The sequence below is a fragment of the Jatropha curcas genome, chromosome 9, assembly GCF_041381405.1.
Source record: "Jatropha curcas cultivar XTBG-Jc1 chromosome 9, XTBG_Jcur_1.0, whole genome shotgun sequence".
Taxonomy (NCBI): Eukaryota; Viridiplantae; Streptophyta; class Magnoliopsida; order Malpighiales; family Euphorbiaceae; genus Jatropha; species Jatropha curcas.
The window spans coordinates 10756308-10828396 of record NC_143159.1 but is presented as its reverse complement, the minus strand read 5'-3'; the positions used below and the strand labels follow the sequence as shown (position 1 = coordinate 10828396).

Sequence of the window (72089 nt, the reverse complement as noted above, 5' to 3'; positions counted from 1 at the left end):
GGATCAGAATCCCCTTTTGACGGAAGAAAAGTACTCGTGAAACATATTTAGGAAAAAGTGTCTGTCCTTTTTTCTTTTGAAAAGTGCAGGAAAATATTAAAGAAAATAATTCTCGATTTATTTTTCATTCGGATCCATATGGATTGATTCGCATTGGCGTGGAATTATTACGAGAGAATGTAAATTCTCGAAAACCAAACAAAGCATAACAGATGGCATCATCAACACATCAGTAGCCACGTGAGCTTATAACACTGAAAGCAGCCACGCTTTTCAATACTTCTTATTACTATTAATCAGTTCTTCCAATTTATTAATTATCCACGTTTAATTTAATTCATTAAATATATAATCACCACTACCACTACCATTGCCATTAATATTTCTTCTTAATCATAGCTCCTAACTTCTCTCCAACTGTTTTCTTTCCTATTGGTCTCTCCCTCCATTTTTCTGCAACTTCCTGTGATCTCTCCCTCTGTCTCAACTCTCACCTTCTTCAGCTCCATTTTCTTTTATCCTTCTCTTTCCCCCTTTTCAATTTTGTTTCCCTGAAAAATAACATTTTGAAGTCATGAAATATTCACAGACCATGGCGTCTCGCTCAAAGCACCAACCAGAGGTTTGTTTCACTGTCTTTCTTTCTCTCGATTTTGGTTAATTTTATTTAGATTAGGTTTTGCTTAATTATATTTTACTAAGAGATTAGTTGGGCAGAGCAAAAGTTGGGCTGAAACCTGTTGTTGTTTGGGTTGTTCGTCCCTACAGCTGTTTTGGCCCAGAGTAGTTATTCGTAAATGGCTCAATATCACTGCCAAAGATTCTGATTACAGCGCCGATACTGACTCCGATTGTGACGATGACGACGACATTGGTTCTCTTTGTGATACCCAAGGTAACTCTACTTCATTATAAATCTTGAAAGCGAGAAAAAAAAATAAGTTATATATTTGTTCATTTATGAAGAAGGTTTTGTAATTTGTAGAATTTTCTCATTTGGGGGGAGAATCGCGGTTTAAAAGTAACAGAGGAGAGGATATTCAGGGTGATTCTACCAATGGTAATGTTTATTCTATGATGTTAGTGTTCGTGGGAGTCAATTTGGTGTGTTGTTGCATCAAGATGCGATCCAATCCTATCTTAGGATTTGTGAAGAAGATAGGTCAATGATTTATAATTATGTTTCCTTTCTTATATAAGAGCTGGCACATTTTGTTGAAAATGGGAGATGAGGCCAGCTATAAGTTGACCAAGTTAATGAAGTTAGGTGCCAATACATTATCACTACTTTATTTACCTAGTTATTGATTTGTTCAAACCTGGAAAAGTAATCCTTTAATGGTTTGTTTTGGTTGGCAATTGACAACTAGTTGCTTTTATTTTAATTTTAAATATGAATATATTTTAGAAATTGAATTATTATTGTGATTTGCTTCAGCCATTAGTGGACACTCCTCATGAATGCTGAATCATTCTATCACACTGTCAGTTGACGAAATAATTTTTCTTTTTTGCTGATGACTCCACTTAATCTATCAGATTGGTTTTTCAAATTCTACTTAAAAAAATAAAAAATATTAAAGGATTCATCTATTCTTGGCTGCTTTTGATCAGAAGTTTCGTCATATTGTGTTGCACCTTTTAATTGAGCTATTTCTTCTTTGTTTTTTCACACTTCAGATGCTCTTCCAAGGTTAAGGAGACGAAAATCAGAAACTTTTAGGACACAGTATATAAATAACAAGGAACTAAGGTCTAGTGCTCATCCTTATTATCCTGAGAATCAACATATCCGTAAAGTATAATTTTATTGGTTCTGCTAATTGCAGTTCTATCAGTTTTTGTTGGCTTGAAATCTCTTTCCTGTTTGTCTCCGTCTTCCCAGTGCAGATATTTTCAAATCTCAATTACAAATGTCTAAAACTTGTTGAACTTCTCTCCTGTAGGATATGTGTTGGTACATGGAATGTCGGAGGAAAACTTCCACCTGATGACTTAGATATTGATGATTGGATTGATACTGATAACCCTGCTGACATTTATGTGTTTGGGTAAGTGTTCTTCCGAATCTTTTTTTTTCTTCCATTGTGGAGATACATTTATAACTGATATTCTGTCAGTGTCATATAATAAGAGATTAATTTTATTCCAAACTTCAGTTTTTTATCTTCTTGACTGGACTCCAGCAGTTATTCTTGCTTTTTATTTCTTTAACAAAGTGCATAATCTGTTTCCCAGTTTTGTTATTCTAAACTGTTTTGGAGCTTTCTCTTTATTGGTTTGAATCTTTTGTGCATCTCAAGAAAGTCACTTGAGAAATGTTATATAAATGCTTCACTTTTGTAGTCTTCAGGAGATTGTACCATTGAATGCTGGGAATATATTTGGAGCTGAAGATAACCGCCCGGTTCCACGGTGGGAAAACATTATTCGTGATACACTGAATAGAATTCGACCAACAAAGACCAAAATTAAATGCTATAGTGATCCCCCATCTCCATCAAAATTTAAACCGTCTGATGATGTGCCAGATATTGAAGAGGAGATATTACTTGAAAGTGATAGTGATATTGGAGAGGAAATTCATCCTTTTGATGAAGAATCCAATGTCTTGCATGAAGACAAAGATAGTCTAGTCAATGATAGTGGTAAATTAGGTGTCTCAGAACAACAGGATTTGGAGAGGCAATTTTCTTCCCCAAAGAGATTAGATCGATTAAATTGCTTGCGGACAGAAGATTCTGCTGGAGATGTAGAAGTACTGGCAGTCCAAAACAACCGCAAGTTAACCAAAATGCTAAGTGGCACTGAAAGGATTGGTTTGAGCTGGCCAGAGCCCCAGTTAGACCTTCTGTCTCAGCATGTGTTACAGAGACCAACTTCATTCAAATCAGTTAAATCTTTCAAAACAAGCAAGTCTTTTGCAGCACATAATTCTTTCAAGTCAGTCACAAATGAAATGCAATCAGAATTAGTTTTGCTTGCGGACCTTGACCTTGAAGCCCTTATGAAAAGGAAACGACGATCATCATATGTAAGGATAGTAAGCAAGCAGATGGTTGGAATTTTCCTTACAATTTGGGTTCGTCGGAGCTTGCGTAAGCATATTCAGAACTTAAAGGTGTCTACTGTTGGTGTCGGTGTCATGGGCTACATTGGTAACAAGGTCTGCCTCATTACGTTTTTATGCTAGTTTTTGAATTTTTTTATTCTTTATCTTCTTCCTCTTGATATTATTATCATTTTTATTTTGAGCGTTCCATTGGACCAACTATCCAAACTTTGACAATGTTGCAAAGCATATATTGCCACATTGATATTATTAAGTCCGTAAGGCCAAACTGGAAACCTTTCTTTCTTTATCTGATGGTTATGTTGTTGCATTATTTTGGCTTGGGATAAGTGCTTGCATTCTTTTATTAGATTTTCTTCCTTTTTGTGTATTTACATCTCTAATAAATTTTATCTCTCTTTTTTTTTTTGGGATAATTTGTGTGAGTGTGTTGCATCGCATTGGAGCGTGAACTTGTGCCTTTACAACCTATTACTTCAATTTGGAAGCTTCTAATGGGTCCCAGTATGACCCAAATCCTGAAATGACAAGGATACTTAAGATTTTATATCTAATTCACATTCAGGATGCTCCTTAGCTTGGGCTTGTGATAATATTACATGTTGTGCTGGCTAGCTAGATCACCCCAAAAATTTGCTAATCATATGCGCAATTAATCTGAAGTGTGCTGGCCTGGAGTTGCACTTGGCTTTGCTCGTAGTCATCACATATCCTAGCTTGACTCACCTATATAGCTGATTACCAGATTTTGCATATGCAACCCTACAATTACTATTCCTACACAGTTGCAGCATCATCCTATTAGCATTTTCATGTATACTAAGAACTGTAGTGTAGAAGTAATGCCAATGAATGAAAAGGGCAGAATTCTATTTCAATATATTATCATCATCTTTCAATTGCTGGTAATAAAAAAATGTATGGTGCTGGAAATTGGTGCCTTTGTAGCATAATTTATTTTGGGTGACAACCTTGGTTTGTTTTCGGAGAATGCCTTAGTATGAACTTCATAATATTTACAAAAGCCAGCTGATGTGTATATCTGAGCTATTTTGAATAATCTTATTAGAACTTGCATTCATGTTTTTAGAGACAATCTTTTGGAAATACAAATATAGGTCTTGTTCATGAAAAGAGAAATGCTTCATCATTCTTGCTTCCAGTGCCTAATATTGGACATCATGCAGGCAAAAACTAGTGCCCAAAGTTGGAAGTTTTGATTAGTAATGGTATTTTGGTCATTTCATTTTGGAATGCATAAGGACTTGATCTTTTGGTATACTTCTCCAAACACTAAGATGGTTCTTCAATCTTCCAGGGATCAATATCAGTCAGTATGTCTATATATCAGACCCTTTTCTGTTTTATATGCACTCACCTGACATCAGGTGAGAAAGATGGAGATGAACTCAAAAGGAATGCTGATGTGCATGAAATACTCAGAAGAACTCAATTTCGCACGATTTCTGGAATCGGGCTTCCAAAAAGCATCCTTGATCATGAGTGAGTATGCAACATCTATATAATACATGGAGAACAGGTTTCTTTAGGGCTATTTAAAATCCAGCACACCATTATAATTCTTCAATTTTGCATTTGTGAATTTTCTTGAATTTTTTTGTTTATAAGTTATTTTAATACTTAAATAACTGAATATGAAAAGAGATAAACTGGCTTGTTATATGTATTATTTGGAGAAATTAATTAAATGGAGATGAATTAGTTCCTCAGACATAGAGTGGGAAGCACAGAGCTGGGGGCCATTTTGTTGGTGATTCCTGTTATAATAGCTGTAGAGCTTTCAGTTCATATTTATGGGTGTTGTCAAATACCCAAAATAAATTCATAATCATGTTTTGTCCGGAGTGAGGATGTGCGAGATTGATCATGTGAGAGCAATACTGCTTTTCATACATCATATTATCTTATTTTGACATCAAATATGGAGATACATGGCTGTTGAATGCTGTTTGATACCTGGAACACCTCATAATGCATGAGCGCATAAAGTACATGCATATCTGCGTATTGTAGAATCTGTGAGTATATATACTCAAGGCATGCAGGGATAGTTATGCCTACAGGCAGAATTCACTTCGATGGCCTTTCTGTGAGATGAGGTGTTTGACATTGCATTGAACTTAATAATTTTTGTGGTGTTCTTCTTTCCATGATTCTGCTAACAATTCACATAAGAAGCAGAGAATAAAATATGCAAAGAGCATTGCATGTCAATTGACCTAGAAATCAAACTATATTTTTGCACATTTTCTTTGCAAAAAAGAATAATTAAAAATGATTGCTTGGTAAAATCTTTTCTGATTACTTATAATTCCTGTGATTTGTCTAGTTTTTGAAAATGATTTTTCTGAAAAAGGACACGCTTAAAGACAGATTTTGTAGATTTGTTGAATTTTTAGAAACATGTAAGGATGTGCTTCTGGTTGATAAGTGATCTTAGAAACTCATTTTTTGGGTTGACTTATCAATACATGTCAAAATTATTGAAAGAAATTGGATTGGCTGTAAACTCTAACAAATGCTGAGTGCATGCTTAAGAATGGATTCAACAGTTATGTCAGGATTTTCTTTTCTCCCATGGAGTTGGAATATATTATGCTACTTTATGGAGACAACCTGAACTCAGGAATCCTTTCTTTTTTTGGGGGGGAGGGGGAGGCATTTGATTGTAGATGTTGCATCGCACTTTGTGATGCTGCACGTAAGTTTTTGTGGAAGCAGCAGGTGGTGGTAGGTGGTGGGGAATCCAGGTAAATTGTCCAAATTTTGTTGCTTATGAGAAGAAGACAACATGAATAAGAAAGAATGGGGAAGGTACTGCTGACATGGTGGCAAAGACCTTCCTTTCAGTTTATGCGTGAAGCTTCCCTTAGTAACATGTATTTGTTTGTACTTCTTCCATTAGCCTGAGATTTTGAATTAGATTTTTGGAAAAGGAAGCATATTGGATTATATTGAGGAACTCTTATGTCTCAAATTTCAGGGATATCCAAATGTCGTCAGAGGATATGATAAACAATCTCATAAAATTTAAAGAAATGTTAATTTATGCTTGTGTTGCAAATATTTATGTTTTTTATGAACTTCATAGTCTAATGCTAACTTATGTATTGCCTTACTAATATTTTTCTGCAGAAGAATTATTTGGCTGGGTGATTTGAACTACCGCATCAACTTGCCATATGAAAAAGCACGTGAACTAATCTCCCAAAAGGAGTGGTCCAAGTTAGTAGAGAGGGACCAGGTATGCTTGAAATTTTCATGATATACTTAATGGTGTACCCGGTTGCTGTTTGAGAAGAAAAGTTTGAAACCAAACAGTAAATTACGGTTTCTAAATTTTTAAAATTTAATTAAAGTATTTTAGATATAAAACTGTACAAAATTAATTTTAAACAATGTGGTTTAGTTCATTTCTAAAACAATTTGGAACAAATAAATAGTTCTATTCAATATAACTTTAATGTACTTATCAAAATAACATTTGTTTTTGGCTGATTTGCTATTTTTTCTTTTAAACTCACAATTTTTTTATTCAAAATAACGAAATGTTTGATTCTAAGTTGTATTTCAAATGAAGAATATCAGTTGGATCCATGATCGTCATTCATAGTGTAGATCGAAAAAAGGAAATAATTCAATAGTATTCTTAGTAAATACCTAATTAATTTTATTTAAAATAATATTGTTATGCTTATCGAATTATTATTTGTTTTTTGCTCATGTGAATTATTTTTCTTTAAACTAAGAGTTCATTATTTTTTTGATTATTGAAAATAACAAAATATTTGATTCTAAGTTCTCATTCAAATGAAGAATATCAGTTATATTAATGATCGACATTCATAGTGTTAATCTAAAAAAGAAAATTAAATATTTTTCTTAGTAAATATCAATTGTCATATCATATAATACTAATTCATAAAATACTAAAATTTAGACGCACGTATATATTATTAATAGTACATAAACAAGTACACTTTACAGTTTGTTTTGGTTTACTTTTAACAAGAAAATTGAAGCCAAATATTGAACTGGTTTTATAAAACTATAAACCAAATTGTTTTCTTCCAAGAGCCTAATTGAACTAAATTACTTAATTCAATTTGGTCTAATCCGGTTTAGCAGTTTAGCTTGAATAATGAACAACCCTTGATATACTTTAGATGGATGGGGCATTATCCATCACTATTACTTGGCTCTTTTATATGTTTGCATGCATGTGTATATGCAGAGTTGGGTGGTTTGAATTTTGTTTTCACTTTGAACTTATTATTTTGAGACAGTTTGTTTAGATCATCATGAAAGTAGAGGACTGCAAATTTGGTGTGTCTCAATTCCATTGCAGTTTTCTTTTCTCATCAACGTTGGGTTCAAAGTAATTTAAGGTTGGCAAGATGTGAACTAGCCGTTAATTTCACCAATTTATTGTCATGGCAGCTTGTGCGAGAACTAAGAAAAGGTCGTGCTTTTGATGGATGGGCTGAGGGTAAATTAAATTTTGCACCAACTTACAAATATGAGATGAATTCAGACAAATATTATGGAGAGGATCCTAAGGCTGGGAGGCGTGTTCCAGCATGGTATAGATGTTTTCCCTAATTTTTGCTAATATTTATTTGGTACCCTACGATGATTAATAGCACACACATCTTATTGTTTTGTAATTAGTTTCTTCTGTAACTTTCCATAATTTGTGCTAATATTCTAGGTGTGATCGCATCCTTTCCTATGGAAAGGGAATGAAGCTATTGAATTACAGGAGAACAGAGCTCAAACTCTCTGATCATCGACCTGTGACAGCCACATATATGGCAGAGGTTGAGGTATTCTGTCCTAGGAAACTACAGAGGGCACTCACGTACACAGACGCAGAGATTGAAAATGAAAACGAGAATCTTGTAGAAGAAAACATTGATGTTGGTATGAGCTACTTGAGATTAGAGCAGGTGAGTTATATCCTATATCTTTGAATATGGACAGATTTCATATTCTATTTGTCTCAAGGATGCATTAAATCTATTCATATTTTTGAAGTATTTTCTAACTTTCAAAAGATAACATAATTTGAAAATAAATAATAATATTATCTACCTTTTATAAAAAGATTATATATTATATTAATTAAAGCTCATAGTTTAATTCTTTTCAAATTGTCAACTGCTTATGAAATTATTCTCCTTTTAATTTCATGTAGGCAGTTAAAATGTCAATATGGTGTGGTAAATAGGAAGTTAAAACTGAATCAGGATATGGCTTATAAGTCGGACTTTAGGTTGAACTAGATTTGATTTGGCCTTAATTTGTTTTTGAATTATTTGGACTGAATAAACTAAACCAATGGAATGCTCATTAGCAGGGCTTTAAACAATGGAATGGGAAACAGTTCCAGAATCAGAAACCTTGTAACGGAATTGATTCAATTGGACCATACCTGATTTAATCACCCATTGCTATTATGATTAGTATTTCAAAATTGGAAAAATAACTCAAATGAAATATTTTAACGAATAATTCAACTAACTGTCAGCATAATGCTGTATGTCTATTATAATGCTGTATGTCTATTAGTTCATAGTGAAAAAATTGTAGTCAAAGAAACGGTTTATTATAAACTTTGTATAAAAATATGTGATTTCTAACCATATTGGTAAGATAACATCCAAAAATGCCTGATGAGAACATATTGGCCGATATTTAAAACCCTGTTCACCCACCTCAATGCTGTAGCTGTAAAGTAGTTTGAGCCGCCTTTTCCCCTCGAAATATATATTTGTATCTATTTGTGTGTTGGATTCTTATATCCTACAACTCTCATGAAATGAGATGTATTTAAGGTATATTTGGTAAGTTGAAATGGAATGTAATATAATGTAATCAAGTGTATTTACAGTTTAAATATTACATTAGAAATACATTTGATTACATTATACACATTTCATTAGAGCTTAATAAAATATAAGGCCTGTTTGATTTAACTCTCGTAGTAGCTGGTAGTGGTTGCTAATGGTTATAGCTGGTGGCTGATAGTGTTAGTTGATGAATACTGGTGTTTAATAAAATTTTAATAGTGGTTCATGTTGAAATGTAAAATGACCATTAAAGGTTTAATTATTTTCATAAATTATCATATATCATATATGTATTCAGATTTTGTTATTTTTTAAGGCAAATATATTATTTTACATTTTAATTTGTTTTATAAATGAAAGATATTAATTAATTTTTTATGAGATTAATATTTATTATCTTTAATTAATTACAAATAAAATGATCATACAAAAATGTTAATATGAAAAAAAGAAAATAGTATTCATTGTTTATACAAGGTTAATAGAGCCCAAATAGATACAAATACGAATAAATTAGTAGCTGACAGGAAAAAAAACTCTAAAATGCAGCTGATAGAATCAACAGCTGATTAGCTATCAGCTGGTAATTATATAATTCTTACCAAACACCTCTATCCTAATTGTTGGATGCAAATTAACTATCAATTATATGCTCTTGTATCTTATTTTATTTTGATTTCATCTTTGTGTTCGTGTGAAGTCCTGCACATAAAGTCTCTGAAGAATCCTACCTTATGCATGTTTGGCTTTGAGTGGCTATAAGCAGCATCCTTGCAGTGGCACACTCAATAGGTTACCTTTCTATGTTTATTGGGTGTAGAGTGCATTTATATCTTTTTTCTGCAAAATAAGAAAACATAATTTTATGATGACATGAGAAAGAGATCATTTGAGGATTGCAAAAAAAAAAAAAAAAAAAAAAAGTGGTTTTGCATCATTTCACATAACTATATCAGTTTGAGGTTGAGTAATTGGTGGATGTATCTAATAGTTGCCTGGAAATGAATTATCCATGTTCAGCTCGACCTCGTTTAAGGATTCTAATCTAGAAAAAGAATTGACAGCTTGTACTTCTGTTGTATCAATTATCATTTCAACAATCAACTTCTCCCATGATGATGCATAAGCATTTTCCTTGTTTGCTTGACGTGACTTTTTTCAACTCTTATACAGGAATTTTGTGCATGGGAGCGGTGAGGGAAACTACTTGATGTAAGGGTGAAGTAGCTGAGAATCAGAATCCTGCTGTTATTGCTACATAGAAACTTAGATTCATTCTTTTGGTTTTGCATTTTTTCATGATATTGTATATTACAGTTATTGCTAGCGTGTCAATGGTAGAGGTTTTAGCTTAGGGTTTATAGGAATGTGCATATAGAATGTATCGCAGTTTGGTTTTGTGTGTGCATTAATGTATGTAATATGTGAATTTAGATATCAATCCAATCTCACAGGTTGTACATTATATATATATATATTTGAGGTTTATTTATTTTTATTTTTTTTTATTTTTTAAAAGAAAACTCATGTTGTGCTCTTGTTTAAACTTAGTTCATATATGGTGTTTACTCTAATGTGAGGCTAACCCCTTGTTTTGCGGAATTCATTTAGAAATCTACATTTTTGTGTTTGAAATGAAAAAAAAAAAAAAAAAAAAAAATTCAATTCTAGGAATTCAATTCTATGGAATTGAACAAAACTACACTAATGTTTCATTTGATATAAATGAATTTAAAATATGGAATTCATTTGTAAATGAATTTTCATGTTTGGTATGATTAATTTAAAACATGTAATTCAATTGAATTCCAAGTAATCATGTATGGAATAAATTTATGATTAAAAATTCATTTGCTTTTGTTTTCTAAAATATCCTTGAAATAATAATTTCACAAAAATAAATAACAAATATAAATTATATTTATGTTATGTTACATAATTTTTTTTATATTTTATTAAAATAAATATATAAAATAAAAATAATATTAATAAAATTATTAAATTTAATTTTGGTGATAAATGCATATTTAACTTGAATATCTCTCCTCAATAGTAAAAAAGATATTAAAATAAAATATGAAAAATATTAAAATAGAAAAACACAATAATCAGAAAATATTTTTCTAAAAGAATAAAAATTTTAAATTGTTTAATAAATAAGTAAAAAAATTGAAAATTGATTTGTAGAAGGAGAAGGGCAATTGTGTCATACAAAGTTGGATGACTTAGTTTTGTGGAATTCATTTGAAAATTTCATCTATTTTTGTGAAATTTGGTATAGTTATGTCCAATTCTATGAAATTGAATTCCTAAAATTGAAATCTACAGTTTTTTTTTTCATTCTAAACACAAAAATATGGATTTCTAAATGAATTTCATAAAATTTTGTGGATTCATTTGTTTCAAAAAAGGGGTAAATTTCACAAAAATAGGTGAAATTTTCGAATGAACTTTATAAAACTAAGCAATCAAATTTTATATAAGTAATCTGCCCTTCTCCTTCTAGAAAATCAATTTTTTAATTTTTAAATTTATTTAACTTATTTATTTTATCAAACTTGATCAAAACCATTTGAAAATTTTATTTTTTTAAAAAATATTTTCTTTGTTATGAAATAATTGTATATCATATATGCGCTTGAAGTTTGTATTCTTAATTATTGTGAACTCTATCTTCCTGATTTATATAAGACTCTATTAAGATTCCACTTATGTAATTATATATATATGGCTTTTCATTAATAATAGACACACTCTCGTATTATCTCCCTATTATCTCTATTCTCTTTTTATTTCTCTCCTTATTTTTTATTATTTTATAACACGTTATCAGCACGATTTTGTTCTACCACTTCGATTTTTATTGTATCGCTCTTTTGATTAAATCACAAGATAACTTATGGTTTGTGACAATCAAAGTTAAGATTCATGTATATAAGTTTGTTGAACTTCATGAGTTAATTTTATATATTCTTGAAAATATAATTATTATGATTAATTTATATAATATATTGATCTGTTATTGAACGAAATAAATAATTTTAATTTTAGATGTATGTATATGGCTATTTATATTAAGGAAAGCAGTCACGAATTTTTGTTTTACTTTTGTTTTTGGCTTTATAAAATAACATAAATTATTTAGATATACATGATTTGATCTATTATTTTACAGTCATTGATTAGTTAGTTCAGGGAAAAAAAATACAATTATATTTCAGATATACTTCATAGGATTGAAAACAATGATTAACTATTGATTTTTATAAGCTGAATAGAAAACCACGTTACATGGTCATGCCTTGTCTAAACTTATTATTTGATAACAATACATGAGTTTTAATACTTGTGTAATTTCTATATGACTTGTACTTTTCAATTTTTATGGTGCAGTTTTGTGACCTTAATATAATTAATATATATGTTTATAACTAAGTTAAAGAAGATAAAATTGATTTTTGATAGCTGACATGAATATGTTAATTGATGTGATACTTTCTTACTGCTCATCAAATTTTATTATATGCTTTCTTTTGTTAGAACAATAGTTTCTATTAGCTAATTGATATATTATAATAAAAGAATTATTCATGAAAATTTTATGTTGATGTTGCTAATGATATATTTGATATGTGCATTGACTCTATATACGTCCCTTTATTGCTAATTAAACTTTGGTAATATTAGTTAAAAAGAATTGTGCTTGAAACCATGAAAACAATAAAGAAATTAGGTAAGCAACAAAATCAAGATTGTTAATCTTTGATTGTCTTTCCATACATGTATTTCATGGTAAGTATTAGTATTTTAATTATATTGATAATTTTATTCGTTCATGTATTGATCTATACGTTTAATATTATTTGATTCATATATTTTTATGTGAAAATAAAACTTGACAATTTATTTGTCAATTATAAAAATAATATTGTTCTTGTTATATTTGGAGTTTACGTTTTAGTGGCTCTTGTATAGAGATCTTGAATTATTGACGTTTTTGTATTACGCGTAAGAATTATTTATCATGGATCTAAGATGATGAAATATATTTGAACCCAATGGATCTTGAAGATATAAAAGAAAATTAAAAATCAAATCAAAATAGTATAAGAGCAATAATTTTTCTATATTGAATATTTGATAATTAAATTTTCGTTTGTTTTTTGGAATGCTTTGAAAGAAAAGTACAATTACCGAAGGATCATCATGAATAAATGCATTTATCGTTACAAAGCTTGCAAACTGTAAGTTATTTTAATTTTGCAATATCAAGGTTATTGTCTTTGTTACGCCTGACTCTAATCACTAGAGGAATTGTCCGCTTTGAATCAAACCAAATACCCCATACAAGATTGGCAAGATTCACACGGTTATATCCAGCAAGTGAAATGGGAAACTTCTCAGAAGGTCACCTATTTTAAGATTTTTATTAAGCGAGCACGTTTAACCCTGTAGTTCTTCCAACTCTCTAGCCATTCCACCAAAAGGCGCCTCTAATGCTTAATTTTCCCATTTTCGATATATGATTCGATTCATTCCTGTCCCGCATTCCACTACCCTAGCTAGCTTGCTATCCTAGAAGCTAGAGTCAGGAGCTTCGCTCTACCCGCCCTCTTAGGACCGCTTTGCCGAGTAGGGATGTCACAGGCCCACCAGCTTCCGTGTGGTTTGTCCTCGAACCATACATCTACTAGAGGGGGTCCGGCTCTGATACCACTAAATGTAACACCCACCACCCAATCCCGCGAGACCTAACGGCGGATGCTACATTTGGTGTCGAAGACACCGTCCTAACTTAACATATAGATCATAAAATTAGATTATGAATTAGAAGTAATTCAGTATTCATAAGTTTAGCGAGTAATAAAATTTTTTTATAATATCATTTCATTTCATTTCATTTTCAACTTTTTTTTTTCCTATATAGATTGGGAAAAATTCTACAGAAATATTGTAAGAATTTCCCTTTAAAAACTGAACTCGCCAAGCATGTGAATACAAAACTCTCCCAATTAAACTCCAAACTCTCAACATCTCCAAATAATCATCATAACACAACAACACTTCTATATCTTTATAACTATATAAATCCTCAATAGCATTTTACTATTCATCAATTAATTGCATTCATTATATATATTAAGTCTTAATAAACTAATCATACCAACTATCTTAAAATATTTTATATTAAATTATTTAATAAATGTTATGCTTATATCAATAGTCATAATAAATTCCATTAACCAAAATCACTTAAACTTCATCAAATACATATACTAAAATCAATACTCTAATTAAATACATTCTAATGTCCTTGAATCCGAATCATTTAGTTCTCTTATTAGATAATACTAGCAACTCATTCTCAACTTACTCCTTCCACAGGCACATATACACACATTCATGCATTTTATGTACCTATTTCACATTCAACAAGTATTAAATAAAAAATAGCATGCTTTCATAATTTAACTTCAACTTAACATTTATAATCTGAATCATGCATAACTTAACATATCTTCTTGCGCACACAACCTTACAAGTTCACGCTTCATCTTACATACTTAAATTATATATAAATGTCATTTTCATGATTAATTCGTAAACCAATATACTTCACAGTTCATGAATCTATACAAGTGAATTCATTTCATTTATAAAACAATCTTTTCATTTATCAAAACTTTATAAAACCACACTTGAAAACTTAATTTTAAATTTTTTTTATATCCAAAGTTTTCAAAAGAAGGAAAAATCCTCATAGCAAAATCATTTATTCATAAGCAACATAAAAAAAAGTATGCTTCTTATGGATTCAAATAAACAAACCTTTTCACAAGTCAATCACGCTATCAATATCATGGATACAAATCAATTTCGAAATTAAAATTCATATTTTCAAAAGTCAAATCTCAAATATACTTATAACACTTAGAAATCATATCAACTCAAGAAAAAGAACACAAATCCTTAACGTCTCAATAATATCTCATCTCCAATAAATACCACATCAAATCCCTATCCCTTATTCTCTAAGAATTTCCTCCAAGAATAATTCATTCAAATGGTCCATAAGGATATAACCATTAATCATCAGTAGTAACCTCAATATATACTTCGCTTACCACAATACCATTCTCTAATGGCTGGTTGTTTCCAAATCACAATCCAAGATATCCATTGATATTGTATATCCCACTTCAGAGTCGTATCCCTTATAAAACCTATATGGCATGTAACTTCACTTAATTACATATGATACTTAGTTATAAAATAAACCTAGAACCGCCTAAACCTATGCTCTGATACCACTATCACGCCTGACTCTAATCACTAGAGGAATTGTCCGCTTTGGATCAAGCCAAATCCCCCATATAAGATTGGCAAGACCTGCACGGTTTTATCCCGCAGGTGAAATGGGAAACTTCCCAAGAGGTCACCCATCCTAGAATTTCTGTTAAGCAAGCACGCTTAATTCTGGAGTTCTTCCGACTCTCCAGCCATTCCACCAAAAGGCGCCTCTAATGATTAGTTTCTCCATTTTCAATATATGATTCGATTCATTCCTGTGTCCCACATTCCGCTACCCTAGCTAGCCTGCCATCCTAGAAGCTAGCAAGGAGCTTCGCTTTACCGTCCCTCTTAGGATCGCTTTGCCGGGTCGAGATGTCACAGTCTTATTATTATAATTATTGCTGTATTAGCATATATTATCCATGTGGTACAAATTTTGAGAATTAATTGATTTATTTCTTAAATATAATTAAGATATTCTCGTTATTATATTTGGAGCTTATATTAGCCCTTGATCTAGAATTGTCAATGATATTTATGCTTCAAATATGCTCATGAAGTAGTAATATCGAGAAAACAAATTTTAAGATATGTTTTGTGATTTATTTAATATCCTTTTTATCACTGAGTAAAATAAAGAGATCTTAATAAAGATCGTGGTGCCGCCTAACTAGAGTTTGCTTCATTTCCTAAAGTGAATGAAATAACATATATATAGGTGTAGCGATGTCTACCCAACTAAATCTGATGTATTCCCTGAAGTGAATGCAATAATATATTATAAGATTGGCAAGCCAAATCCCCCATATAAGATTGGCAAGACCTGCACGGTTTTATCCCGCAGGTGAAATGGGAAACTTCCCAAGAGGTCACCCATCCTAGAATTTCTGTTAAGCAAGCACGCTTAATTCTGGAGTTCTTCCGACTCTCCAGCCATTCCACCAAAAGGCGCCTCTAATGATTAGTTTCTCCATTTTCAATATATGATTCGATTCATTCCTGTGTCCCACATTCCGCTACCCTAGCTAGCCTGCCATCCTAGAAGCTAGCAAGGAGCTTCGCTTTACCGTCCCTCTTAGGATCGCTTTGCCGGGTCGAGATGTCACAGTCTTATTATTATAATTATTGCTGTATTAGCATATATTATCCATGTGGTACAAATTTTGAGAATTAATTGATTTATTTCTTAAATATAATTAAGATATTCTCGTTATTATATTTGGAGCTTATATTAGCCCTTGATCTAGAATTGTCAATGATATTTATGCTTCAAATATGCTCATGAAGTAGTAATATCGAGAAAACAAATTTTAAGATATGTTTTGTGATTTATTTAATATCCTTTTTATCACTGAGTAAAATAAAGAGATCTTAATAAAGATCGTGGTGCCGCCTAACTAGAGTTTGCTTCATTTCCTAAAGTGAATGAAATAACATATATATAGGTGTAGCGATGTCTACCCAACTAAATCTGATGTATTCCCTGAAGTGAATGCAATAATATATTATAAGATTGGCAAGCCAAATCCCCCATATAAGATTGGCAAGACCTGCACGGTTTTATCCCGCAGGTGAAATGGGAAACTTCCCAAGAGGTCACCCATCCTAGAATTTCTGTTAAGCAAGCACGCTTAATTCTGGAGTTCTTCCGACTCTCCAGCCATTCCACCAAAAGGCGCCTCTAATGATTAGTTTCTCCATTTTCAATATATGATTCGATTCATTCCTGTGTCCCACATTCCGCTACCCTAGCTAGCCTGCCATCCTAGAAGCTAGCAAGGAGCTTCGCTTTACCGTCCCTCTTAGGATCGCTTTGCCGGGTCGAGATGTCACAGTCTTATTATTATAATTATTGCTGTATTAGCATATATTATCCATGTGGTACAAATTTTGAGAATTAATTGATTTATTTCTTAAATATAATTAAGATATTCTCGTTATTATATTTGGAGCTTATATTAGCCCTTGATCTAGAATTGTCAATGATATTTATGCTTCAAATATGCTCATGAAGTAGTAATATCGAGAAAACAAATTTTAAGATATGTTTTGTGATTTATTTAATATCCTTTTTATCACTGAGTAAAATAAAGAGATCTTAATAAAGATCGTGGTGCCGCCTAACTAGAGTTTGCTTCATTTCCTAAAGTGAATGAAATAACATATATATAGGTGTAGCGATGTCTACCCAACTAAATCTGATGTATTCCCTGAAGTGAATGCAATAATATATTATAAGATTGGCAAGCCAAATCCCCCATATAAGATTGGCAAGACCTGCACGGTTTTATCCCGCAGGTGAAATGGGAAACTTCCCAAGAGGTCACCCATCCTAGAATTTCTGTTAAGCAAGCACGCTTAATTCTGGAGTTCTTCCGACTCTCCAGCCATTCCACCAAAAGGCGCCTCTAATGATTAGTTTCTCCATTTTCAATATATGATTCGATTCATTCCTGTGTCCCACATTCCGCTACCCTAGCTAGCCTGCCATCCTAGAAGCTAGCAAGGAGCTTCGCTTTACCGTCCCTCTTAGGATCGCTTTGCCGGGTCGAGATGTCACAGTCTTATTATTATAATTATTGCTGTATTAGCATATATTATCCATGTGGTACAAATTTTGAGAATTAATTGATTTATTTCTTAAATATAATTAAGATATTCTCGTTATTATATTTGGAGCTTATATTAGCCCTTGATCTAGAATTGTCAATGATATTTATGCTTCAAATATGCTCATGAAGTAGTAATATCGAGAAAACAAATTTTAAGATATGTTTTGTGATTTATTTAATATCCTTTTTATCACTGAGTAAAATAAAGAGATCTTAATAAAGATCGTGGTGCCGCCTAACTAGAGTTTGCTTCATTTCCTAAAGTGAATGAAATAACATATATATAGGTGTAGCGATGTCTACCCAACTAAATCTGATGTATTCCCTGAAGTGAATGCAATAATATATTATAAGATTGGCAAGCCAAATCCCCCATATAAGATTGGCAAGACCTGCACGGTTTTATCCCGCAGGTGAAATGGGAAACTTCCCAAGAGGTCACCCATCCTAGAATTTCTGTTAAGCAAGCACGCTTAATTCTGGAGTTCTTCCGACTCTCCAGCCATTCCACCAAAAGGCGCCTCTAATGATTAGTTTCTCCATTTTCAATATATGATTCGATTCATTCCTGTGTCCCACATTCCGCTACCCTAGCTAGCCTGCCATCCTAGAAGCTAGCAAGGAGCTTCGCTTTACCGTCCCTCTTAGGATCGCTTTGCCGGGTCGAGATGTCACAGTCTTATTATTATAATTATTGCTGTATTAGCATATATTATCCATGTGGTACAAATTTTGAGAATTAATTGATTTATTTCTTAAATATAATTAAGATATTCTCGTTATTATATTTGGAGCTTATATTAGCCCTTGATCTAGAATTGTCAATGATATTTATGCTTCAAATATGCTCATGAAGTAGTAATATCGAGAAAACAAATTTTAAGATATGTTTTGTGATTTATTTAATATCCTTTTTATCACTGAGTAAAATAAAGAGATCTTAATAAAGATCGTGGTGCCGCCTAACTAGAGTTTGCTTCATTTCCTAAAGTGAATGAAATAACATATATATAGGTGTAGCGATGTCTACCCAACTAAATCTGATGTATTCCCTGAAGTGAATGCAATAATATATTATAAGATTGGCAAGCCAAATCCCCCATATAAGATTGGCAAGACCTGCACGGTTTTATCCCGCAGGTGAAATGGGAAACTTCCCAAGAGGTCACCCATCCTAGAATTTCTGTTAAGCAAGCACGCTTAATTCTGGAGTTCTTCCGACTCTCCAGCCATTCCACCAAAAGGCGCCTCTAATGATTAGTTTCTCCATTTTCAATATATGATTCGATTCATTCCTGTGTCCCACATTCCGCTACCCTAGCTAGCCTGCCATCCTAGAAGCTAGCAAGGAGCTTCGCTTTACCGTCCCTCTTAGGATCGCTTTGCCGGGTCGAGATGTCACAGTCTTATTATTATAATTATTGCTGTATTAGCATATATTATCCATGTGGTACAAATTTTGAGAATTAATTGATTTATTTCTTAAATATAATTAAGATATTCTCGTTATTATATTTGGAGCTTATATTAGCCCTTGATCTAGAATTGTCAATGATATTTATGCTTCAAATATGCTCATGAAGTAGTAATATCGAGAAAACAAATTTTAAGATATGTTTTGTGATTTATTTAATATCCTTTTTATCACTGAGTAAAATAAAGAGATCTTAATAAAGATCGTGGTGCCGCCTAACTAGAGTTTGCTTCATTTCCTAAAGTGAATGAAATAACATATATATAGGTGTAGCGATGTCTACCCAACTAAATCTGATGTATTCCCTGAAGTGAATGCAATAATATATTATATTGAGCGTGAATAATGATAAAGATATACTTATCATTGAGAATATTAATGAGATCATAGTTGAAATCATGATCTTAGCAATCATGGTAGTCACATGAGTCATTAAGAATAAATCTTACCACCATACGTGTTATAAATAAATGTGAGATATATGAATATTGGTTATGTACTGTCGTATACCAAAATATTGAAAAGCAAATTTGGCTTTGGTATTAAAGGAATATTTAAAGGCTCCGAAAGAGCAAGTATTACTATCTAGAAGGAATCAATTTTATGCATAATGTATTATTCCAAAGATATTCATTAAAATGGATATGGTTGTAAACTAGAAGTTTACAAATTCAAGTACTTTATAATTTGACATGCTCGGTTGGACCATCCCGATCAATAATGATGTGAAAAAGGAAAATTTAATCATTATATGCATATTTATTGAAGAACTAGAAGGTTCTTCAAATCTAATGAATTTTTCATGCTTAGTTTATTCTTAAAGTAAATTAATTATTAAGCATCACCAAGAGCTCAAATTGAACTGTTTTTATTTTCTGGAATATATAAAGGGAAATTATTAATCAATTTATTTGGATAGATTATGGATGTATCGAAAAAATAGTTACATGATTATTATTAACTTGCAACCTGAAGTTTGAATATTATTATCAATATGCAACCAGAAGTTTACATGATTATTTGCGCAAATAATTTGATTAAAAATACAATTTCCAGATTATGTTATTAAGCTTGAGAATGATTGTAAATACACATAAGGCCTTTAATGACTATGGCATACGTTAATTGAAATAATTATAAGGCAACTCATTATTGCTTTTATTCATGTTCAAAATGATTTAATATAATTATTATTTATTAAATGATTGCAATTATTGCAAGACAATTATTATGAGAATGAATCTCCTTTTAGAGGGACATGCTATTAAATTTAATAGTACTTACTCGCATCAAGAAATAAGTTATTATAAGTTCTGCCCTTTATAATTGGTTTTTGGATCAGGAACCAAACATTACCCATTGAAGAATTTTTAAATGTATGGTATATGTTTTAATTGCTCCACCACAATACACTAAGATAGTGTCCTCAAAAATGAGGTTGAAAATATATGTCGGATATGATCTATTATTAAATATTTAAAACTTTCAAATAAGAAATATATATGCCAAACTTGCTAATTGTTATGGATTCGACATTAGAGAGAGAAAATAAGTAGCTAGAAGAATAATTGATTGGAAAAGAATTATCATTATTATATCTAGATCCTCATACAAGGCAGTGTGAATTTAAAAGTTTAAAAGATAATTCATTTGTAAAATATTGCAAATTAGTTGTCAGATATATTTCTAACCCAAAAGGGAGATAACTAAATCTCACATAGTAGTTGCAAATGCTCCTATTAGAATTAAAGTCCTTGAAGGAAAAATTGCCCATGCTAATGAATCTAAGGCATGTTTGAAGCGTGGTAGACTAATCGGTTCCAAGGATAAAAATCCTAGAAAAGGAAAGGAGCAAATATTCAAGATGGTCAAACTCTAAAAGAGTAAATTATGGAAGAAGTTTGTAGACAGGACTAATAAGTTTCTTAAAGAAACTCAGATACTTGAAATCAATAAAGATTATGAGATCTCTATAAATTATACTAGGTCAGAACAAATGTCGATGGTAAATATAGCACTTGAATTGTGAAAAATGATGAGGATCTTGAGCATATAGTCTATTTATAATATAGACATAGAATTGATTGGCCAAAATAGAATGACGCATGTGGCATTTAAATTTACTTGAAAAGTAAACTTCAAGCCAGTAGAATACAAATATATATTTGTGTGAAATTAAAATGGGTAATGAGATATGAAACAAGCTTGTTGCACAAATTTTCTGCAAAGAATTGGCATTGATTATGAGAATAAATACCCTCATGTGGTGGATGCAATAATAATTTGATATTTAATTAGTTTGACAGTTTATAAAAATTTGAAATGCGTCTAATGAATTAATGGCTACCTATTTATATGTTAACTTGATGTAGATATCTATATGAAAATCCCTGAAGGAATCTAGTTGCTTAAAGCATAAAGTTAAATTCTCAAGAAATTATTCAACTAATATTACAAAGCTTTATATGGATTAGTGGATAATGATATCCATGAAATATTGAAAAAAATGCTTGAAGCAAGCAAATTAAGACCCCGAAAAATATATTCAAGATTTCTATATGGAATAAAGAAATCTCAATACATTATAATCGCTTTAATGATATTTATGGCTAAGAAACTATATTATTTTATGATTATATTGCATTTATTATATTCTTTTGTTGAAAGTCACATACTTTTATACTTTTGATATTTACTTTATATACTATCACGAGTAAAGTGATCTCTTGATTAATGAATATTTGTTGAAAGAATATTATAATGACATTATTATATGTTCATGAATTTTTTTTATAAAGAGATTTTGAATATGAATTAATCAATATTTGGCTCATGAACATTATTGAAAGTCCTGAAGAGTTTTCAAAGATTAAAGTTTCCTTAAAGGAAGAGTTTGAGATGAAAGACATTGGGAATATAAAATTTTGTCTCAACCTGAAGATCAAGTATTTCATAAATGAAATTTTATCTATGAATTCACATATATGACTAAGTTATTAAAATGATTTTATGTGAATCTCAATAGTTTGAGGTTATTTGATAAGAAAATGACCATTTTTCAATTTTGAGAAAATTATGAAAAACTTATTGGTCCTAAAGCACCATATATTAGTGTAATAAAGGCGCTAAAGTATCTTGCTATTCATATAACTAGATATAAGTATTTTTATAAATTTTATTTGTAAGATATAGTTCTTCTTGAATGTGAAGAAATTGAATCAAGTTAAATATGTATTTTGATCTCTATGGCATGATATATATATATATATATGAAACACCCCAAATTTTTATTTTCGAAACCTTTGAATTTTTATTAAATCAAAAATCAGAAATTTTGATCGTGTGGGCTGCAAGAATAATAAAATCTCAATTCGAACCCAAGTTTGCGAGTTGGGCCTAAACCCAAATATATCATCAGAATTTTCGATTTGAGAACAGTTAAAATTTTCGAGAAATAATATGAAACTCCAGCAATTTAGTCTATTATGAATATATAAATTAATTATCCTAAAATCAAATATCATCACTATTAATATTTTTATTATTATTGAGTAAATGGAGAAAAAGTTACGGAACCTAACTAAAACAATCAAAATAAATGGAACCGGACCCGGAAATCAAATTGATTTTCCAAAAACCACACGAATAACCTGAAAACCAAGTGAAAAACCTGTAAACCGAACAAAATCGAGCCAAATCGTTGAATCAGACCAAACTGGTTCGAATCGAACCGGAATGATCTAGAAACCGACTTAGTTTCTTCTTTTCTCCCTCTCTTCTTCTTCTTCTGTGCGCGCGACAGTCTCCTCCTCCTCTCTTTCCTTCTCATTTCCGACCACCGCTCAGCGAGAGCGAAGTGGCGATCGCCTTCCCTGGAGTCTCTGGTCCATTTTCCGGCCTCCTTCCCCACTAGCAGAGCCTCCAGTGGCGCGAACGAGACTGTCCCCATTGATAGTTCTCGTTCTTCGATCTCCGGCGATACCAGGCGATTCTGGCAACGTGAAGCTTCAAGGTGAGCTTCGATTGATTCCTTCGTCTTGTGTGAACAATTTCCATCCAAGAAACGACGGTTTTGGTGGAAGGAACTGGGACCACCATGAACGACGGTGAGGGGCGGCTGTCAAGCTTGTTTCGACCAACTAGAGGGTTGATCTCACTAAACTAACGCCGGAAATGGAATCCTTGGTGAATTTCGAGTCGAATGGTATGATCATGGCGAATTTCTGGGCATTATTAATCTTCCGGCCACCGTAGACGGCGGCGGCGATGGCGTTCCGGTGACCGGCCGTCGAGCCTCCGGCGAGGCATCAAGGGACAGAATTTTCCTCTCTTCACGAGGATTGTGGAATCGTCGCCCAAATTTCAATTGGTACGTTCTATGACCAATTTCCTATTTTCGGTATAAATTCTAAACTTAGTAATCATTAGTTAATTAAATTGAATTTGAATTAATTAATTCATATATTATATATGAGCTAGGTTGAGAAGGACCTATTTATTTTGACGAACAACAACTATTTTGAATAATTGAGGACATTTAGATAAACTAATCATAGGAATTGATATATATATATATATATATAAGGGTGAGTTGGATTACTTAGTAGATGTATTCATTAAATTTTAGTTTAATTGAAGCATTTGTTCTTAATGGCTGAATTTAACTTAATTGATACAAGTTTTGTTTATAAATTGTACATTTATTTGATAATTAGTTAGAGAACAAGTAATAATATCGTTGGAACATGCTTGGAGGTTATTACAATTTGTAAATTAATTGGTGCATGTTGACATGGTTGTTTTGCAAGGAGGATGGGAATTAAGCTGATTGATTGCCCGGCGGATGGGCTGTGTGTATTGATTGAGAAATATATAATAATATTGTGATATCTAAACAGGTGGATAGTCCAATTTTTAGGGGAAATGTTGCCGAAATTTTGATAGAACCTAGATTAGTTTTAATTAATAACATAATTAATTAATTGATTTAGATTAATTCTATAACTTAATACATAATAAATATAGTGCTCTAATTATTTTATTATTATCATTATTATTCATTTAATTATTCAATTATTTATTTATTTTCATTATTATTGTTTATTATTATTATTTATTTTATCGTTGTCGTTTATTGTTAATATTATTTATTTATTTATTTATTTGCATTTAAGTATGGATGTCTAATTGTGCATTGCATTACGATGTTTAACTGATCAATATGTCTGCATTTAATTGCAATACTTGATTAATTGTGTTGTGATAATGCTATGCTTTGTTTGTGTGGAATTGAGATGAAGTGGGTCACCATGGGTTTGTGAGGACGGTCGATAAAGCATGGATCCTGATTATGATGAATTATGAAATTGGACCGTCGGCCCGGAAAATGGGAGATCGACGCCCCCGTGTGCACCTAATACCATGGATTATATAGAAACCAATGGATGGCCTCTCGTCGTTGCGCACCTGATAGTCTAGATTTGATCGCAGCCCGCAGGGTGGCCTCCTGTTGTGAGCGCTTGATGTTCTAGATTGGATGAAGACCACCCGGTTGCCTCCTGTTGGTATGGAAAAGAAAAGAGAGAATGTGAAAATAATGAGAGGACTGGTCGTGTGAGGATTAGACCGGTCGGCCAGGTATGGGGGATTGGCTCCCCGGGTGCACACGTTTGAGAGGATGGGCCAGTGAGAGTCCGGCTCGTCGGGGGTTTCGGTGACACCACTGACTAATTTCCACGTGATGTGATTATATGAAGATGCTAATAATTGTGAGTGCTGGTGATATGCCATTTGTGTGACTGACTGTGTGAGCATATAACTAGTCGAATGACTAGATTGATATATTTACATAGTTGTGTGAATGCGTGTGTTGTGCAATAATTATTACTCCTTAAGAAAACTCACATGTCTTTGATTAATTTTTTAGGAAGTAAGTTTCTCTTTAATTCGATTCAAGCTATGTTTCTTCGATGCAGGGCACTAAAGAAATTTTCCCTACTTCCATAATTATTTTACTATGCAACTGTATGTATAAAAAGCTAGGTATATCAAAGAGTTAGTGACTCCGCAGTTGTAGGATTTGTATACTTTTAGTCGTTTATTATTATGGATGAAATAATTCTGTGAGCCCATGGTATAAATGTGATGTATTGTAAATTGGGCTCGATCTGTTAGATGTTTAAGATGTTAAATTTGGGGCTGAATTATAATATGGATATGAGGTTTATTTTCGCATGGCAATATGGGCTTAATACTTAGAATTTACATGGATATAATTGAATTTGTTTTTAGTTAGACTTACTAGGGGCCTCGGGGGCCTTAAGCTTACCTGGGCCCTAGTGCCGGTCCGGCCCATGGATACGGGTCGTGACAATATATGTGTTATATTATAACTAATATGAGGGGGAGTAAATACACACTGTACTCTTTTTTCCTTAAATTAAGATTTTTTCCACCGGGTTTTTCTGGTAAAGGTTTTTAATGAGGCAACATTTCAATGCGTATTTAAGAAAAGAATAATTTATTGTTTTTCCTTCAGTAAGATTTTTTTCCCACAAGGTTTTTTCTTAGTAAAGTTTTAATGAGACATATTCTTTAAAAAATGGACATCCAAGGGGGAGTGTTATGAAATAAGTGGATGTCTTATGTGGGCTAGAAGTCTATATTCTTAATAGCAAACTCTATCTTCCTGATTTGTATAAGACTCTATTAGGGTTCCACTTATGTAATTATATATACGTGACTTCTCATCAATAATAGACACTCTCGTAGTCTCTCTCTATTTTTCTATTATTTTATAACATTATTATTGTGTTGTTTTATTTTAATATTTTTCATCTTTTATTTTAATATTTTTAGCTTTTTTTTTTTATTATTGAGGAGAGAGATTCAAGTTAAACATACATTTATCACTAAATTAAATGCAATAATTTTATTAATATTGTTTTTGTTATATATATATATATATATATATATATATATATATATATATATATATATATATATATATATATATTTGTGTAAATCACTGTTATCCAGACCATATAACTAGGGACCGCCTAATCCAGCTTAGGGCTTAGTCACAGTTAAGGCTCTTCGCTCCTCTTTGCAAGTGTGTTTGGTGGGGATCAACTCAAGGGCTCTTCCTAGTTTTATATATTTATTTTAATAAAATATAAAAAATATATAGCATAACAAAAATATAATTGGTATTTATTATTTATTTTTGGGAAATTATTATTTCAAGGATATTTTAGGAAATAAAAGCAAGTGATTTTTCAATTATAAATTTATTCCATACATGATTATGTAGAATTCAATTGAAATTCATGCCTTAAATGAATCTTACTAAACATGAAAATTCATTCACTGTTATGAAATTAGTGGATCTCTCATTAAGCTAAAAGTCTATATTCATTATTAGTCTACAAATCTATTTAATGTAGAAGTCTATTCTCCTAATTATATAACACTCATCTCATGTGCCTATATATATATATATGTGTGTGTGTGTGTGTGCGCGTGGCTTCTCATCAATAAAGATTACTCTTATATATTTTGCTCTCTATTCCTTCTCTTTACTTTCTTTACTGTTTCTAGTTTTATATTATTTTATAACACGTTATCAGTACAATTGTTCTATCACTTCTTTAATCAAAGAAGAAAACTTATGGTTTGCGACGACCAAAGTTAGGTTTGCAAATTTGAATTTATTCATATCTAAAAGATAAATTTTTTTTACGTTTTAAGAATTATTTTATTGATTAATTATGATCAAATTAAAAAAAATTGTTATATATATACACACCTATGATTGTTTAATTTCATAATAATAGTAGACCCTAGATTTCGTTTTTCCTTGAGTTTGATTCCGTCAGGTTCTTGAAATTAATTATAAATAATTTTTTTATTTTTTTCTCATTATCTATTTGATATCATGATCAATTACTTAAATTATAATATTGCTTATATCAAGCAATGCATAACTGCATATAGACAAGAAAAAAAAAAAGAGAACTATGATTTTTACTTAATGAAAAGCACATACATGCATCTTATGTCATATTTTCTTTTACTTGTGTAATTTTTTTTTATAATTTTATAATTAGTTTGTCTTGTTACGATTATTCTCATCATATTAACTCTTTTATACCTTGAATTTTATGGTCCTTTTATAATATGGGCAAGAATTATTTATCATGGATCTAAGATGATGAAATATATTTGAAGGCAACGGCTCTTGGAGATATAAGAGAAAATTAAGAATCAAATCAAGATAGTACAAAGGTAATAATTTCCCTCAATTGAATATTTGATAATTAAATATCCACTTGTTTTTTTGGAATGGTTTGAAAGAAAGATAAAACTACCAAAGGTGCATCATGAATCGATGCATTTATCATTACATAACTTGCAGAACCGTAAGTTATTTTAATTTTGCAATATTAAGGTTATTGTTTTATTATTATAATTATTGCTATATATTGACATAAATCATCTATCTTATACAAATTTTGAGTATTTATTTTAAATATAATTACATATTGTCGTTATTATATTTGAAGCTATATTAGCCTTTGATCTAGAATTGTCAATAATATTTAAACATCAAATATGCTCTTGAAGTAGCAATATTGAGAGAGAAGATTTTAAGATATATTTTAGATTTATTTCATTTCCTTTTATCATTGAGCAAAATAAAGAGATCTTAATAAAGATTATGAGACCGCTCAACTGGATTTTGCTCTATTTCCTGAAGTGAATGAAATAACATATATATGGGTGTACGATGTCTATCTAACTAGATATGATTCGTTCCTTGAAGTGAATACAATAATATATGATATTGGGAATGGACGTGAATATGACAAAGATATACTTGTTATTGAGAATATAATAAGATCACAGTTGAAGTAACAGTCTTAGCAATTATGGTGGCCACATAATTAAAAATAAATTTTATCACTAGAACTGGTACAAATAATGTGGCATACGTTTGATTATGTACTTCTGTACACCAAAATGTTAAATGAAAAATTTGGTTTGGGTAGTAAAAAATATTTTAAAAACTCCGGAAGAACAAGTATTACTACCTATAAGAATGAATTGCATACATGATGCATTATTCCAAAGATATTCATTAGAATGGATATCATATAATGATTGAATAAATATGATTGTAAACCAAAAGTTTACAAATCCAAGTACTTTATTATTTAGCATGATCGGTTAAACCATCCTTATCAATAATGATGTGAAAAGGAAAATTTAAATCCATACATGGATATTTATTGAAGAACTAGAAGTTTCTTCAAGTCTAATGATTTTTTAATACTTAGTTTATTCTCAAAGCAAATTAATTATTAAGCAATTACCAAGTAAATTTCAAATTGAACTGCTTACATTTTCTGAAATATATAAAGAGAAATTATTGATCAATTCATCCATCATGTGGATTATTTAGATATTTTATGGATGAATCCAAAAGATAGTTACATGATTATTTATAATTATTATTAACTTGCATCCTGAAGTTTGCAAAGATTATTGTTAACATGCAACCTAAAGTTTGCATGATTATTTGCATAGATAATTTGATTAAGAAAACAATTTCAAATTTTGCTATTAAACTAATTTATCTTGAGAATAACAGTGAATTTACACGTTATGCCTTTAATGATTATGATATGTGTTAATTGAATTCTTCATTTTTGCTTTTATTCATGCTCAAAATGATTTAGTCTAATCATTTATTAAATGTTGCAATTAATTGCAAGGATTATTATGAGAACAAAGCTCCCTATTTTTGTACAGGGACATGTTATTATATGTAATAACATTTACTCGCATCAGGCCAATAAGTTATTATATGTTCTCCCTTTATAAATAGTTGTGTTGCCACGTCAACCCTAGATGGGGCCACCCCACCTTCAAATATCTATAAATATACATTGGGGGGTCAGCCAAAGGGCAGACTTTTGAAAATTGAGGGAAGACGCTTGCGTTTTTTAAACTCAACCAAAAGATCTAAAGGCAACTAGTATTAACCTTGGATCTAAGTTGAGATTTTATTGCGCAATCAATAAAAAATCCCGGAAATCAATTAAAAGTTCCAAAATACACACACCTTAATCTTGAATCTCAGACTATTGGATCGAGGACCTAGTTTTTGGGTTTCTTCATCCATTGTTTAACAAATCTTCAAAGAAATCCTCAAAGGTAGTTTCTGAGAACCTTATTCTCATTCATACACCTTTTTCTTTCATATTTTGGTACTTTGAATAACCTTTTTTTGTCTGGTTGTGAGGGAAATCGAGGATCAACCCACAAGAAATTTCTGTGCCTCTAAGCGCACAGCCTGAAACAGTTGCGCAAGCCTCTGCATGTGGCGTGCACCACATGAGCCCAAATTTTCCCTGTTTTGACTCAAAACACATCTGAACCTTCCTGATCAAGGAAGGGCCTTGTGCCATTACGTGGGGTGCATGCCACACCCATGTGGCGCACGCTATAGCCCCCTATGGCGCTAGGCCCTTCATTTTAGAGGTATAGAATGATTAAAGGTCAATAAACGCTCTTTTTTCGGAGATCTACTGACCAAGCTTCAACCTTAAAAGGTCTGGCATGCGATTGGTGAATTTGTTCATCATCATTGATGAACATTAAGACCATGAGCTTAAATCTTGATTAACCATCTAGATTCATGTCTTTAAATTATTGCACTTTACTTTTCTAGCATTTTATCATTCTACCTTTATATTTTATGCCTTTAAATTTAGTGTTCTATATTTATTATTGTGCTAACCCCTTATTCTTCAAGTTTTATTTTGTACATGCATCATGCTTCCATTTTTATGAATGTGTGTGTAATCGTAGTTGGGAATGTATGTCTTATTATTTTGTGATTAATGGTTACTTTGTGCTTGTATCTTTTATCATTCTTATTGTGTTTTAATGCTTTGTTATTGCAAGATGTAAAGAGATCTTAATGGACCTCATTAAAATGCTTATATGTAATATTTAGTTTGGGAATGGAAAATTTGGAGGATAATGGGTAGATTGTACATTTAGGGATGGATTGTAATTCTTTTCTCCTCCCATTTCTTTATGGATGCTTTATATTTCATGCTTATTATGCTTGCAAATAATTTATGTGAATGACATAGTTTTCTTTAAAATTGCATAAAAAGTATTTACATCTCAATTTTAGTTAATTGCATTATTAGTAATTATGAATCTTTGGACAACGAGGAGGCCGGTATAATCGGGCGATAGGGGTGCCAAACACTTTCCTCTATCGTACCTAACTCCCAAACCTCGTCTATGGTTTAAAACCGAGTTAGGTGATTCCAAAGAATCGACTAATTCGAGTATTTTCCCTAATAAGGGTGACGACTCCAAACAATGAAACTCTTATCGAAGTAAGAGGACCATTTTCCGAGGGTTAATGAATGGGTTAATTAAAAAAACCAATTTTTTATAAAATAAATCGAGCCATTTGATTCAATTCTTTCCAAATCAAACTTTTGGAAAAAATCACGCGTTTCTCAGCCTGGCGACTCCGCTGGGGATTGAACTCAAAATCTCTAGTTTTTGATTTTGGGTTTGAATAAGAGAGTTAAGTCCGAAAGTTGTTCAATTATTCACAATTTTTAATAATGTTATTAACTTTACATTGAGTTTACTTTTTGTAATTATAAAATGTCATTCATGCATTTATCGCTTTTTAATCTCCTTTTTACCCTAAACCCCAAAGGTGATATTGAGAGTTGTGATCCTTTCACTCTACTCGAATGTTTGGATCCGCCACTAATATACAACGAGGAATAAGTTAAGTATCATTTGGAATATCAAAAGAATTTGCACAATCCATTATCACCTTTTGTTTAGACCCGAAGCAAAAGGGAGGAAATAACCAATTCTCGCTTATGGATCTCAAGACTTAATAAACCCGACCAAAGCTTATATAAATGACTCTAGTTCCTTCCCATAGGATTACCATAATAAACAAATGATTCTTGCATTTATCCAATAAATGCGAGAGGCTTCGGTCCAAAACCCCATGATGGTTTGCGAGAGGCTTCGGTCCAAAACCCCATGATGGTTTGTGGGCCCAACCTATATGTCCTAGGGTTTAGAAAAGACTTTAATCTAGAATCGTGTGTGGGAGATATAAGGGTGGAGATCATGCATTTTCCAACTCCCGTCCCCTTTGTTTATATATAAATGCCATGATTGTGTTGTATTTTAGTCATGCATCATTTAATTTGTTTTCTTGCAGCCATTTAGGTATATTCTGTCATGGCTTGATCCCGACGATCAAAGCGCCAAAGGTTGAAAGACTTAAGAGAGTTGTTAGAAGCAAAACAAGCTAAAAGAGCCCTTTCCAATAGTGACTACAAGGCCGAAGCCCAAAAGCCTAAGAGGGCTCCTTCGATTCTTACTTCAACAAAGGAAGACTAATTAGAAGGGGCTCATCAACTATTGCTTGAAATAAAGCAAGCACAAATCGAAGCCATGACACTTTTCTAAGGTGTGGAGACGTGTTTCAACTTCATGCGCAAACCGCCTTGTGGAAATAGGGGATTAGAGGATGCTAGACCATAGCAAAGCTCTTAACTTGAGTAAAAAAAAATATCAATAGGGCCAAATGGGATTGTTGTAAGAAGTCCACCTTTGGAGCAATAGATGAAGTTATCTATTTTAAGCCAAATATTTCCAATGTCTCGAGAAAAATCGAAACAAACATCAAAAAACCAAAAATAAAAAAGAGAAACAAGAGAAAAATCTCGATTATATATAAAAGACCCTGCTTAAGCATCATCGTTTGAGGCAAAAAGAAAGGGATATAAAAAAAATAAAGAAACAGACATCCTAAATATTTGGCTTCAAAATAAGCCACATTTTAATTCTTGCAAATTCTCGAAAGCCCCTCTCCAGTCTTCATTTCGAACACTCATATGACTGAGTAGTGACAGAATATAACATTAGTAGCATTTCACAATGTTGTTTTGCCTGATTGCATTTCATATGACATTATCATGCATTCATGCATACATGCATCATATCTAACCTTCCAGCCACCGAAGCTCCGCATAAGAAGCCAAAGCCCTCGAAGCTCAAAATTTTGGTTGGTTATGGCCAAGGCAAAAGAGAGGAGGAAAAGGAAAAAAAGAGAAAACTAAAAAGAAAAAAGGAAAACAAGAAAAAAAAAACAAGAAGAAAAAAAAAATCCCAAGGTGCTAAAAGGAGCCAAGTGAGAGAAAGTCACCCCCACTGATATTGAGAGTTTGGATCCTTTCACTCTACGAGGAGGCCGATTTAATCGAGCAATAAGCGGTACTTAACACCTTGCCCTATCGTACCTAACTCCTGAATGTCGTCTCTAGTTTAAAACCGAGTTAGACGATTCTAAAGAATCAATTAATTTGAGTCTTTTTCCTAATAAGGATGACGACTCCGAAAAATAAAACTCTTACCAAATTAAGAGGACCATTTTCTGAGAGTTAACAAATGGGTTAATAAGGAAAATCGACGTTTAATAAAATGAACCAAGCTTGTTTGATTCGATTCTTTCCAAATCAAATTTTTAGATAAAATCATGCGTTCCTCAGTCATATAAAGCACAACTTGTTGCATAAGTTTTTTGTAAAGAACTGTCAATGATTATGAGGGTAAATACTCTCATGTGGTGGATGCAATTATAGTTTGATACTTTATTAGTTTGAAAATTCATAAAAACTCAAAATACATCTGATAAATTAGTGACTACCTATTTATATGACTCACTTGATATAGATATCTATGAAAATCCCTGAAGGATTTTTAGTTGCTTGAAGCATAAAATTAAATTTTTGAGAAATTTATTCAACTAATATTATAGAGCTCTATTTGGATTAGATGATAATGATATCCATGGAATATTGAATAATGCTTGAAACAAGGAAATTGAGACCTCGAGAAATAAAATAGATTTAAGATTTCTATATGGATTAAAGAAATCTCAATACATATGATATACTCACCTTAATTATACTTATAATATTCTTTCGTTGAAAGTCACATGCTTTCATTCTTTTGATGTTTACTTTATATGGTATCATGAGTGAGGTGATCTCTTGATTAGTGAATATTTATTGAAATAATATTATAATAATATTGTTATACATCATAATTTTTTTTCTAATAAAGATATTGAATATGAATTTGTCATTATTTGACTCATGAAAATTATTGTAACTCTCGAAAAACTTCCAAAGATTATAGATTTTTCAAAGAAAGAGTTTGACATGAAATACCTTGGAAATATAAAGTTTTGCCTCGAGTTAAAAATCGAGTATTTCATAAATGGATTTTATTTATGAATCCACATATATGACTAAGTTATATAAATGATTTTATGTGGATGTTAATAGCTGTGAGCTCACTTGATGAGAAAATTGTTAGTGTAAGATAAGTTTGTTATGGTGTATACTTATCTTTAGCTTTTCTGTTACGTATTTGTATCTCAATCTTATCAATACTTGTGTATATATACATATTATAGCAATACACAATATACAACTTTCCTTTGCCATTCAATCTCTTTATGGTATCAGAGCCTTCTTGACCAAAACCTAATCTATTACGTTTCTTCTTTTTTTTTTTTTCCCTTCTTCTTTGTGTTTTATCATGTCGATCGTTCCTTCCACTGGAACAATGGCAGTGCCCAATATCACTAGCCAACTTCCGATTAAGCTCACTACTACTAATTATTTGATCTGGAAGATGCAATTGGTACCAGTTCTCCATGGATACAAATTATATTCTCATGTTGATTCTACTCATACTGCTCCCACTAAATTTCTTCCTAATTCAGAAACTCCAAATTCTGCGTACTTGATCTGGTTTCGTGAGGACCAGCTTGTTTTGTCCTGGATTGTGCAATCTGTTTCTGAATCAATGATGGCTCAGCTTGTTGGTGTTACAACAGCTCTTGAGGCCTGGACAAAATTGGCGACTGCTTATTCTACTGGTTCACGAACACAGATTCGTCATCTTAAAAATGAATTGCACAGGCTTTCTCGGGGTACTGATTCTATTGAGACATATCTGCAGAAGGCTAAAGCTATTTCAGATAACTTAGCTGCTCTTGATAGTCCTGTCTCTAATGATGATTTATGTGGTGCTATTTTGGATGGTCTTGGTGGTGATTACCGACCATTTGTTCGGAATCAGGAGGCTCGAATGGAACCGGTCTCTTTTGATGACTTGCTTGGGTTGTTGTTGACTGAGGAAAAACAACTTAAACGTGATTCTCCTGATCTTGTTCAACCTGCAACTGCTTTTTATACGTCCAAGCCGACTTCACGTGGAGGAGGTCGCGGCGGACGATCTACTCGTGGTAGGGGTGGTCGTTCCGTTCGGAATCATGATGGTTCCTATCATCAGTCTGCTACATCATTCCATGATGTCCAGTGTTACAATTGTCAAGGTTTTGGTCACACTTCACGAACCTGCTCATCCTCAAAAAGGATTTCACATCATCCCTCATCCAATCTTGCTGCTGCTAAACAAGAATCTTCTCACCGGTCTCAGCCTTGGTTAGTCGATTCTGGTGCTACACACCATCTGACGGGGAATCTCAACAATCTCAAACTTGATTCTGAGTACACTGGTCCTGAGGAGGTGGTAATTAGTAATGGTAAGACCTTACCCATTTCTCATGTTGGTCACTCTAGTCTCTCATCTCCTTCTCATTCTTTCTCTTTGAATAATATTCTTTTTTGTGCCTAAAGCTACTAATAGTTTGTTGTCTGTTCAAGCATTCACTCAAGATAATGATGTTTCTATGGAATTCTTTCCCTCTTGTTACTATGTCAAGGATATCCGCACGAGGGTGCCTCTGCTGAAAGGCCAGAATAAGCATGGCTTATATGTTTTTCCACCTACTGCTGTTCCTGCTGCTGCTCTTTGTCAAGCTCATGGAGTTACTCTTGCTACTTTACATGCACGTTTAGGACACTTAAATAAGCGTACTTTATTGCAGTCTGTACGCGATAATAAAATTTCTGTTTCTTCATTTGAGTTTCCTATGTGTTCTGCGTGTTGTACTAGCAAATCTCATCAATTACCATTTTCGGATTCCCTATCTAACATTACTGCACCATTACAATTATTATGTTCTGATGTTTGGGGACCTGCTCCAGTTGCTTCTTTGTCTGGGAATCGGTATTATGTTCTTTTCCATGATGCTTTTAGTAAATACACCTGGCTTTATTGTTTAAAGAGAAAATCTGATGTTTTGCCTACGTTCATTAAATTTCGGTCATTAGTTGAAAATTATTTCAACACTACAATCAAACAATTTCAATGTGACTGGGGTGGGGAATATCAATCTCTAGCCAAATATCTTTCTGTCAATGGTATCTCATTGCGTGTTTCGTGTCCGTATACCCCTCAACAAAATGGGATAGCCGAAAGAAAACACCGCCATATAGTGGAAACTGGATTAGCAATGTTGCATCATGCCTCTATGCCTCTTACTTACTGGGATTTTGCCTTTGAAACCAGTATTTACTTGATTAATCGAATGCCTCTTGCTTCCAAAAGCACTCCTTATCAATCTCTCTTTAAATCGCCCCTATCCCTTGATAATCTTAAAGTGTTTGGTTGTCTCTGTTTTCCTTATTTGCGTCCATATGCGAAGCATAAACTTGATTACCGTTCTAAGCCATGTGTATTTCTTGGGTATAGTTCCATTCACAAAGGTTATAAGTGTCTCCATGTTTCCACCAATAAAATTTTTATTTCTCGTCATGTCGTGTTTAATGAATCTGTTTTCCCTTTTTCACAGGTGTGTAGCAATTCTTCCAATTCGACCAAGGCTGAGACTTGTTATCCCTATTCTGTTTGGGTTGGAAAAGGCATCTTATCTAACTCCCCATCAACATCATCTACTACGACATCTGCCCCATCTGCTTCTGTTTTACATCCTTCCCAGTTTCCTGTGATTTTGGCAAATAATAGATCATCAGAATCTTCTCACGATACTGTTCCTGTGTCTGGTTCTCCCACTGTTAGTACTTCTGTCAATCCGCTTGCTACATTAGAACCAGTGGCAGAATCTACTTCTGTAGTTGATGTTGGTTCAGCAGATTCTCCATCACCTGATTCTCGGTTGGCAGTCACTGAAAATCAGATTGTTGCAGCTCCTATCACTCGAACACACTCTATGGTGACTCGGTCTCAGACTGGCTCATTGAAACCTCGGGTATTTTTATCTGTTGCTCCCTCCAACTCTTTACCATTGACGGTAAATGATGCAAAAAAATCAGAAAATTGGCGCAATGCTATGGCTGCGGAGCTTAATTCGTTGATTGCTTTGGGTACTTGGTCTTTGGTTGAACCACCTATTGGTGCAAATATAGTGGGATGCAAATGGGTGTTTCGTATTAAAGAGAAGGCAGATGGAACTCTAGACAAGTACAAAGCGCGTCTAGTTGCTAAGGGATTTAATCAACGTCATGGGATTGATTACAAGGAAACATTTTCTCCAGTTGTGAAACCTACGACCATCCGATTGGTTCTTTCTGTTACTGTTACAAATCGGTGGTTAGTAAAGCAATTAGACGTGTCTAATGCCTTTTTGCATGGGTCTCTTAATGAGAAGGTTTATATGAGTCAACCCCCGGGGTACAAAGATCCAACTTTCCCCAATCATGTTTGTCTGCTCCATCGGTCAATTTATGGCCTAAAACAGGCTCCTCGTCAATGGTATAGTTGCTTGGCTAATGCTTTACTCTCTGTTGGCTTTGTTAAGTCCAAGATGGACACCTCTTTGTTTATTCTCTTGCAGAATGACGTCATTCTCTATTGTCTTGTTTATGTCGACGACATACTTTTAACTGGTAATTCTGTCCCTCGCATAACTCAAGTCATTAGTGAGCTTCAGCAGTCCTTTTTGTTGAAAGACTTAGGTCGACTGAATTATTTTCTTGGGGTTGAGGCTTCTTGGCATGAGGATCAATTGTTTTTGTCTCAATCTAAATATATACAGGATTTGCTACTTAAAGCCAAATTTCATGCTTGTAAGGGGCTGCCAACACCTGCAGTACCATCTTCAACAAGTCAAAAATCTGGTTCAACTTCTTGTTCGGATCCATCCTTATTTCGGCAACTTGTTGGGCGCTTACATTATCTGGTTTTGACCCGGCCAGATATTAATTTTATTGTTAACAGATTGTCTCATTACATGCATGATCCAATGGAGGAGCACTGGCTTCGGTTGAAGCGGTTACTGCGTTATTTGAAGGAGACAATAGGGTATGGCATTCTTTACAAACCAGCTTCGTCTTCACGAATTTCTGCTTATAGTGATGCAGATTGGGCAAGTTCTGTTGACGATCGTCGGTCAACTACGGGATTTTTAATATATTTTGGTGGCAACTTGGTTTCCTGGAATTCCAAAAAACAAAAGACTGTATCTCGTTCTTCCACTGAAGCGGAGTATCGTGCCATAGCTTCAACAACTGCCGAATTAACATGGATACAAAGTATGCTTTCAGAAATGGGTATTGTATTAAAGAACCCACCAATCTTGTGGTGTGACAATCTTGGGGCCACCTATTTGACTGCCAATCCTATGTTTCATAGTAAGATGAAGCATGTGGAAATTGATGTTCATTTTGTGAGAGATAAAGTGGCAAGGAAAGAATTGATTGTTCGTTTCATATCTGGAAAAGATCAACTAGCTGATTGTTTGACTAAAGCGCTTCCGCGACAACGGTTTCTTGATCTAAGAAACAAGCTACTGCTTTGTTCCAAAGAGTCATTAGCTTGAGGGGGCATGTTAGTGTAAGATAAGTTTGTTATGGTGTATACTTATCTTTAGCTTTTCTGTTACGTATTTGTATCTCAATCTTATCAATACTTGTGTATATATACATATTATAGCAATACACAATATACAACTTTCCTTTGCCATTCAATCTCTTTAAAAATGACTATGTTTGAACTTTAAAGAATTATGAAGAACTTATTGATCCTAAAGTACCATTTCTTGGTGCAATAGTTTTTGAGTTAAATATAAGCATTTTTATAAATTTTGCTTATAAAATATAGATCTTGAATATGAAGAAATTGAATGGAGTCAAATATATTTTTTGATATCTCCATGGCACGAATTGTATGAGTTATATTATAACTAACATATCAAAATTAGATTTGATTGACTATGAAAGTGCAAGTTATTTATCTAATCCACATTATGTTAGATCACAAACAAACCATTCATTTACACATGGAGGTATAATTATTTTATGGCATTCAAGAAATGAAGTATTGCTACTCACTAGAAAGATGAGAAAAATATTACATTTACAACTTTTAGCCATGAAAATTTTAGCAACTTATGAAGAAAGACGAGAATAAATTTAATTGAGATAAGTATTTCAACAGGTTTAAAGTATGTGAGTCTACTAGTCCATAAATGAATTTTCTACAATATTATAAGAAGATAATGCTTAATATGCACATTTATTTTGAAGAAAAAATATGCTATAGGAGACAAGAAAAAATATATTTCATCGATATTTTCTTCACTCATAGTCTCCAAAAAGAATAGTGATATTGAAGTTAAACAACTCAAGCGACAGTATTATTGATTTGCTCATTAAAATACTTTCCACTACAAGTTTTTTATTACAAACTTTCTATCACATGTTTTGAAAAATTGATGCACAAAATTGAATTGTTTAAACTCAAAGATCTCAAAATTTATCTTCATAAAGGAGAGTAAAGATGCATTGTACTCTTTTTTTCCTTTAACTAATATTTTTTCCCACTAGGTTTTCTTATTAAAAGTTTTTAATGAGTCAGTATTTAAATGCATTCTTAATAAAAGAATAATGTACTCTTTTTTCTTCATTAAGATTTTTTTACCATAGAGTTTTTTTCTTAGTAAAGTGTTAACAAGCACGTTCTTTCAAGAATGGACATTCAAAGTGGAGTGTTATGAAATTAGTGAATGTCTCATGTAAACTAAAAGTCTATATTCATTATTAGTCTACAAGTCTATTTAATGTAGAAGTCTAGTCTACTAATTATGTACCACTAATCCCTAGTTTTATATTATTTTATAACATTCACAACTTACTTACAAATGAATTCCATATTTTGAATTCAACCATACCAAACAAAACATAAGTGTTATAATAGAATTAGTGAATCGATTCGAATGAGAAGAAAATAATTGTGTATTGGCAATTGGCCAACCTCTATTGAGCTCTTTAATTTTATTTTACTATCGATAAAAAAGAAAAAAACACATGAATACATGTTGTTTGCATTAAAAATATCTTTAATTATATTATATTACGTTTTATTATATTATATTATGTTTTATTATAGCTTATAAAATACATATAAATTTTCTTTTATAAAGTGTATTTAAGAATTCTGAAATACTGTGATTTTACTTTTACATGAGTTTTTAAATTCAATAATTCTTTAAATAAAAATAAGCTATGTTTATAATAAAATTTCACTGTATAAATGGGAACTGGTCCCATGTAAAAGTGATCCATATAAGCTAGCCTAGAAATTGCATGAAGTGCAATCCACTAACTTTTTTTTCCCTTAACGTTTTGGTGTATTAAAATTTTTAAAGGGATATTTAAACTTTTTGACCTCATTTGTTATTATAAGAGTAACAAGTAAAAATCTTGTCTTCAATCAATGCTAAGTTACTTGGATATCTTGTAAGATTCAACATACTCATGTCATATTCGTTTTGAATATTAATATTTTCAGACACTTCCGGATACGTATCGGACAATTTTAAAAGTGTCATACTATTTATTTTATTTTATTAATTTTAGATATTTTATTTTAAAGATACAATTGAAACACTTTAGACACACATTTGAAAATTTTATAAGTTTTAAATAAATTTATTAACAATAATTGTCTTAAATATGTATTTGTTAGTTACTAATAAAAGTTACGTAAAGAATGGAATCTATATTATAAATTATAATTTACAATTTATAATTTATTATGTATGTATCATTATCGAATTTAAAAACTAATTTATAATGTTCTGAAATCATAAGGCATTTTTAAAAAAAGGTTGACAATATTATCTTGAACAAATTAAAATGTGGAAGATCAATTTATCTCTTTTAAAGATGTTGCCATGATGTATTTTTAAAGTTGTCAATTTATATCTAAACTAGATGAAGTTTCGTATATTGCATAGGATGCTCTATTTGTTATATATTATACTTTATTTCAAAAAAATTTTCATTGATAAATTGTTACTAAATGAATAACAAAAATAATTAAAATTATTTTAGATAAAAATGATTTGAGCTAAACCTATTTAAATTTTTAAGCATTTTTAAGTTAATAAGTGTATCAATTTTTATGTTCTAATGATACAACAATACCCCTTACAAAATATATAACTTTCGTAGTTAAAGTAAAAGAATAATGGCTTGCAAAAGTAAATTAAATAATAAAATGCTAATTTTTTTTGATAGGTTAGTGTAATAGTTATTTTAGAGTGAAAAATGTTGCCTTCATCAGTGTGTGTGTGTGTATATATATATATATATATAACTATTACACGATTTTTTGAAAACTAAGATATATAAAAAAGTAAAAATCAGTAAACATAAATAAGGGAAAAAATTCAAAAGTTATAACTAATAATTATCTTTGTATCTATTAATTAAAAATAACTGGGTTTGTAGATATATGCGTAAAAAATTAATTTATGTATCTAGATATCGAGTCTTATTTTCCTATTCAACGTAGCACACTAATTAAATTGCTTTTAGATTTGTTTAAAAATCTGTGGACACATGCAATTTGAATTACTAAAGGCTAAATAAAAAGAAATTTTCAAACTTGAACTCAAACATGCATAAAGCATACCAATATATCTTCAAAAAAAAAAAAAGCATATCGGTATGTTAATATGTGTAGAATTTCAGCATCTATCAATGTAAGAAGAAATAATTTGAAACGAAACTGGAAATTCAACTGAATAAATAACAACACATTCATTTGATTAGAAAAAGAAGAAAGTTGGAGTTGCATCAATTGAAAGTTACATGTTAATTAGCAAAGCTCATAAAATCTCTAATATGATTTTTAATTATGATTATACTAATTTCTCAGGGAACTAAAATTATTAAATACCTATATGAACCAATCTCTACCAAATTAAACATTTTTTCAAAAAAAAAAAAAAAAAAAATCTCAAACTATCATTTTTATCCAAATTCGAGAAGTTGTAATTTACAGTACTGAAATTTACATATGCCTCCACTCTCCTACATTTTAGAACTATCGTATCAAATGTATTAAAATAAAATATAAAATTTTCAAACTAAATAAAAGTTAGACAATATAGCTAAAAGAAAAACAAATGGATAAATAATTGTTATAGTAAAAGAATTTCAATCTCACAGTTCAAGAAAGTAAATTAGAGAGTACCAGAAGATTGAGTTGAGAGAAAAAACTTCATGACTTGGTTTGTGATAAACACAAGATCACACTCTCTAAATTTATATCCAATTTACTCATTGAGCTACTGGCAGAAATAAAATACAATATATATAGAAATAGAAATTGATTGAACAACATAATAATATATTTGAGAATGAAAAGAAAAAGGAAACAAAAACAAAATAGAGTAAGATATGGCCACAACTCTACGTAACCTTCTCGTAAGCTGCAACATAACCAGCATTTTCTACGATAAAGATTTCCACCCAAAAGGAAAAGATGAATAACATAGAAAAAAATATAGATAAACAAATAAATAAGAAAAAATAGAGAATAAATATGCAGTGAACCAATAAATTAAGATGGGTATAACTAATTTGATTAGCTCCTCTAGAACCTTAATCAGCTTATATAGATGAAAATGGAATTCAAAAATTTTAAATTCAAATAAATATTTTTATTTTGACGTTTGAATTTCAAAGATGTATAAGTTAAAATAAGTTTTTAAATATTAAAAAGATAATGTAAGATATATTTTGTTATCTTAACTAATTATTTATTTATATATATTGATTAAAAATTTATTTTTTAATTAGTTATTGAAACGACCCGAAAATTTAATTTCTTAGAATTTTCATTTAAAAACTAAATTTTTTATTTCAACCAATGAGATTATACCAGCTAGTATTTTATTATTGCTAAACTGGACCCGTAAACCAATTCGATTTTTCGAAAACCAAGCGAAAAACTCGAAAACCAAACAAATTGAGCCAAATCATAAAATTAGACCAAACCGATTCGAATCGAACCGGAATGGTCTAGAAGCTTTAGAATTCTCCTTTCTTTTCTTTTCTTTTTTTTTTCTTTTCTTCTTCTTCTTCCAGCAGTGCCGACCTCCACCCCTCCCGCTTTCCTTTTGCTTTTTCCGGTCACCTGAAGCCAGCGCCGTTCCCATCACCTCCCACCGCCGTTCCCCGTGCCGCTCTTTTTCTCCCTCACCTCTGTTGTCTCAGGCTAGCGCAGCAAACTAAGGAGCTGCGAGATGCGGTCTTAGGCGATAGGGACAGTCGACTCGCCAATATTCTTTGCTATTTCCGGCGAAACCAGTCAAGGGCTGGCTGGTTACACCTTCTAACACCTTTGGCGACTCCACCGGCTACCGTCTTTCTCAACTCCGGCAGGGGGCAAATGTAGATAGCTGGAGCTGTTTCCGATCATCCTAACCGGAAAATTCATTTTTCCGACGCTAATTGTTTAACTAGGTAAAATTTCTAACCATTTATACTATGTTTATAGATCCTTTAAATTTTATTTAAGGGGTATCATGAATTAAATAATATGGGTATAGGAATGTACATTTCTAGCTACTGTCTGTGTTTTGCTCAGGAATTATATAAGCATAGCTACTTGGGAATTATTATTTGAGTTTCTTGATGAAGTTGAGTGGGTTATTATGGTTAACAGTTTTGGTCTAGGAATGAGAAATCTAGCTATTATCTATACATGTTAACTTAGAATTTTTAAGAGACATTGCTAGCTATAATATAATGTATAAATTTAGTATAATTCCTAAGTATAAGCATAGCATAAATTTTACAACAATTATATTACCAATACTTGACCTAAGGACAGTTAGTACTCGATAATATTATTCTTGCTAGATAAACAATTTGATCATGGATTTGCTTTAATTAAAATGGAAATGGTAGAGGTATGCCAAAATGGAGGAAAATGAAGCTTAATTGAACTATAAACTGAAGTCTTACCTATATGAATAAATTATTTAGTTTACAGCAGGTTTTGGCGAAAGAAGTTAGAAACTTTAGATGGCAACGACCATTTCAGCTTTTCCCTTGAGTTTTTGCTTTGATATGAATTATATGTTGTTGTTAAGTTTAAATTTTGATGGGAAATGAGTTAGTTTGTTTACTGTATATAAGTTTAAGTCAAGTTGAAGCTATTTCTATTGGTGGGCAGCAGCTTTTTCAGATAACGGGTGCCCTTTTAGATATACTAACGTAGAAATATACATATATATATTGAATTTTTATTTAGGTTAGCATTGATTTTTAGTGGCTAGTTTAGAATTTAACTTATCGATGCAAGTTTTATTTATAAAGTGTACATTTATTTGATAATTAGTTAGAGGACAATTAATAAAATCATTGGAACATGTTGGAGGTTATTATAATTTGTAGATTTATTTAGTGAACGTTGACATACTTGTACTGAAAGGCGGATGGGACTTAAATTGTTGATTGCCCGACGGATAGGCTGTGTACGTTGATTGATAAATATATATAATATTGCGATATTTGAGCAGGTAGATAGTCCAATTTTTAGGGGAGGTGCTGCCGAAATTTCGATAGAACTTAGGCTAGTTTTAAGCAATGACATAATTAATAAGTTTGTTTAGATTAATTCTATAACTTAATAAATATTAAATAGAGTGCTCTAATTATTTAATTATTTTCATTATTATTCATTGAATTATTCAATTATTTATTTATTTCCATTATTATAATTTATTTTATTGTTTGTTTATTCTTAATATTATTTATTTATTTAATTAATTGCACTTGAGAATGGTTGTCTAGTTGTGCATTGCATTACGTTGTCCAACTGATCAATATGTCTGCACTTAATTGCAATGTTTGATTAATTGTGTTGTGTTTATGCTATGCTTTGTTTGTGTGGAGTTGGGATGAAGTGGGTCACCATGGGTTTGTGAGACTGTTTCTGTTATATGGATCCTGATTCTGTTTCTGTTAGCTGGGTAAATGGGAGATCGACGCCCCCGTGTGCACCTACCGTTACCGTTACCGTTAACCACGGATTGGCTTCTCGTCGTTGTGCACCGGACAGTCTAAATTTGATCGCAGCCCGCAGGGTGGCCTCCTGTTGTGAGCGCTTGATGATCTAGATTGGATGGAGACCACCGGGTTGCCTTCTGTTGGTATGAAAAAAGAAAAGAGAGGATAGAAAAACAATGAGAGGGCTGGTCAAGTAAGGATTAGACCAGTCGATCAGTATGGGGGATCGGCTCCCTGGTGCACACGTGAGAGGATGAGCCATGTGGGAGGACGGCTCATCAGGGGTTTCGGTGACTCCACTGACTAATATTCACGTGATGTGATTATATGAATATGTTAATGATTATGAGTGCTGGTATGTGTCATTTGTGTGACTAGCTGCGTGAGCATATAACTAGTCGGATGACTAGATTGATTTGTTTACACATTTGTATGACTGCGTGTGTTGTGCAAAAATTATTACTCCTTAGAAAACTCACATGTCTTGTTTGATTTTTCAGGAAGTAAGTTTTTCTTTAATTCGATTTAGGCTATATTTCTTCGGCGCAGGGCAATAGATAAATTTTTCCTGGTTCCATAATTATTTTTTTCTATGTAATTATGTGTATAAACAGCTATGTATACCAAAGAGTTAGTGACTCCGCAGTTGTAGGATTTACATATATTTAGTCGTGTATTAACATAGACAAAATAATTCTGTAAGCCCATATTAGAATGTGATGTATTGTAAATTGGGCCCGAACTATAGAATACTGTAGAAGATAAACTTGGGCTGAGAAATAATAAAATATTGAGGTTTATTTTTTTCATAATCATATGGGCTGAATGTCGAAATTTATACCGAGATAATAGATTCTAGTGTTCCAAGCTTACTACGGGTCTCGGGGGCCTTAAGCTTACCTAGGCCCTAGTGCCGGTCCGACCCACGGAATCAGGTCATGACAGTTATTTATCTATAAAAACTAAAAAATAAGGTAGAAAACTCAAAAATTTGTTAAAAAAGAGAAATAAAAACACTGGAAAGAGAGAGCGCCGGGTCAGCTTTATAAAGATGTTTTTTACTTCAGGATTATATATATATATATATATATATATATATATATATATATATATATATATATAAGTTAGAGATACTATGATTTTTAATGGCGATGTTAATTTTGAAGATTTATCTAATTATCATAAAATAAGAAATTAAATATTTTTGTCTTTTATATTCATAACTTATTATAAATGATTGTTTAGTTATTTGAAATATTAATAAATTATACTTATTTAGTGTAACACATAATAAACATATTAGTGTTTTACTTTTTTAAAAATTATTGTGTCTTATGTCAGTATCCTATCGTATCCTGTGTCCATATTCGTGCTTGTGCAACCTATAGTGCATGTACTTTCCTTTTTGGATTAAAAAAAAGATAAGTTTATTATGTAAAAAAAAATATGCATATCAGTTTATTTTTGAAAAATAACTAATCTAGAAATTTTTTTTTTTGATTTTTTTTTTTTTGATATTTGGAGTGCTAATGAAAACCAATCAACAAACAAAATTATTCCCATTAAAAAAAAACTAAGACATTTTTAGGGAAAAAGACTTACCATTTTCAACATAGGAAAATATTCTCTGAAAGTTTAACAAATTTATAATAACCTTATAAATATATATATTTTTTTCAATTTATTAAAAACCGGTAGCCATCATTGATCATCGCATCATTGGCCATCATCGACCACTACCACCGAATGCCATCGTCGACCATCGCATCATTGGCCACCATCAACCACTACCACCGAATAATTACTATAATTTATTATTTTTATATATTTTTCTCATATTTAATAATCAATTTTAAAATACAAAATTTTTATAATTATAAATATTTTTATGGTCTTATAAATTAAAATTTTTAATATTTTTAAATTTAAAAAATTAATATTTTTTAACTAATTTCAATGTTGTTATTAAATGGCGAAAATAATTTATTTAGAAACTATTTTTTGCAAAAATTATTTCTTTTGGAAAATATTTATTTTTGAAAACTTTTCAATTCATTAATTTTCCCGAGAAAATAATTATTTCATTCTTGAGATTTTATAAAATTAATTAACTATCTTCATATTTTATGTATATATAGGTAGTTCTCGAGGTTTGATTTCGTCACGTTAAATGGTCCTTCCATCCAATTTTAATGATTTTTGCCGTTAAATATCTAGTAAAAGACTAAAATACCCTTATAATAAGGCAAAAAATAAAGCACTATCTTTCTTATTCTTCATCTTTCCAAGTCCCCATTCCTGCAACTATAGAAACTCAAATAATAGATAAATTTAAACAAGTTAAAAGCTTGGGTTAATAAATGGTAAAATTAGAAATCCAAAGGCAATATTCATTTGAAAGATATAGCTCTCTTCCACGAAATCATATAGTCATATTTACTCATATTTATATATAATATACATGGGCCCTTTTCAAAAAAATATATATATATAAAATACATGGGCAAATATAATATACATTTGCTGAGATGATTCATATCTCAAACTGAGGAAACTTAATGACATTTGAGAAAGAAATTGAAAACAGTATATGATTTCCACGTATGGAATGAAACCGACGTAGAAAATAATGCCTTCTCAACGAACGAAAGTGTAGAGAGATTTGTGAAAAGGTGAAAAAGTGAGGGATTTGGAGGTGAAAAATGGAACATGTAACTCAAAGGACCCATCCGATCCGCTTCGCTCCCCTTTTCTCCTCCATCAGGATCCAGACCCTCAATCAATTACCATCAGCTTCAAGCTCCTCTATCTCGAGTCTCGACCACCGCCGGCTATTGCTTTTGTTTCGCGGAGCATACCTTTGAAAAAATAGAATAGTTTAAGAAGTGGGATTTAAGAGATATGTCGTTGAAATAATATCTTTGAAAAAATAATGGTTGGAGAAAGGCAGTTTGATACAACGACTTTAATTGGTTGAGAGATGTAGGGAGATACAACGACTTCAATAGTTTTTTAAAATTTATTTTTAATAATTTTTTAAATATATTTATTTATTTATTTATTTGAGTTTGTGAACGGAAGTGAGATTTTAGAGAAATAAATATGAACAAGGATAATGTTTAAATTTTCGTCTCATGGCAAGGATATTTTTATCATATTATAAAAGTATTTTAATCTTTTAATAAATATTTAAATATAAAAATTAATAAAATTAGACGGAAAGATCATTTAATGTTTGGGCACTAAACCTCAAATATTAAATAGTTTGATGTATAAAAATAAAAGATAAGTTAATTAATTTTATAAATCCCCGCGCCAAATAATTATTTTCCCAATTTTCCTAGTGGAGGATGGAGCTGTCCTTTTCTCCAATCTTGGAAACTTGTGGCAGCATTATCCACTACGTGGATCTGTTTAAAAACACTTCCACAATTTTTCCCTTGGCCGCTGCACACTTCCTTCAAGTGTGAAATCACTTTGCACTTTCAAATTCCCATCAGTTTAATTATAGCATTTCAATGTTCCTTCTCAAGGTAATCCCTTCCAAACAAATCTCTTTTCTTCTTTTCTTTATTTTTATTTTTCAAGAATTTCTTTTTATATGCTTTTGGTTTTCCAGTAACTGAATAGTTTCTGTATTATCTTTCACTTCACAGACATGGAGATCAACAGCTTTTGGTGTTTATGGGTACCTAAATTTTACCAAATCTGGTTTCTTGTAAGTCCATTTTCCTTTTTTATTTCTTAGGTTCTTGTTAGTTATAGGTGTCAACTGGTAGAGGCAAGACAGAGTGTTTCTGGGTGTTTTTTTTTTTTTTGGTTGCTTAATTGTATTTCTTTTACTGGTGATATGATTGGGTTTTTTAGATCTATGAATAAATTAAGGAAAATGTTTAACTGGGTTTAGAATGTCAATTTAAGATGAGTGTAATTTGTAGTTAAATTTGTTTGGATATCCAAAGCAGTGTAATTTAGGACGAGAAAAAAAAAAAAGGAGGATTTTCTCAACTGCTATACTTATTATTATCGCCTATTATATTGTTAAATTAAGAACATTTTCCCTATGTGCATGCCTGTGCTCATATATAATTTTTTCGGGGAATTGTTGTTGATATTTGAACTCATGGAAATGGTTCTCTATCCATTCCTCAATGATTGATAACTTAAATTATCTGTAGGGAGCATTCCAAAAATTTCAAACCAGAAGATATGCAGACTAGAATAGAAGGGAAGAATTGCATGGTAACTGGAGCAAATTCTGGCATTGGTTATGCAACTGCTGAGGCCCTTGCTTCACGGTGTTTGAATGCTTTACCTATTGTTTAATTTTTTGAATTTACATTTTGAATGGTTTTCATGTATATAGTGTACGTTATATGGTTTTTTAATATATTTTCCCATTTTATTCAGCGGAGCAACTGTATATATGATATGTCGTAACAAGGAGCGTGGGGAAGCTGCTCTTTCTAACATTCGGAGTGAAACTGGCAACCAAAATGTTCACTTGGAGGTATTTTTCACCCTTTTGTGCATATATGCACTTCAGATGTAGAAGGTAGCATTATGTGAATCATGCATTGACTCAAGAAGTTTGTTTGGAGTGAGGTAATCTGAAGTTAAAAATTTTATGGTTGAAACCTCTTTAATCTTAGTTTACATGAAATGCATTCGTTTGCTTCTTTATGAAAATAAGTAAAGTTGAATATGATCTCTAAACATATAAGATTAGGGATGTGGAAGGAACATCTCATTCTGGATCATCATGAATGATTGCTTGAGGTCATTCTTAATGAATCTCTTGAAACTTCATAGTATGCCTTTCAATAGATTTAGAGGGAAAAGTATTGAGCTTTTCATGGTTGTTAACTTGTTGGATGAGTACTGAGTAACAATAATCTCTGTGCATGTTGTTTTGATGTTAAAATGTCTCATTACATCTAGTTTGCAGGTTTGTGACCTTTCATCTGTTAGTGAGATCAAGTCTTTTGCGACCAGATTTGCTTCAAAGGAAGTCCCAGTTCATGTTTTGGTAAAGTTCTGTATTGATAAAACTTCAACAAAATAGAATAACCTCTATATTTGCTGACCAGCAAAATCATATGATGTCTAGAACAAGCAGATGCACATGATTATGGGACTGAAAGTTTCTTAAAAAAGTATGCAGTCGTCATTTCGATATTTTGGCATGTAGTTAACCAGAAACCGTCCTAGTAAATTTAATGTGCAGTAATTTGGGCTGGTATATTTGCCAAGTTAAAAGCCTAATGTCGATATATTTTTCTGTCTTTAGGTTAACAATGCTGGTTTGCTTGAGAATAAACGAATTACTACATCAGAAGGGTGCATTTTTCTTGATAATCTATATTTTTGAAGTTGCAATACATTTCTAGCAGAATGTTAATTCCTGATTTCTGTGTTTTGTCTCCAGATTTGAATTGAATTTCGCTGTAAATGTGTTAGGCACATATACCATGACAGAATTAATGCTGCCTTTGTTGCAAAAAGCTGCACCTGATGCTCGAGTTATTACAGTTTCTTCTGGCGGAATGTACACTGCTCCCTTGACCACTGATCTACAGGTAGTTTCAACTGTGAAGTTGTGAATCTCTACATATTCCCAGTTGGATAACCATTGAACTCCAACTAATTGTCTTATTGCAGTTTAGCAATGAGAACTTCAATGGAGTGGAACAGTACGCTCGAAACAAGCGAGTTCAGGTTTGTAAAATCAATATTTCATCCAATCTATGAATTGTTTAAATGAATTTGTGGTTATATCTTTTAATACATTGTAAATGCTATCTCAGTAGCTTGTGTCACAGCTGTGGTTATTGGAGCATTGAAACAAAATAAAGAAAAGCTCTATTTTTCAATATGTTTTCCAAGATAAGACCTTTTACTATTGGACAAGGAGCAGAAAAACTTGTAACGAACTAGCCCATGTGACCATGTCTTTTGTAAATCCAATTTCCTGGAACTGATGTACGTTGCATTTTCTTTGTGTGCGTATAAACCTGTGTTGGTTACTTCCGAAAATTCAGTTAAAGTCTATCTGAAAATACATTTAGAATCTTCTGTTTTGAATGGAATATTTTGTTTCTCATATCTATTAAAGATTAAAACCTTGTTTTTCAGTTCTTCATCTCTTTGTTGAGTGAAGTCACCAAGCTTTGTAGAGATTAAATCAAATTTTCGACATATTTGTCCATTTGTTTCGAACTTGTAGATTTATTTATTCTTTAATATGATCCTTGTTAGGTGGCATTGACTGAAAAGTGGGCTGAAATATACAAGGACAAAGGCATCTCATTCTACTCAATGCACCCAGGTTGGGCTGAGACACCAGGAGTAGCTAAGAGCTTACCTAGTTTCAATAAATCGTAAGTATCAGTTCTATCAAATATCATTAAACAAGATAAACTTTTCACTCATCTGAGCAATATGTTTTTTCTTCTCCTGTGTATAAATGCATTCTAGGTTATCAGGAAAGCTAAGAACGAGTGAGGAAGGTGCAGACACGGTGATTTGGCTAGCTTTACAGCCCAAGGAGAAGCTAGTATCAGGTGCATTTTATTTTGATAGAACTGAAGCCCCTAAACACCTGATGTTTGCAGCTACCAGGAGCTCCCATGGTTTAGTAGATTCGATTATTAGCAATCTCCGTTCCATGTGTGCACTTTCTTCTTGATTTGAACTACTTACATATCACTCTTTGATACTTATAGGAAAAGATCGCAAATTATTATTATATACTTTACTCCTACCAAAAAATAAAAGCAGGACTTTAGTGGCTCATTCTTTTCTATTGCTAAATTCATTTTCTTTTCCGTAGCTTTTTACTTTTGTTAACTATCACTTGCAAATAGTTATATCTCTAAGACCTTACCTGATATAAATGAATACTATAAAATTTTGTAGAATTCATTTAGAATTTCGTATTTTCATCCTTTGACATGAAAGAAAACAAAATAATAAAAAAGAAAAATGTTGGATATCACCCGGATGAATTAACATAACTAAATCATTTTTATCATTTATAAATGAATACCGTACCTAAATTTATTTATACCAAACAAGCAAGTAAATTGGAATCAGAAATCCACAACCTAACATATTACATTCTATTCCCAATGATTTCTTTCAAGAACTGAGGTGGCAGTAACAATATGGGTGACTAAATTTGTATTCTACATGAAATTCAGTAAAGAAAAGAGATATCAAATCCCTCATGTAGCATCAACTACATAACCATTAGCTTGAACATCAAAGGATCCCAATAATTCATGCTTTCTCAACCAATACTGCTCAAACCTCTCCCTTGCATACTCCAAGTAGTCAAAATCTAGTGTGTTTACATAACCCTGAAAATATAGAAAATTTAATAGATCAGAAATCTCTTTTTACTTGCACACGTGTGAGCCTGTGGATGATAATGATGAAACAGAAATGCACAATGCTTACTGAAATTATTCCCCATAAGCCCCAAAGGAGATGGTTTGCTAGAGTATACTTCTCTGCATCATTGACTAGCTGTTCCACTTCATCTTCACTAGGTTTCTCACCTGTAAATCAACATTTTCCCATTTAATAAAAATTTTAAGAACCACACCTTAAGCTTTATTAAAAATCTGCAGAACTTAGACTTGAAAAAACAAACCTGCTGAACTTAGATATGCACGAACAAATCTGCAGCGCTCCTCTAATCCTTTTGTCAACAAAATTATGAAAAGAAAAAAAATTTTGAGTATAAATTCTGATCTCATTCCTAAGATATTTATACCCACTTGATATGAATATGTTACCTGGATATCTGCTATAGTCCAGAATATGTGGTGTATCAGAATGATAATCAGCTACCATTTCACAGAAGTGGTTTGCAATGTCATATGCAACAGGATTGTAACTTGAATACTCATAGTCCTATGAATATAAACAAATGGTAAGAGCAAAAAAATTGCACACTGGGAGAAGAGAATAAAATAAGGCACTTTCATGAGAAAGTAAATACCAATTAACAGGATATAATATATCATAAAAAATGAATGATCTGTTCAAAGTAAAAGATTAATAAGAAAATTCAGGGTAAAAGAAGATTCGAGCAAACAAAAAATGGCTTGTTAAATTGATGAAGTATTCTCTAAAAATGAAAAGTGGAATATTTAAGAAAAAGTTGGGACCTTTGGCTTCTCATGTTTTTTTATTTTTCTTTTATATGATTAGTTTCAACTGCAATTATTTAGCAGCAGAATGCACTGTCACCAACTATATCATATTCTAAAAGGAACTGAAACTTGTATGTGCTTGCAACTGGAATAAAATATTAAAGGGGTGATTCTTAAATACTTACAATTATGGTGATTGATCTTGTCTCTTCATCCATCATTATGTTACCATATTGCAGGTCATTGTGACAAAATCTTATTTCCTGATATTCTTGTGACAGTTGCTTCTCTAGCATATTGATTTCATCTTCTAGACTATCCAAATGAAATTGCTTTGCATCTTTCGCAGAACACAAACATTTTGCCTCAGCCAGCCAATCCCTAGAAGTAAAAATTGCAAAAGATAAAGTATTATAGTAAAAGGTATTAGATATTATCAATCCAAAAACAGAGTTTTCATATTAGAAACCAATACCTCATTCTGCTCCATAGTAGTACTTTCTTTGGACCAGGCATATCAAGATCGTGGAATTCTCTCATCTTTTCTGCCACTAGAGCAGATATTTCAGGATCACGGAGGTCAGCAGCTGATAGTGTCTGGACATCCGACAAAGGAAATGGGAAACACTCGTTTTATGAATTATTGTAATAATGGAGAAAAGATAACATGCAACTATTTTACAGTATCAGCATAATAGCTACGTTTCAGCTTATAAAAAAACAATTGATGGATTGTAATAACAAAGGGAAAAAGCAAGCATGTGTATGACCAGGTAAGATTACATGGTTATTAACTCTTTTGGGATATCCTTATCTAAATAGCAGAGACAGACATGGGTAACGAGAGGGTGAAAAAGGAATGAACAGACAAGGAGAGGAATTTAGGCACAGTTTAGACACTGCTAGTCAAATAAACAGCTTAACTGAAAATTTTGACCATATTTAGGCTAAAAATTAGTCTATATACGATTTGCTATTTTCCATAACTAGCTCGTTCCATTTTCAGCCTAATCCTCATTTGACCAATCAGTCACCATCTGTAAAATCAACTGTGTTTGCTTTTCTTATTTTCAAGCCCAGAAGAAAAAATATCCCCAAAATCGTTGCTTTTTGTAAAATCTATGTCCCTAGAGCAGCACTCATAAGAGCCAAAATTTTGCAACTAGTGACCTGGTTGCAATTTTCACTTTTTGAGGAGAAATGTCAAATTCCGTATAATTATAATCAGAAAGAGTTCCATAAATATGGTAACCATTATCTGTTAACTGATAGGTGACAAGCAAAATTCACAAGCACAAAGAAACACAAAAAGTCATATGCTCAATAGATGCAAAATTACATTTCTTTACTTAACAAAAAAGAAAGCCAAATTTACATACCCTAGCATGAATGAACTCTTCAACTCTGCCATCTGCAAACCGGCCAAGAAGCCTAGGCCCTTGTCCATTCTTTGACATACATTCAAAAGTCCTAATCTCATCATCTCTCCTGAAAAACATTTCAACACCTTCACCATAAATCCGAATCAACAATTTTCGAATAATATCACCATTCTTTGTAGGCCAATTTATTTGGAAAACCTCATTAGTCATAGCTCCTTTTAATGGTATAACCTGCAAAGAATTCATATCATCCACCACATCTCCCCATTCAGAGGCCACTGATTGAAGAACTTTCTTTAGTTCTTCTGGGAAATTCCTTTCAATTAACCCCTTTGTTTTTATTGTCATTTTTGTATCTCCAGGTAAAAGAGACTTCTCTGACCAAGATTTTACTGCACATATGAAATTTAGAAATCGTATCAAAACTCCAGTATAATCAAACCAAAATAATAAGATTATAATCTAGTCTAAAGAACAAAGAATCCAAACAATACTCATAGTTATACCTACAAATAGAAAAGGGGATAATCAAGAATCAAGAATCAAGAAACCAAAAAAAAAAAAAAAAAAAAAAAAACAAACAAACGATACATACCAATAATAGAGAAGTAGAAGAACACACACCCAAGAAAGTCCAAGAACTGAACCAAGAAAGAAGAAACTCAAGAACAGCAGGGAAAGATACAAGAATTGCAAGAAAGTAGCGGAAATGAAATCCAAATATTTCTGAACCAAAAGAACCTATTTATAGAGTAAATAAAACAAAACCCAATAATTAAAATATTGATTTACAACGATATATATGTAATTATTACGTGAAAAAATATATTCTCACGCTTTAATCGCAGAATTAGTGAATTACCTCTGCTAGTGCTTGATAATAGACGTCCCACGCATACTCTCGTTGGTTTGCGTGTTCGATATCGTGAGACCGTTACGTACAGAGGTCTGCAGCAGTAAAACAAACGAATCATCTTTTGACACGCGTAAAGAGATGGATCGATTTTCTTAGACCGAGAGTTTTTCTTCTACGAAGAAGCAGAGTGGATTGGAGACAGGAGTCTGGTCCCCGATTTCCAGGGCTATAAAAGTAAAATCAGTTTTTAATGCGCATCAGAGGTCAAGGTAGTCGACACGTGGACGTATCGGTTTTGTCGACCTTTTCGTGACGGCTGGCTTGGGTGTGAAAACGACAGAGCGTTTCAATTTTCTTTATTAGTTTTTTTTAAATCGGCCAAAAAAAGATGGTTAGAGTGTCAGAAGGCGTGTTATTAATTTATCATATTATGGTCCGCATTGACGGCCAGAGGTACACAACAATTTCAGTAACAATGACAATGATATATATTATAATATATAAAGAAAAGAAAAGAAAACGGCAAAAGAAAATTTATTTGGATTTTGTGTAATTGATCATTTTGGATGGCAAATTGTCATATTTTTTTTTTATTGTTTTTCAAGAAAAAAAAAAGAAGACAATAAGTAGCTTTTTCAAACTTGAGATTGAAAAGGCTAAAATAAAATAAAACCTAAAATAAAATTAAAACCTAAAATAAAATTAATTAAGTAGTGAGACTTTGTAACCCTGAAATTTTATTAGAAAGTCTAAGATTTATTAAATATATAGTACAACTTGGGACCAAACATCACTTTCGGATAATGAGTGGGCCACGCAGCTGACATTATCGTTTTTTTCAATCTTTTTATTTTTAATGGTTGACTTGTGTTTAAACGACGTAGTATTTTACTTATCTATTAATTTTTATATTTTTAAGGCTTTTTTTATGGGTGATGTTATTTCCCGAGCAACTATTGCTAATGCCAGAGAAAATTTATGATTTGATAAGATTATCCTTTCCTCTTCCCTTTAATCTTGTATCTCCTTTTTCACAAATGCAGAACTTCTTATCTCAGTCAATTTCTGAAAATAATTCAGTCATAAAAATAATTATATTTTAATTTAATTACTTAATTTACTTGATTAGTTACAGTTGAAAATATCATTAGTATTCCTTATGTTTTCTCATTTTCTTGTTTTTGTAAAGAATTAAATGATTTAGTTTATTCCAATCTTCACCGCTGTTAGTGAGAAAAAAAGTAAGTTTATATTGTTTGGTAAGTGAAATAATTGTATATAATCAATGAATAAATCGATAAGAAACGGTCAATTTGCATCAATTCATGGAATAATATTATGTCTTGCTTGTAGTACTGCAGGTGCTTTAATTCAAGAATCCGGTGTGTGCTTTTCTATGTATATGGTGGGATTTCTAAATTTTGTTTAACTTATTTAATTACCGTGATTGGAGAATTTTGTTACCCATTTAAACAGAAGCACTTCTTATACAACCATAGAAATTTGAGAAAATAAGCCAGAGATGTCGTCAACCATCAAAATCAAGTAAATTATTTTTGGATTGAGTTATTTCCAGATATTGAATGAAATAAGAAGTTTTGCTATGAATGAATTGAAGGGAGATGGATGAGCAATGGGAAGGGAAAAGGGCACTTTGGTCTACATCATAAATTTGCTCTGCTATTAACGATTGTTGCTCTGAAAATAATACACCCTTTTTTATTATCGTGCAGAATTAAAAAATTGTGCGTAAACACACAAATTCTCTTTATATGCTATTTGGACATATTAACTTGCTAGACATGTTACACGGTTTTATATATATCAGTGTTCAAGAACGTGCGATGCACGTTGTTACTCGTTGAACATTAATTGTTAGAATGATTATTTATAGTTTATTTTTTTATATATTTTTTATTAATTTTTACAAAGACAATACAAAAATTCAATATTTTTAGTTATAATTATTACATGTTTATAAATAGGTGCAAACTACTATCATACATATCTAGTATTTAATGAAAAATTTTAATAATTTTTTACAATAGATTTTTTGACAAAATGAAATAGTTACAAAATGGAAAATAAATAATCATTTGATCCAAGATCTTGCCATATATAAAAATAAATATAAAAATTATTGGTAATCAAATTAAAATTTTTTTTTGTGATAGTATACCAAATAAAAAAATCAAAATTTAAAATTAATACCTCAGTCATTAATAATAATAAAGTGAGAAATTTTCGATATAGCAATAGCAAAGAAACTCTTGATAGAATGATAGTAGAGAGTCTTCAATGAATTATTGATGATAAAAGCAAAAAAAGTTTTGATAGTAGCTAAAGAAAATATAGTTATTTGATAGATTAAATTTTTAATTGAGTTATAATTTAAATATTTGTCCTTTATTATCATAATAATGGATATAATATGAAAATCAAAGTATAATAAAATTTTAAACTAAAACTATGGAACAATTTTAAAAAAAGAAGCGTTAAATGTTATAAAATTACAATCATGATTTAAATAATTTTTTTAAATTAAAAAATTATACTAATTAAAATTTACTTAACAGATTAAGAATAAAATAATTAATACTTTCAAAAGAATGATAAGACAAAAAGTAGCTAACGATATTAACAAAGGAAACAAAAAGAAATATGAGAATAAAAAAGAATTTCAATTTATAATTTATAAATTTAATTATTTTTATATTTTTAATATAAAATAGTTAAATCTTTTTGCAATAAAATTATAAATATAATTGATTTTATATTGGATTCAGTCAAAACTTCTAATTTTCATTCCTAATTAAGGTTTGGTAGTATTTTTCGGTTACGATTTCTAATATATATTTGATTTATTATTATATAGTTTATTTAATTAATTTATTATTATCAATCTTATATAGTTGATTAGTTTATTACATTTTGTATTAATTTAAATATTATTTAATATTAACTAACATGTTGCATGTATTAATTATTAAGATAATACAAATTTAAATTAAATAATACAAACTATATTCACAAAAGTATGTGACGTTTATTGCCTACTTTTTTTCAAAATAATGAATTTATTTATTCAAAAGTAAAATTCTTAAAGTTTTATATTCTTATCATACATATCTTATATAATAAATAATATAATTTATTATTTTATCCAATAGAATTTATTTTTAAATAGGAAATTTTATGTCTTTAATAATTAAATTAGCTTTATTTTTCAACCAATAATCAAAATCCTTAAAGTTTTATATTCTTACCATATATATCTTATATCTTATTGTAACGCCCCAGCCCATGGTAGATATTGTCCGCTTTAGGCCCAGCCCGCACGGTTTTGTTCTTGGGCCAGCAACACATGCTGTAACCCAAAACGCGTCTACCATGTTCTAGAGTGCCACCCTTTATGTATAGGACTTCCACCTTGTGCTTAGCCGATGTGGGATTCGCCTAAGGTGCAGTCCCTGACATACACCCCCCCTTAGGGACTCAGCGTCCTCGCTGAGGTTTGCCCCACCACCAGCCATAGGGACAAGGCTTTGGCTCTGATACCAAATTGTAACGCCCCGGCCCATGGTAGATATTGTCCGCTTTGGGCCCAGCCCGCACGGTTTTGTTCTTGGGCCAGCAACACATGCTGTAACCCAAAACGCGTCTACCATGTTCTAGAGTGCCACCCTTTATGTATAGGACTTCCACCTTGTGCTTAGCCGATGTGGGATTCGCCTAAGGTGCAGTCCCTGACACTTATATAATATATAATATAATTTATTATTTTATTCAATAAATTTATAATCAAATAAAAAATTAAAATCCTTAATAATTAAATTATCTTTATTTTTAAATCAATAAAATTAAAATATTTAATAATTTTCTATTCAGAATTATATTAAACTTCCTGTAGTTCTAGAACATACTTAATAAATATAAATATAAATTATTCTATTAACTTATAAATAGAGAAAGTTAAGATTATACTTACTACAAGAAGAAGACATGATTGCAAACATAATAATTCTTGATAGTCAAAAGCAACAAATTCGTGATAGTTAAGAGTAATAAATTCTTGAGAGTCCAAACTTAAAAGCAATTAAAACCAAATGTATATATAGTGGTATGATAGGGCAAAATCTTCATTAGAATAGTATTAAAGGACAAATTTGTAATTAGAGTGAGATTAAATTTATAATAGTAATATAATAAAAATAATAAATTGATATTATAATTAAAATAGGATTAAAGTCAAATTTCTAATTAGAATGAGATTAAATTTATAATATTAATAAAACAGAGCTGCCAATAAGGAATTAATAAATTTAATATCTTATATTATAATATATAAATTATAAGATATTAAATCATAGTATTTTTATATGTATAGGAATTCCAAAAGTTTTCTAATTAGAATATGAATAAATTATTTATAATTATATTTTAAATTAATCAACTAATAGAATACGATAAAAATTAAGAGTTTTCTAATTAGAACAAGATTAAATTATTCTTCAATCAACCAGTTAAATTAAAAATCTACAGGAGCGTTTTAGGAACTCATTAATGTTCCCCCTTATTCGCACTATATATATAATTTTGAATATCTATACATGCAAAAAAATTATGATTTATTATATTATAATTTGAATATTGAAATTTCCATGGTTATCTTACTTCCATCGAAATACTTAAAATTAAAAACATAAAAAATAAAAAATAAAAGACATTATCTCAATAAATATTAATCTTATAGTCCAAATAAAATTTAAACTTTTATTAACAAACTATAAAAAAAAAAGAGAGAAGAAAAGAGTAAAGGAAGTGAAAATTTCGTTGCTAACCCGTTTGTAGAAATAACTCTCAGCAACGGAAGAAAAAATCGATTTAGGTTATAACTTTAGAAACCTTAAAAACATCCGTTGCTAAAACATTTGTATAACCCTTCATCAAGTCTTAGCAACGGAAAAATGATGAAACAAGATTTGTTAATTAATAAAATTAATATAATTAAGAAAACTAATATAATCGATCTACTTAAAAATTATTATATAATTTTAATTGATAAGTAAAATTAAAATTTTTTCAATTAGAGGGTCCATGTCTTTAAGATATTTCATGATAATATTATTCAGGAAAGAAAGCTTGTAAGCTTGGAATTATTCATGATTACTAAACAATTACAGTTAATCTATTAATCTAAATTATAAGAACTATAAATAAAAATTATTGTATTAATTTATAAATAGAGAGAGAGTTAATGTTATACTTATTGCAGGAAGAACACATGATTGCAAACTCAATAATTCTTGATAGTTAAAAGCAATAGATTTGTGATAGTCAAAAGTAATAAATTCTTGAGAGTCAAAACTTAAAAGCAATTAAAACTATATATATATATATATATATAGTAGTATGATAGGACAAAATCTTAATTAGAATAGTATTAAAGGACAAAATTTTAATTAGAGTGTGATTAAATTTATAATATTAATATAATAAAATAATAAATTGATATTATAATAGAATAGGATTAAACTCAAATTTCTAATTAGAATGAGATTAAATTTATAATATTAATAAAACAGAGCTAACAATAAGGAATTAATAAATTTAATATCTTATATTATAATATGGTTAAATTATAAGATATTAAATCATAGTATTTTTATATATATAGGAATTCCAAAAGTTTTCTAATTAGAATATGACTAAATTATTTTTAATTATATTTTTAATTAATCAACTAATAGAATACCAAAAAAATTAAGAGTTTTCTAATTAGAATAAGACTAAATTATTCTTCAATCAACTAATTAAATTAAAAGTCTACAGGAGCATTTTAGGAACTCAATGTTTCCCTCTATTCGCAAAAAAATTATGATTTATTATATTATAATTTGAATATTGAAATTTCCATAATTATCTCACTTCCATCGAAATACTTAAAATTAAAAACATAAAAAATAAAAGATAAAAGACATTATCTCGATAAATATTAATCTTATAGTCCAAATAAAATTTAAACTTTTATTAATAAAATATAAAATAAAAGAGAGAAGAAAAGAGTAAAAGGAAGTGAAAATAGGTTTTGAATTTTTGTTATAACTTTAGAAACAGATAAACATTTCGTTGCTAACCCGTTTGTAGAAATAACTATCAGCAACGGAAGAAAAGACCGATTTAGGTATATAATTTAGAAACAGAAAAAAATCCTGTTGCGAAAACGTTTGTAGAACCCTTTATCAAGTCTTAGCAACGGAAAAATGATGAAACAAGATTTGTTAATTAATAAAAATAATATAATTAAGAAAACTAATATAATCGATCTACTTAAAAATTATTATATAATTTTAATTGATAAGTAAAATTAAAATTTTTTTTCAATTAGAAGGTCCATCTCTTTAAGATATTTCATGATAATATTATTCAGGAGAGAAAGCTTGTAAGCTTATAATTATTCATGATTACTAAACAATTACAGTTAATCTATTAATCGAAATTATAAGAACTATAAATAAAAATTATTGTATTAATTTATAAAGAGAAAGAGAGTTAAGGTTGTACTTATTGCAAGAAGAAAACATAATTGCAAACTCAATAATTTCAAATTAGTAAAAACTTGATGTAATAATAAGCAATAAATTTTTTATAGTTAAAAGCAACAAATTCTTGATAGCCAAACAAACTTAAAGCTAAACATATAATAATTGTATTATAGGACAAATTTCTAATTAGAATGAGATTAAATTTATAATATTAATATAATAAAAATAATAAATTGATATTATAATTAGAATAGGATTAGTAATTATTTTTGTCAATTTATGAATTTAGCAGGCGTTTTAGGAACCCAATGTTCCCTCTCATTCGTACTTTTATATATATTAGAAATATAATTTTTCTTTTTTTTTTAAACTCTTAGAAAATCTTTTTTCCATTAAAATGCAGTGAGATTTTTTAAGATCATATATATATATATATATATATATATATATCACTAAATTAATTATGAGGTATTTATATTGACTACACATGATAGTGGATGATTTAAGAATGGTTTTAATATAAATAGTAGGGTACTTAATTAACTTATTTTAATCACAATAAATAATATTTTAATGATAATTTATTTTTACAAAAAATTTATAAATGATCTTAATGCATATTAAAAAAAAAATTTATAGGCTTGGTTATATAATTTGTAATTAATTCTGATATGTTTTAAAACAATTAATTATGGCTTTTATGAATTTTTTTAATAAATTTTGAATTAAGAACTAAAGTGAGCATTATAAATTTAATTATTATTGATTTCGATTAATCTTAATATTGTTTTGAGATGATAAACTTATTTTTACACAGAGTCAAACCTATAATAGATAAATTTAAAAAATTAAGTTTTAAGTTGTTTTTCATAGATCACAAATAAATTTTTTTTTTTTAGATTAAACAATTAAAATTACGTGAATTATAAAATAATTTTAGTAAAAAAAAAAAGTTGGGTTATAGGTATATTATAACTAGTAATGTAGAAATATACGGAAATTAATGATGCAATACAACAAATTTAAAATATTATTTACATAATGATATTGTAAGGCAAACATATTTTTTTATATTTCATTTTAAAAGGTAAATAATAGCTAAATAACTTTTTTAAATTTAATAAACTTTTATTTTAATTATTTATGAAAAAAATATTTGATATTTTATTGTTTTTGAACTTCTCACATTGTCCTCTTTTAGACTGACAAAACAAACTTTTTGTTCTAATAATGAATATAATTAATCAATACATTAATAAAAAATTACCGGCTTGTAATTAGATATTTTTAAATTTAATCTCTAGTAGTTTAAATATAATGAAAGACAACTGCTTGTGCATCTCTATAGAATTTCTCATAGTTTTACCTATTTTTCAATCAATAATATCTATAATATCTATAATTCATTTATCTATAATCTATCTTCTATTTATCTATATTATATATAAATGTGAGAATAGGAAGGGGAATAATAAGATTTTCGACAACTCCTTTAATGAAATTTAAATATCCTAAAATAACCTTAGTTATGACCAATTAGAATATTATATTTCCTCTTTTCTATTTTGCTTGCATGGTTTGACAAAACACATATATTAAGAATTTAGTTAATAAAAATTATTTAACCTTTTTTTACCCTTAACTCATTAAGATATTAATAAAAGTCATTCATTTAATGAACAATCATAAAGGTTATCATGAAAAAATAATTGTTTAAATATATAAATTTAAAAATCTTGCAAATGTTTTGGGACATTTAAAAAAAGAATAACAAGCAAACAAAATGAGACGAATGGAGTATTTTATTAATTGATTGAATATAATTGATTGAAATTATTTTTTTAGATAAATACACATAGATAATTAAACATTTTAAAATTTTAAGTTTTATCTTTTTAAATTTATTTTTTACTAAATATATATGATAATCAGTCATTTTATTATAAATTTTAGATAAATGGCAATATAAATCGAAAAACGTGTATGTATATACGCATTGTTATTTTATTAATTAACTGTTATATTCACATTTATATCATATGAAATATTTTTTTAACATTATAAAAATCTAAATAATATAAGACAAAAATTATAATCAATATTTTAATATTAAAAAATAAAAATGAATACAAATAATAAGCAAAAGTGAGTAATGACATAAAAAACTAAACGAGTACGAATAACGAGTATAGTCAACGTGCAATACACATGTCATAAAAGACTAATATATATATAGGTGCGGAGCCACATGCAGCCAAGCATGGGCACCTGCCCACCCTGAAATAAAAAAAAAAAAAAAAATCTTTAAGTTTTCATGCATTTGTATAGAATCTAATTAAACTAATGGTATGTACAAAAAAGATGATTTGTGACTAGCCTTTGCTAATTTATGAATTAAATAAACTAAAAGAAGATGACATGTGTTTCGTATATATATATTTTTTTTATTAGCAAATTAATTTATTTTATTAATATAAATCAGGAAAAACTTAATATTTTTAGGCAACTAAATCCAAGCCATAAGACTTTCATATACACCCAAACCTAAACCCAGAATATTAAATAAAAAAAATCTGATAATCAAAACAGATCAATATAGAATAAACAGAAATTACTCTTTTTCTTGAGTTAGGAAAAAAGAGTATAAAAACAAAAAGAAATCCAAACCAAAATTTAAATCCAAGCTAAGAAAACTTCTTCCGCCTCAACTCCTTTTTTTTGTAAGAGAATCAGCAAAATGATTCTTACATAGACCAGACAAATCAAATATGAAATATTTGCTGGGGCTTTAGGCATATATAACTTTCATGATAAAAAAAATAAAATTTTCATCTAGCTTTTATTGAGGATTAGATGCATGTATAGCAAAATACAGTATACGCTTTGGAATATATAGCAAATTTTGGACAAAATTTTCATTAGAAAAAGCTTAAATTCATATTGAAACTTTAAAATTTTAAAATATATAACATAGTTAATTACTTTTTTCATTTATCTAGATAAATATCAACTTCCTTAACTAAATATTTTTATCTCCATCCTCTACCAAAAAGAACTTGAGAAATATTATAGATCAATGGATTTAGGATAAAGTGATAATTTTTATTTTAAAAATTAATCAGATAGTATTATATTATCAATACAAAAAACTTGAAATTTCTAATTAAATTTGAGAGCTAACAATTAACAATTTATTACATTGAAATTTAAAAACAAAGATATATTTCAGCCAAATTTTTCTTCTCATCTTTATTTGCATATTTGTTGCTATTATTTTATTTAATGTTAGTTAACTTTAATCTGCCAACCCTAACCAAATTTTTTGCCTCTGCCCCTGTTTATATATAAAAGTGGAAATGGGGAGGAAAACATTGAAATTGCCGAAAAATGCCTTTACTAAGTTTACGAATTAACAAAAATGTCATTAAAATTTTTTTAATTTTATTGATAAAAAAAATATAAGATAATTTAATTTTGAATGGTCATATTAATTTTCTATTTTAAATCTAAATTATATTGGATAAAATAAGAAATTAGTTATATACTATATAAGGTATATATTAAATATTATTGAAAAATATAATATCCTTAAGAATTTTAAATTTATTGGTTGAAAAATAAAGATATTTTTATTTTTATTTTGTTATATTAATTTCTTATTTCAATATAAATTCTATTAGATAAACTAAGAAATTATATTATATACGAAATAAGGTATCTATGAAATATGATAAAATATATATCTTTAAGGATTTTAATTTTACTAAAAAATAAAGGTAATTTATTTTTGATTGGTTAAATAGACCATATAAGGTACATATTAAATATAACAAGAATATAATATGTTCAACTATTATTTTTAACAAATTTTTAATTTGATTAGTTATGATTATTTTTGTCACGACCCGTTTTCATGGGCCTAAGGCCCCGAGACCCGTAGTAAGCCTAAACTACAATATTCAACTATATCAATAAGAATTTCAAACATTCAGCCTATATTGCTATGCATAATAAATCTCATAATTATATTATACTTTGGCCCAAATCTAGCATCTTATGCATTTTATAGCTGGGGCCCAGTTATATTACAAACAATCATAATGTGGGCTAACAAATTCAAGCACTCACATAAATGATTAACTAAACATCCTTATTAGTTTATCGGTTACAATCCTATAATTGCGGAGTTCACTAACAGATAAAAATAAATAAGTTTTAGTACATATAACTACATAATTAAATAACTGTTGACTCCAAAAGTTACTTTTTCTAGCTTTGCGGGGAAGGAGACAAACTTTAACCAGAATAAAAAATTTTACTCCCTAGAAAAGTTAAACAAAAGAAATGTGAGTTTAGCAGTGAATTGTAATTATTGCATAACACAAGTATTCACATGAAATGCTTCCTAAGGTACTTGAACACACAGTCAGTCAAGCATATGGCACCTCATCAGCATTACACTTTCAAATAATCAAACAAGTGAAAATTGGTCAGTGGCATCACCGAAACCCTCGAAGAGTCGTCCTCACACATGACCCATCTTCTCATGACATGTGCACTTGGGAGCCGATCCCCCATATATGGCCGACCAGTCTAATCCTCACTTAACCACCCCTCTCATTTTTTTTATACTTTCTTTTCTTTCCATACCAAAAGGAGGCCACCTTGTGGTTTCCATATAATCCATATCATCTGATGCACACAGGGGCGCCGATCTCCCCATACATGGCTGACGGTACCGAAGATCGCCTTCACAAACCCATGGTGACCCACTTCATTCCAATTCCATGCAAACAAGGCAAATAAATGTCACAACACAAATAATCAAGCATTGCAATTAAATGCAAGCATATTAAATAATTAAACACTATCATGCAAGAGTGCAAATAAACATTCATATATCAATTCAAATAAATATAAAAGTGTTAAATAATAATATAATATAATAGGTGGTACTCGAAAAATAAATGAATAAATAAATAAATAAATAATAAAAGATTATCATAAATAAATCCTACAACCTATTTACAAGTAAAACTAGTTTAGATTCTGTCGAAATTTCGATAGAACCTCCCCTACAAATTGGATTAAACCACCTGCGTAAAACTAAAATTCAACAATAAATTCTTAAAGCCCATCCATCGGGCAATTCACAACAACTAATCCTGTCCGCCATAACCATTAATCATTCATCTAAACATTTACTCAATTCACACAGCCCATTCGTTGAGCAATCAATCAAATCAACCCATCCGCCTTAGACAACATTTATCAACCATTACACACATATATACACTTAATAATTCTAAAATTCTAAACTAATTAATTAATCAAAATCGGCTACATAAATACTATAAACTAATCAAAATTAATTTATTTATAAAAGACTAAAAATATTCTATTTATATATAAAAGCTATTCAGATAATCTAATTTCTTATTATTTAATTGTATCTACTTCAATAACCAACTAATCCATCATAAAGGAAAAAATATTCTAAATGACTAGTAGTCTAAATTTTTTTAGAATTAAGTGTATTTATCTATCGAGTTTCCCTAACAAGAATCATATTCGATTAACTGTTTAATCCCAATCGACTTATAATTTTAACTTTGGAGTTTATACCAAAAATGAGGATCTAGGACTTAGAGCGTACCAATCAAAAATCGGACGACGATTTCACAGTCCGCGCGGGGAGAAGATGATTTTGCCTCTTGGGACCTCGTCGAGGACTCGCCGACCTGTCGTCGGACCGGCGCTCGAAAAATTGATCTTCATTCGATTTGAGCGATTTCCACATTTTTAGACTGGAAAATTCACAAGGAGCACAAATCCATGCTCCATTTATGCATTTGGCAAGATGATTGGTCGAAATCGAGCTTGATAGTCGCTATGTCGCTACCATTTATGGTATTCTCATCATCCAGGACTCGTTGTCGGAATTGAGAGAGGTTTCAGCATCGGGAGGCGACAGGGAGTCGATCGACGCTTGTTTGTCCCACTAGAATTGCCGGAAACAACGTGGGTCACCGGAAATTGAAGAAGAAGAACTTGTTGAAGGAGGCAGCTTAGTTTTGCACCCCAATAGGCCCGTTTGGGGTGAAGGAAGGCTGAAAATGTGACCGGCGGTACGAAGGAACTCGACCGCCACTTGCTCTCGTCGAGCGGTGGCTGGAAAATGAGAAGGAGAGAGAGAGCCAGAGATGAGTGGCGCCGGAGAAGCAAAAGAAGAAAAGAAAAGGAGGAAAAGAAAGTGTTTCTAGGGCTTCTAGACCATTCTCGTTCGATTCGAATCGGTTTGGTTCAACTTAATGTTCTAGTTCGGTTCTGTTTTCGTACTGCGCCCCCTGGGTGACTCGAAAACATCCTTTTTATTTTATTATTTTTATGTTGTTTATTTTGATGTGGAAAGTAATCTTATTATGAAAAGTGGTGATAAAACATTTTATTGGATACGATGCCGATAAATTGGTCTTATAAATAATTTTTGAGTTGCCACCCATTATTTCGGCAATGGGACCGTTTTCAATTTTATTTTATAAAAAAAGTGACTCCATTTTAAACCCAATTTTATTTAAGGCCAAGTTATTAAAAAAACTGGTCAGACACACCAATGCGATTCTAGGTAAGGGAATTGGGTACGCCGGCCCGTTGGAAGCCGACGCTGGAAAAAACCGGCCTCTTTTAACCTATAATTTATAATTTATTTTAGTTGGAAAAGCCAAATTATTTATTTACTTAAACCCAACCCAAATGAATCGGACCGAATTCTTATATGGACAATTACTTAATCGCCCCAATCAAATCCAATTATCGCATTTATAATCATTCAAACCAAAGCGATTAAATTGAATAAATAAAAGACCCGTTCTTGTCTTATGGTTCAAGGCGGGCAACAAACAGAACCTAAAATATATTCTACCTGATTCAAAATTAAACCCAAAAACCAAAAACCAAAATCATGCATAATTATTATTTAGCACCTAAATCACATTTTTTTTTAATTTAATCCTAAACATACAAATTACTAACAAAACCATAAATTTAATTTCATTTTTCATTCAACCTAAAATTGTAAAATTCATACAAGTAAATACGCAAAATTACATTTTAGTACTCTAAACTTAATTAAATTGCAATCTGTTCATAATTCGACATCTTCGGATTTATTGGAGCAATTAAACTTTTTTTGTGCAAAATTTATTATTTTTTTTAAAAAAAATAAAAAATTATTTCTGGAATCTTAGAACAGCTGCGTCACGGATCTTCTAGTTCTGTGACGGATCTAATAGTTCCGTGACGGAACTGTCCCTCAAACTCTAGATCCATTAGAAACTTATTTTAAATCCACAATTTGGAAAATAAAACACTGGGTATAGAAATAAAATTTTAGATATGAACAGATCCGTCACGCATCTTCCAGATCCGTTATGGATCCGTTGGTTGCGTGACGCAACTACTCTGGCCCAAGCTTATTCTTCAAATGATTTGTTTAGATCATTTTTTTTTATCTAAATATGCTTTAAGAAAACCTAAAATGACCAAAGATGAACAGAATGCAGTTTAAAGAAGCTTAAACTACTAAAACCACAAAAGTAAATAAAATACAAAGAAGGGTAAAGAAGTTACCTAGTCCTTAGATTGAGGATTGTAAGTGGCTTAAATGCCTTAACAAATGATAGTTAAGGCCTCCCAAAAGCTTTATCACCAAAGATTCAAACACTTATTCTTTGCTCTCTTGACTTTTTTTCTTTTTTATGATTTTGTTTTTACCTAAATTGATATCTAATGGCAGTTTTTCTTCAAATGAACTCAGAAGAGTCTCTCGAGAAAAATATAGCCGAAAGTGAGTTTTTCAAAAAGCCCCTTCAAATGAGAGAAAAAAGATCAATTTATAGATGTAGGGCAGCAGAGGGTAGCTGCGTCACGCAACTTACGGCTAGGTGACGGATCTGGTTAGATGCGTGACGCAGCTTCCTTCCTGGATCACAGCCACGTGTTGCTCAGACAGAATAAAAAACTGTTATGTCGTCATTTTTGGTGACGTCATACAAATCCGAATTGCATTTGGATTAGAGCTGTGTGACGCAGCTGACAGTGCTGTCACGTGCCTGCTTAGCTGCGTGACGCAACTTTGACCCAACCAGAAACTTAAAATCGGTTTAATTTAAATACTTGGATTAAAAGACTTCTAGATAGCATTAACCCTTTATTCCGCATCCTCGTATCCTCATCGGATCAGGCGGGGGCATAAAGACACGCGTCAACAGGTTCTTGCTTGATTTACGAGTTTTTCATTTGGTTTTCAAAAAATTCAAACTGGTTTGTAGGTCTGGTTTAACAATAATAATATTTACCGCTGAATTTCATTTGTTAGAATTTATGATTAAATTTTTAAATGAAAATTTTAGAAAATAATTTTTCGGATCATTTCAATTTTCTACAACTAACTTATTCTACAGAGAAAAATATAATTTTATTATTATTTATTAAGAAATATATTATAAGATTTGTTGTTTGATATAAAATAGAAAACAAAACTCAGTAAAATTCTATTGGTGGTGACTATATCATACTGTATTAGATCGTATTCAATTCCTGCAAAATTGATTGGATGATTTTCTTCTATGAACAGAAGAATTACACGTACTATAGGACTCTGAGATATCTATATATTTATATATCTCAACTTTAATAAAAGCAAAGTGAGGAAATAACAGGATTTCTAGGAGAAATAATATGATTTTCTAAAACATTTTAATAAATTTTGAGATATCCTGAAATATCTTGTGGCCAATCAAAAAAATTTAATTATATATATATATATATATATATATATATATATTTATTTATATTTATATATGTAATTTTTAAATTATTAATATATAAATAGATTATTATAACTTTCAATTTTTACGGAAACAAATGGAGCATAAAATCCTTTAAGAAATTATGGATGCTAATTGAAGTCAAATCTTATCATTTTCAAAAACAAATTGAAGTTTAATTTTATAATTAATATAATATTTTATTTATCATCTATGATTATTTTATTAAATATAATATTAATTTAAGTATAATATTATTTGGTTGAATATAAATGTTATTTAAATAGAAACAAATTTTAATTTAAAGTTGTTACGTATGAAATCATACTTTAACATTGTAAATATCTAGAGAACATAAAAGAAGAATTATAACCACACTTAATCAATAATCTATACTTATATATAAATGTGAAAATATGTGAGGGAATAATGAGATTTCCGATAGTGTCATTGGTGAAATTCAAAATATTCTAAAATAACCTTAGTCATAGCCAATAAAAATTTTATTTTCAAAAAATATTTATAATATTTAATTGTAATTTTAAATAATTTGATTAGGAGTGAGATAAAGATAAGGAAAAAATATTTAAAAATATAAAAATAATTGATAGTAATTTAAAATTAGGATCGACTTTTAAATTTTTATTACTTTTTTATATAAACAAAAAAAATAAATGAGTACAAAGAACGAGTATAGTAAACAAGCAACGCACGTCGTAAAAAGAGTATAAATTTGAAACCAATTTATCAAAGTAATATTAATGGGAACTTAATTTTAAAAATTACGAAATATTATTATAATCTATAATAATCTATAATCTATAATCTATTATTATAATCTATAATCTATTATCTATATCTTTACTATATATAAAATTGGAAATGAGGAGGGAATAATGGTATTATCGATATCGCCCTTAATGAAATTTAGAATATCCTAAATTAACATCAGTCATACTCAATTAGAAAATTACATTTTATTAGTTGATTGGATATATTTATAAAAATTATTTTTTAAGTCAATCATGTGTAGTTTAATTGTCTTCTCACTTATATGAGGAGTAAGAGATCCAGAGTTCGAATTTTCTCGACCACAAGTGTTTTCACTAATTTGGTGAGTCAAGGAGAGGGTTAAAGAAAAGAAGAAAATATATTATAGAATATTTTTATTTAGGAGAGAGATAAAAGAAGAAGAAAAAAGCATATTTTTTTTATTAATATCTTTTCTTTATGTTTTGTAAGATTTGATTGGATATATTTTTTAAAAAGTAAATTTTTAAATAGAATTTACATAATTAAACTTGAGATGACAAACAATTGAAATTTTAATTTTGAAAAAATATATAATATTTTATTGATATATTTATATATCTATATACATTGCAACGTTTTTTTTTGTTAGGTGAATTTTGAAAGAGTTTTATTCTTAATAATAATTTTTTATTTTCTTTTTCGTTACTGAATAATTTATAACTACTATTATATTAATTTAGTAAGAGATTGGTATCTCCCTTGAAATAAATAGATGGTCTATTAACGATTAAGCATTTTTAATTTTCTTGATATTTTTTCTTGTAATAAAATCATGATTTTCTCAATATAATGTTACCAAACTTAAACCTGGTCATATGGCCTCTAATGATTCGGTTAATATGGATCAATAGATTCTACTTGAGAATCCTT

At 30.4% G+C, this 72089-nt stretch overlaps 3 protein-coding genes across 10 annotated transcripts in view; 2 read left to right on the top strand and 1 right to left on the bottom strand.

The window, feature by feature from the left end:
- Window positions 1-10444, top strand: part of LOC105645123 (DNAse I-like superfamily protein) — a 16723-nt gene extending 6279 nt beyond the window's left edge. Inside the window, exons 2-12 of one of the 7 annotated variants that reach the window (XM_012230635.4) lie at window positions 590-622; window positions 718-895; window positions 986-1060; window positions 1681-1753; window positions 1947-2051; window positions 2347-3166; window positions 4392-4576; window positions 6230-6338; window positions 7535-7677; window positions 7806-8043; window positions 10120-10444. In XM_012230635.4, the coding sequence (XP_012086025.1) occupies window positions 593-622; window positions 718-895; window positions 986-1060; window positions 1681-1753; window positions 1947-2051; window positions 2347-3166; window positions 4392-4576; window positions 6230-6338; window positions 7535-7677; window positions 7806-8043; window positions 10120-10143 (1980 nt within the window). In that variant the 5' untranslated portion in view covers window positions 590-592 and the 3' untranslated portion in view covers window positions 10144-10444. Of the gene's footprint in view, window positions 623-717; window positions 896-985; window positions 1061-1680; window positions 1754-1946; window positions 2052-2346; window positions 3167-4391; window positions 4577-6229; window positions 6339-7534; window positions 7678-7805; window positions 8044-10119 lie in introns of all 7 variants that reach the window. The other 6 variants (XM_012230634.4, XM_012230638.3, XM_089725687.1 and 3 more) reach the window with 6 other exon arrangements.
- A 37562-nt stretch (window positions 10445-48006) lies between these two features.
- LOC105645124 (NAD(P)-binding Rossmann-fold superfamily protein) lies at window positions 48007-51428 on the top strand. Its single transcript, XM_012230642.4, has 10 exons — window positions 48007-48166; window positions 48290-48351; window positions 48812-48931; window positions 49044-49143; window positions 49582-49662; window positions 49924-49973; window positions 50062-50212; window positions 50295-50351; window positions 50892-51013; window positions 51111-51428. The coding sequence occupies exons 1-10, from the start codon at window positions 48152-48154 to the stop codon at window positions 51319-51321; spliced, it is 969 nt and encodes a 322-aa protein (XP_012086032.1). The 5' UTR covers window positions 48007-48151; the 3' UTR covers window positions 51322-51428.
- A 212-nt stretch (window positions 51429-51640) lies between these two features.
- Window positions 51641-55187, bottom strand: CK1 (choline kinase 1). Of its 2 annotated transcripts, none has more exons than XM_012230643.4 (8): window positions 55040-55187; window positions 54175-54569; window positions 53271-53392; window positions 52981-53176; window positions 52436-52553; window positions 52291-52338; window positions 52095-52195; window positions 51641-51994 (listed from the first exon to the last, which is right to left on the bottom strand). In XM_012230643.4, exons 1-8 carry the CDS (start codon window positions 55149-55151, stop codon window positions 51860-51862), a joined length of 1227 nt encoding a protein of 408 aa, XP_012086033.1. In that variant the 5' UTR covers window positions 55152-55187; the 3' UTR covers window positions 51641-51859. The 2 variants fall into 2 exon arrangements, with proteins under 2 accessions (XP_012086033.1, XP_037492941.1); XM_037637013.2 differs by lacking the exon at window positions 55040-55187 and adding an exon at window positions 54773-54978.
- Window positions 55188-72089: the final 16902 nt, after the last annotated feature.

What these genes read in the sequence shown, in the direction of transcription:
- LOC105645124 (XM_012230642.4), top strand. An exon ending in GCTGAGGCCCTTGCTTCACG is followed by an intron (nt 48,932 to 49,043) that starts GTGTTTGAATGC and finishes CATTTTATTCAG; the next exon opens with CGGAGCAACTGTATATATGA. An exon ending in CTCGAAACAAGCGAGTTCAG is followed by an intron (nt 50,352 to 50,891) that starts GTTTGTAAAATC and finishes GATCCTTGTTAG; the next exon opens with GTGGCATTGACTGAAAAGTG.
- CK1 (XM_012230643.4), bottom strand. Translation starts at nt 55,151, where the DNA reads ATGATTCGTTTGTTTTACTGCTGCAGACCTCTGTACGTAACGGTCTCA. An exon ending in ATTATCAAGCACTAGCAGAG is followed by an intron (nt 54,570 to 55,039) that starts GTAATTCACTAA and finishes TCATATGTGCAG; the next exon opens with TAAAATCTTGGTCAGAGAAG. An exon ending in CAAGATCAATCACCATAATT is followed by an intron (nt 52,554 to 52,980) that starts GTAAGTATTTAA and finishes TTATATTCATAG; the next exon opens with GACTATGAGTATTCAAGTTA.